The 52,754-nt window shown below is 36.5% G+C and overlaps 1 protein-coding gene across 1 annotated transcript; it reads right to left on the bottom strand.

The window, feature by feature from the left end:
* Positions 1-14,094: 14,094 nt before the first annotated feature.
* LOC133215371 (WD repeat-containing protein 70-like) lies at positions 14,095-51,068 on the bottom strand. Its single transcript, XM_061359372.1, has 7 exons — positions 50,951-51,068; positions 49,638-49,752; positions 45,638-45,830; positions 23,149-23,208; positions 19,975-20,108; positions 15,380-15,533; positions 14,095-14,373 (listed from the first exon to the last, which is right to left on the bottom strand). The coding sequence occupies exons 1-7, from the start codon at positions 51,000-51,002 to the stop codon at positions 14,293-14,295; spliced, it is 789 nt and encodes a 262-aa protein (XP_061215356.1). The 5' UTR covers positions 51,003-51,068; the 3' UTR covers positions 14,095-14,292.
* Between the last annotated feature and the right edge of the window lie 1,686 nt (positions 51,069-52,754).

Genomic DNA, 52,754 nt, shown 5'->3' on the forward strand with positions numbered 1-52,754 from the left:
TCTCACAGGACTAAACAAGATGACTAAGAGCACTTTCCAGATCCAACTAGGAAATCTGACAGCCTTAGTGCTGAGACCACATCCCTGGCGAGCCTGTTGCTGTGACTGAACAAATTCGCCGTGAAGACCCTTCTCCTAATGACCAACCTGGACATCTCCTGTCCTGTAGGTAGTCACCAGAGAGAGGAGATCGGCATCTCCCCGTTTACTGCCCCCCAAGAATAAGGTGCAGACTGCCCCCTCAGCCTTCTCCACGCTGAACTCAGCTGGTCCTCCTAAGTCTTTCCCTTGAGCCCTTCCAGCACTGTGGCTGCCCTCCTTCAGGCACATTTAATAGTTTGATGGTCTTCTTATATTGAGGCACCCAAACCTGCACCCAGTACCCAAGGTGGGCTCACAACAGTGCAGTGTGGACAAGGTCACCTCCCTTGACCAGCCAGGTGAGCTGTGGTCGATGCACCCCAGGGCACAGTTGTCCGTTGTGGCTTCCAGGGCTCCCTGCTGACTTGTACTCAACCTGCCATCCACCTGAACACCCACATCTCTTTCCATAGGGCTTTCTCCAGTATTTTCATTACCCAGTTTCTGTTTATCACCGGGATTACCACATTCCAGGTGGAGAACTTGGCATTCACTTCTGTTAAATTTTATATGGTCGGCGACTCCCCAGCTCTCCAGTCTATCCAGTTCTCTCTGGAAGGCCTCTCTACACTTGGTGGAGGCCACATCTTCATCCTAGTTTAGTATCATCAGCAAACTTATTTAATGCTCATTCAATTCATGCTCCTTGATCATTTATAAAAACTTTGAAGAGCCCTAAAATTGAGACCTAGGGAACCCCAGTGGCTACTGGGTTAATTCTTGTACACATTTGTGTTTAAACCCCGAATGTCTTTCTCTTGAAGCAGAACAGCCATAAGTAACAGATGTAAACAGGCCAGACTGTTGGTCCCAGGCTGAATTTGGCTCCTTACACAGTTTCATCGCTCCTGGCACCCTCAATTTTGTGGAAAGATAACACAGCTTTTTTAAGCGCACAAGATGTCAAAACCTCATCTTGCACATACCTATGGCCAGTGGTTAGGCCCACAAGCTCCTGCTGATTTTACACAGCCAAGGATAGACATACCTAAGCTGACATTCAGTTCCTACCACTGAAAAAGCTGAACTATCTTCTTTGAAATTATGTACAATAGCTACAGAGAAGTCAGTGTCAGAAGCTTACCCCATACTTTCAGTCTATGGTGAAAACAAGTTACCATACTAAGTTTACAAAACCAGTTGCATTTACAAATGAAGGAAAAAAAAAATTTGTATTATCATGCCATACCTGCTCTTTGCACATGAACAACATGAACAACTTCACCTAATTACTGAAATCACTGCATTTATACACACATCAGATATATGAACATACATGTGTATTTCAGACTACTGTGAAGCAAACAAATTCTTAATTTATGATCCATCACCACTGGGTGATTCCTTAGCTTTTCCTGTGTGAGTTGCTCCTCTGTCTTACACTAACAAACAGAATGAACTTCTGCTATTTCATATATAATAACTTGGAAGCTTTGCATAACATGAAATTCTAAACTTACCATTTCAGAAACAGCCATGATCTATTCTTGGGAATCTCTAAATGAAATCAGAAGATGAAAGCAAAAGTGCTTAGCTAAAAAGCTAGTCTTCAGAAAAGTTTATGTTTATGGGAGCTGCAATGCAAAGACTACTTGATTAATCAATTTAATCTCAACCACGCTATGCGGAAAGTAGAGTTTTGTTCCTGCCTATGTGCATAAATGCATGTGAGTTTTAAAATTAATTACGGACAGAGCACAAGCGAAATTCACTTCCACAGAGCCATGGACAATAGGAAGACTTGCTTAAATAAAGAAAAAGAATCAGCACAATTTAGCACGCTTTGATCCCCCATTTTCTCTGCATTGCAACTGGTTTCTATTTTGCTTTAAATTTTTAGTTCTTAATGCAATCTACCTGAAACTGCATGAACTCTAAGCTATACAGTAAAAGTGTCGTTTGAAAAAGCTTTCAAACGCAAGGTCTTGTAACTGATTGCATTTTTTATTGCACCAGCTAACGTTTTATTCAAGAAAAACTTCAGAAAAATATTAATATAAACATACATAGTTTATAAAGACAAAAATAGCTTTACTAACCCTTTTGTAAACACACAGCTTTCAGCAAGGGCCAGCACAGTCATTATTCAAACTCCTCTTAACCAGGCCTGCTCCTTTGCTATGCTCTCTTAATCAGCTCTGCACTGCATATATATATATATACATCTATATATATTTCTATATATCTATAAATAGATAAGTTAGTCTCAGAAAAGCCATTTTTATGTATCTAGAGTGGACTTGACACCTTTAGATGTGTCAAGACAAAAAGCGTACTAAGCTAGTGCAGTGCAAATTACTATACGCATGTGAGCTATCAGCAATTTCTTGATGAAGGGACTCATATATCACGAACAAGTCTCCAGAAGTGATTTTTCCAAAGTCTTAAAATTTTGACTATCAGGGGAAATTTTCACAAAGCAACATTACCCCTATTCAATCACTGTATTCCCTCTTCCTGAAAAATACCATGCTCCTATGCCACAGGATGAGAACTCATGCTGTTCCAGAGACAGAAGAAAGAAAAAAAGCCACCAGAAAATAACATAACTGCCACATGCTATTCTTAACTCTCATTATTCGAAACAGCTGAATTCCTATGGCCGAAATAAAAATGAAGTCATCAACTGCTTAAGGATAGATAAGGTGTGTGTGTATATATATATATATATATGTGGATATACAAATCCTCCTGCGTATTTGATTTTCTCAAACACCAATTCTGCTTTACTTTTACAACATGCAATTTTTCAGAACAAATTTTTACATAATCTGTATGGTATTTTAGTGTAGGTATTTAAGTAATAATTCTGGTATACAGAGTATATCAGATAAGGTTAAACCAGGCTTTTGTGGAAGCAAAAGGTATCATATTTTACACAGGTAAAAACTGAGAAAGACATCTAAAATATCTGTAACTCGCAAGGAAAAAAATATAAATGTATACAGAAAATAAAAATCTCAGGATCAGGTACCAGAATATCAGTTCACTACTTTCTGTGTTTACCTGCATGCACGTGCACAAACATTTGAATTCTTTAAGGCTATAAAATTTTGTTACTTCAGGTACCTCCACCTTTTGCTTGTACCTCCACCTCTACTTTCTACTTTGAATGTTATGGATGTAACACTAGTCACATATATTTAATTCTAAAATATATTACCTGTAACAGTTTGAAAGTGCCTTATTTAAGTTAGCTTGTGCTTAAGAGATAGTCATTACAAGATGTAAACTTGTAAGGCTCATTACCTTAAAGTCTTCCTATATTGCAGTACTGAATATGCATAAAGTACTTTTAAGACATATTCCAAATGGAATATCTCTACTGGTTTTGGAAGACTTGCAATATCTCATATATTCCCAAGACCCTGCACTCCTGAAACTGACAGACTGTAGGAGTACTTCAGCTTCACTTGAATGAACCACTGAGTTTTTGAATGAATTTGCTAATTCATCCATTTGAATATAACCTGATAAGGAGGCTCTTTACATCAAGCTAATTACTTAAAAAGGAAAAAAAGGAAAAGAAAAGGAAACATTTGCATCTGTGACGCCTACTGAACAACTGCATGGACTGTTTCCCAAAGTACCAAAGTATCAGAAACTGTGAAACTAAACTATAATGCTATAGTTTTCCAGGTACAGTGCTCAGTAGACTATTAATGTCATCTAGAATCTTCTAGACATTGGTCCTGGATTTCAAAAAACAGCCATTCTAGAGTCACTGAGAGAGTCGTTACTTGATGGCTAAACTTCATGTAAATAAACATGGGCCATTTCCTACTTGGAAAAGTTTGCAAAGCAAACAAGCCCTGGCTATGTACTGTATGAATACACTTTGGTCCTCTGAGGTAGCCTCTCTGCATCAAGGAACTGGAAACATATATTCCACACAGTATTTCAATGGGAATTTCGATTTAATGACCCAAAAAGACAACTAAAAAAATACAGTTATGTAGTGCTCTTACAAAATGAACAAAAAAAAAAATATCCAAAGGAAAAGCAGTTCATCTAATGGAAAGACACATGCTGGGATTAATCATCAACTTATAGACAAGTATTTCAATCTATCTGAACTTGGATGAAAAAAACAAAACAAAAAACCCACCACCAAACCCAAAATACAAAACCCACCCAAAACAACAAACCCACTCCTTGAAAAAATTCTAAAGCCTAATTCAATTCAAACCAACTCTGTTTACAGTTATACTATTTGCTAGGATTTACAATAAAAATGCTGATAGAATAATTATTTTTTTAATGTTTAAGTGTGTATCATCAAAAAAAGGGAGGACACCATTTTACTTCTCTGAAACACTTTAGTACCTGTTACTGAGATATGCGATCACGCAACAGAAGGAAGCTATGTTTAAGGGAGGAATGTATGTGGTTCAGTAAGTTTAAGATGACAAAAGAAGATCTGAATCTTATCTCACTGAAAGTTCAATCTCAGGAGACTGAAATATTTGCAAGCAGGTTCTAAATCACACAGACACCAATGAGTATAGATCTTAATTGTAGAGATTAGCTGGCTAGAAGTTTCCACTACCATTAATGATCTACGCTGAGGAATACTGATTATATGTTTTCAGCCCTAGCAAATAGAAGACTTCACGCATCACAGGTCTGGAAACATTTCAGGAAGGAGGTGAAAGGCTTTCAAAACCAAATTAATCCCTCTCAAAGGGGACACATTTAATATAAAGTTTTATTAGCAAATACTTGATATAAAATTAATTAAAAAATAACATGATTGCCATAAATGGAATAGACAACAATCTACACAATCTAAACAATCTACAGAGACAGCAAGGTGGGAGGTGGGTATCGGATAAAAAAATCATCCATTAATTGGTTTATAGCACTGTTAAGAAAGGCTGATTTTGCAGAGATAACATGCAACTACAAAAAGTAATTACTGTGCTACAACAAAAACACTTCCCGTCAGAAGTTCCGTATGGTCAGTTGTGCCATCCTTAGAACTATATATGGACTTGTTCCTAGCATCAATAAACTGAACAAAGCTAAGTAACTTTAAAAGACATTCACAGCTCAAGCGCCAAATCCTTATCCATAAGTAACTAAATCTTATGTATGAGTGGATAAGTTTTTATTACCACAAAATCCACATGCCCATTTCAGTTTCAAGCTTATTAATCAGTGGCTCTTTAGCTCACTGTTTTGTCTGATGATTAGAAGAGGCATTTCACCCACCAATTTCTATATGAAGGCTACAAAAGGTAAAGAATTTACTGCATTTCTTCCTTACTAATCAGTTTGACAGTCACATAATCCCTCTGTTGACAACAAAAAAATGTTTCTCTCCTATTCAAACCTTGCTAACTTTCAACGACTTGATCTAGTTATGTCTTAGCAATTTAAAGAAATTTCAGCTGTGAGACACTTTTTGAACATTTCTGTATTTCTATACTATTGCCAGGTCTCTTAATATCCTATTCAATAAACTGAAGCATGTTCAGCTGCTGGAGTCTACATTAAGCAGTTTCAGGATTCTTCTGAAATTTTTCCTTTTCCTTTTTACTGTCTTTAAAGATACTTGTTATGCTCTTGTCATTAGAACTACACACAGAACTCAACTGCAGCCTCAACTGTAATTACTGAAACAAAACATTACCATCATACCCTTTATTGATGTCATTAGTAAAAGTTAATTCTCTGTGAGGGTACAATTTCTAAAATATGTGCATCTGCTCTTTCACAGCTTCATACTAAGAACTTATATACAATCAACTCTACACAACTTTCAGGGAACAGATCAAATTTTGAAAATATTCTTCTCCATGTATGACCTCACATGGTGTTGTCTTCACCCAGTTCACTTACCAATCTGATTTCATTACCGGCAACTAATTCTTAGTATTCAGGGTTTATTAGAAATAGATTAACTTTCTCTGATAAAATATGTTTTAGTTAAAATAATTAGGAAAAACATAGAATCTTTGAGGCAATAGTTCAGTCCGAAACTGCATTAGTCTGATTACTTCAAATTACCAGTTCCAAGGTTTCTTCCTATTATCCAGTCCAGCTGATACATGAGAAATGTCTCACATGTATTTACAAGATTAATCCTTTAATCACAAACAAACCCACTGGAATTAAAAGGAAAATAAAATTGAACAGATTTAGGATCACAATTTATGGCTTGTAACTTATGAATAGCTACTATACAAAAAAATATAAAATACTTGATTAAATAAGCAAGAGAAATCTCACAAAAAGCCATAGAGAATTTCCATTATATTCCATCCTGGTTGCAAAACAAGGTTTTCTAGCCTTAAACAGTTTTCTGAACTGAAAGCATTTCTAGACCAACCAGCATCTAGTGAAACCATACACCTCTGAACAGACCTAAGAAACTCAACTTCAGACTATTCCAATTCATTACATGAAAAAAAAACCCCACACTCAGTATACTCTCTTAAGCACTAAACAATTCACTTACCATTCAAATTTTAACTAAAACATATATTTATATAACATGAGGAACCTGATAAAACGAACAACTTTAAATTTAATTATGCAACAAAATTACCTGCAATTCAAAATGTCAAAAACCCCACAGCAATTATTTTCCAAAAGTTTTGATCTATAGGATATCAACTGCCATTAGTCACTACTTAACAACTTTAATACTGAATTAGATTTGAATATTAATGATGGCAATTTAATTTTATTATCTTAAATAGCATACATACTTTGTCTTTGTAAGCAAGCGTGCCAAAATAAATTCTTGTCTACCCTACTTTTCTTTCTCATTATCTAACAAAAACATCTGAGCTTTAGTTTACTAAATCTATCGTACTTCCCATTATTACTAGAATAATAATAGAATTCTGGTCATTCAAATAAGATGACTATCTCATGAGAAAATAGTCCTTTAAACTGAATTACAGGTTAAAATAACCAACCAACAATTACTTGAGAGCAAAGGATTTCATCTTCATATAATAACAGATATAATCAATTCTTCATGGGAAAGGAAATTGCCAGTGAAAGATACTGTGGAACAAAGTCATCACAATGGAAGTGTCTGCTCAACAATCTACAACGCAAAACCATGGAAAGTTTCACATCAGTTTTAGAAACTGAAGATTCCTGTCTTCTTCCCTACCTGATATCAAGCCCACCTGATGGAAATACTAAAACTTCTGATTTCCCCACCATTTCTATTCTTCCATAAGTTACTCACCCCTCAGACCCGCTAACAGGGCTGCTCAAAAGTCTTAACTAACCCATTTCAGTCAAAACAGGCCATGACCAGTGAAGGTGTAATAATTAAAAAGTTTTTCCAATCTGTCTCATTTTGACAAAAACAGGTTAGAAAAGAAGTCCCAAGGAAAAAGGTATAAAATACAGGTGAGAAGCAAAATACTACCTGTTCTGGGTTAAGAGAAGCAAACAGAAGTAGCAAAACTACTGGCATTCCATTTTAAGCAAATAACATTGCCATCAACTAGTGTAGTTGGACTTCCTTTAGCTACCCCTTATAACTCCACTCTCTGCACAGTTCTGAAGTACCGTGAATGTTAAGTTACGTACTTGCCACATAAAACAAACGTGTATTTTCATCTGACACAGATAATAACTTTTCAGATTTCTTGTCATAATAAATTAATTGTGAAAAATTACCTAAACTGTAATACTGTCCTGGGAAAAAGTATCTTATAAAAATCTTGCAGAAAAAATTTCAAACCTCAGTATTTTTCTTCACATGGAATATTCCACATAAAGTGAATGTGTATACACACTCATGTACCAACGTGCCTGAAATGACTTGGCAGGAATGATTTCTTTTCCTACGATGGATGTCCAATCACTCTCAAATTCAGCTGTTTCGTCTCAGTATTATTTGCATTCCCTGCCCTATAACGCAGTATGGGGAAACCAGATGTAATTCAAAATTGACCTTTTGGGGGACTCATAACTTCGGACCCCAAAGCAGGTCCTACACTCTATAGCACCCAGCTTGTTTTAAGAAGCAACAGCATAAAAGCTTAAAAGCAACAGCACAAAGGCACAAGCCTAAGTCTTTGCAATTAAACAAAGATTTTTAAATGAACCCCTAGATAAAGGTAAAACATTAGCAATTATTTTCAAGTATGCTTTGCCAACTGGTCCTCAAATCTATGAAGACGGATGCAGTGCTGAAGCTTAGGTTCTAATGAAAGGTTATACAAGCACTTGGTAGTAACCTTGGCATTGCTATCTTAATGCAGTTCACGTACCAAAAGTTTCCAAAAACTGCGGACACATCAGTGTTAACTGTATATATTACACAAAATGTTTAACACAACTGAAGGAATTCGGGCTAGTAACATTTACTCAAAAGCCTTCTATAGTGTTGCAGTTCAGTGCTTTCAAATAAAAAAAAAAAAGCAAACCCAAAACCCAAAAAAAAACAACCCCAAAAACCAACCAAACAAAGAAAACACCTTGGTGTATGTAACAAGTTTAACTGTCATGTTTTTTTTAATACATTAGCCACAAAATCTATAAATTCTGCACAACAGCAAGACAATATAACTACACTTACACTGAACTGCACAAGTCCAGATTCTACTCTCACCTATGTTTCATATGCACAGTAATAACGATACTTAAAAACTCAAGAAAGGCAAAAATGTGGCTCCAGTTCTCCAGTTACCAACCAAGCCATTCCAGGCCTTAAGAGTTCAGACAAACTCCTGGGTAGTATTCACTTCAAGCGTAATCAGCTTAGGCTGAGAAGCTAGCAGCCTAGAGTGAGCAGACAGTACATAACCTGAAGATTAGATTCTATAAATCCTTGAGAAATGCCATGTAATCCCAGTTTCACAGCCAGTGGAGCTGTCCTTCACAGTACAGGGCCAAGTACGCTGGAGACATGACATATCATGCTCTCTTAAGAGCATGCTACCATGGGAAAAAAAATCCTAAGAAGCAACTATGTGAGCTGTAGTCAGTGACTTGCTCTAAAGCTTATGTACAGAGACCTCATCAACTAAATGAAAACAGAATCATCTGGGCTCACGTGATGTTTCCGTACCAAGACAAGCAGAATGGCACTGTGGGAGGAAGAGCAACTCATTGCTCTGTAGGCAGGAAAAATTGACCGCAGGCCATTATTAGCAGTACTATTCCAGACCTTCCTCAAATCTCTTTCCTGCCAAGCTATCAGAGCCTTTATGCAGTTCTGGGCCCAATTACAGGAACACCTGCCAGAAAACAATGGTCAAGAAGTCATCATATACTGACAGCTACCACCTACACAGACACTGAAACAAGGCAGCTAATAGGAGGGAAACAGGACATCGGCCATTCTAGATGTAAAACTGGTTAACAGGATGGAACTGGTTAACATATAAAAAGCGAAAGAGAGGCGAGATAAAGTGATCATGAAAAAGCACTCTTTACTAAGAGGTATCTAATTTCAAAAGCCCCAAGTAGCATCTGAGGCATAATGAAAGTCCTAAAGGAGAGAAGAGTCTTCTAAATAGCTGCTTGCAAAACTGATGGAAGTTATGCAAACTACGCTACTCATCCCTCACAAATTGTATTTTGCATGCTTAAAGCTACAAATCATATCTGCAAATTTAATTAAGCTTATTGCCAATTTTTCTATTTAAAAAGTTAAACTACCACTGTCAGTTAACTGTTTTAAACCTCAAAAAAAGGATTTTTAAGACTATTTTTACCTTGAATTCTCTGTCTAGAGATTAAATTGTGCTTTAAATGTGAAATTCCATTTTTTAAGATTTGAAGCTATTCAGTGAAATAATTTAGTCTATTTAATTGTAGATATATCTACTCTGATGTAAAATTCATTGCTAAATAACTTATAAGGCAATATTCTAAAAGGCATCTTTTAAAGAGTATGAAATTTAAGAGGGAAGACTTGTGAGAGGAATTTTCTACAGTAAACAAGCTGTTAAGCAACCACAGCCTTAGCCTCAATGACAAATCACAAAGTTGAGGACTGCTAAATTTCAAGTTTAGCTGTGATTCTACTTCTCAAAGAAAAAAAAACATATGTAAGAGTAGGGACATACAACACCTGTTGCTGCAACATTTAGTACCACTAAGCATTCTTGCTTATTCACACAGCACTACCTATCACCTCTGTGATAAGAACACATCCAAATAATGAAAATAATATTATCTGTTTACTCTTCCTTCTTTAACACAGAAATCAACTAACAAGGAGTTAGTTATGTCATAAAACACATTATGTTTTCAGGGCACTGCTCAAGTGTATTTCCAGGGCAGAGAAGAATTCTTACTCTCTCATTTTCAAAATTTTCCTTGACTTTCAGGTAATGCATTTGTGTTGGCATTTCTGTTATTACAAACTTTACTGTAGTTCTGTACACATGTTCTACATACTGTTCCTAAATTGACAGACCCTTCTTAATAAATGTAAATTCCAAATAAGCCTGAATAATGTGTTAAAAACATTATGACAAACGAAGATGTTGTTGTTCATACATTGTATCTTAACCATTATCTAAAATTGCAAAGAATAAATGCAATTAAAATGGACTTATCTGTCATAGAATCATAGCATCATAGAATAGTTAGGGTTCGAAAGGACCTTAAAATCATCAAGTTCCAACGCCCTGCCATGGGCAGGGACATCTCGCTCTAAACCATATTACCCAAGGCCTCGTCCAGCCTGGCCTTGAACACCGCCAGGGATGGAGCACTCACAACCTCCCTGGGCAACCTATTACAGTGCCTCACCACCCTAACAGGAAAGAATTTCCTCCTTTTATCCAATCTAAACTTCCCCTGTTTAAGTTTTAACCCATTATCCCTTGTCCTATCACTACAGTATCACTTTCAGGAATAGCTGTGACGTATTTAAAGATCTAGGCAATGTATAGCCATAAACAGCCTATGAAAGTTTAAATCAACTCACTATTAATACTGAAAAGAGATTTGCATGCATGCTTTAAAAACAGTGAAGGATAGGTAGAAATTAACAGCATCCGAATTCATGAAAATCAGATTTATTATCTTGGTAATGCAAACTTCTAAAGACAGAATTACTGACGGTCTATGGAGAATACACTTGAGTTTTTATGTCCGTCTTTTCTTTTGATATGATTTTATTCAAATCACTTCAAAAGTTGGAAAATTAAAAGCAACATTATGCAGTTCTGAGATATTTGCACAAGCTTTAACCTAGTAAAAAAATAGTTTCAAATAAAGAACTCCCTAGCTAAATCTCTAGGTTAATTAGTATTATTCATCCATACGCGTAAGGTTAATCACCAGATTACTTACAGAACTAACAAATTCCCTACTTCCTTCTGCAACTAAAAGCTAACAAACTCTAACCAACCTGTAAAAGCCCAACAAAATTATGCTTCAACTCCACCTCAAGAATAATCACTGAATCATAGATTAGTTAGGGCTGGAAAGGACCTTAAGACTGCCTAGTTCCACCCCCCCCTCTGCCACAATGAAATCATTTCTTTAAAAATAAGGTGCTTTTTTTGAAAAAAAACCTTGCTGTAACATGACAGAAAAAATAGAATGGTATTACATGTTTTAACAAACAATCTTCTGAAATATTTCAAGGAAAATAAAATTAAGGGAGCTGCTCTAACATACATGTGTTCACTAACAATAACTCAATCGCTTAAGTGGACATGAATTTATGCAAATTAACAAGAGTTTTCAGGCTTATTCTATAACTGTCAGACTTAGGTCTTGACTCACTTCAGCATGTAAGCTGACCAGCTTCTGTTGCTCCCGTATCAGAAGGAACTGTGTCTTTTTTTATATAGTCTTTTCCAAGTTCAACATCTTGTCCTTGAACGGTCACAGAAAACACACTGAGACTCCCTGCTGGTAACCCATGTATCTGCAGTCTAAAGCAATAAACTTAGAAGTAGCCTAATAATCACAAATTAAAATACACATAGTAGTTAAAACCTACTTTTAGGATTTATATTTTTAAAATTTCCAGCAAATCTGAATGCATGAATAAATCACAAGAAACAGACCATTCTTCAAAACAGTTATTTTACAGTAGCAATTCTAAAAGCCTTCAGTTACTTCTTAGTTCAGGATATTACTACAGTCTTAATCACCCAGAATCAAACTCTCAAGCAGACAACCATCCCCAAGTATTATGAATTATAGCAGGACAACTTAAAAAAAAAGAAAAAAGAAAGAAGTATTTTGACTATTTTAAATGCATTTCAAATATACTTAAAATGCTTTATTTTCCGTGGAGTCCTTAGGTCTACTTGCAAAGTTCGCTTTTTAACTCCTTTATGCATCATGAAATGTCCGGCATGCACTCAGGAGTACTGATCAAGTGACCGGAGAGAAGTCTCTAGGTAAGAGCTCATACTGCCTTGCTTCAGTATTCCGTGTGATGTCCAACAGAGACTACAGCCAGCAAAACTGGACACTGTTCAGTCTTTCTTCATGCGTATTAAAGTCAACACTAGTTTCATTCTCCTATATTCAAATGCTCAGGATTGACCTCACAAAGGGTCCCATGCTAGTGTTCCTTATTAGATGTCCTTATCAACACATGCCAGTTGTGGCAGTCCCTTTTGCAATGTGAAGATTAAATCTCAGTATGTAGTTAGAAATAGCACCACATTCCCTACTAAAAGTTCCAGAGTAGTCACCATAATTCAAGTAACTTAATCTTACATCCAGTACAGAGAAATCTACTGCAAAATTTCCAGAGCTCATCTTCAACATATACAAGAGTGACAGTGTACTGTCATAGAACTGTAGTATCATTTAGGTTCGAAAAGACCTTTAAGATCACCGAATCCAACTGTTAACCCAACACTGCCAAAATCCACCACTAAACCTTGTCCCCAAGTGCCACATGTACACATCTTTTAAATGCCTCCAGGGATGGTGACAACATCACTTCCCTAGTCAGCCTGTATCAATGCTTGATAAACCTTCTGGTGATGGGATTTCTCCCAATATCCAGTCTAAACCTCTCATCGTGTAACTTGAGGCCATTTCCTCTTGATCTATCACTTGGTACTTGGGAGAAAAGTCAACATAAAAACCTTTGAGATGAGTAGATGTTTTGATTTCACCTTTTCCTCTGAAGTGCAATACTGTAAAGTTTTGCATTTCTCCTCTTAAAGATAAAGGTTTTCTTAATAAAGTATGACAAAGAGGAATATACTGAAGACTCTGAATGCCAAATCATATCCATACGTGAAATTAAGAATGCCAAACCTGGTAGAGGCAGGTCTCCTGCCCTGCAGAAAGACTGATTCTGGACTACGAGACTGTTGTGGTTTTTTTTAATATACATATATACTAGGTGAAACATTCTTATATGAAATCTCTATGTACCAAAATCACAAAAGATATACTGGGCTTTGCCTCACCATTTTCCACAAGAAAGAAGACCTTACCAACAGTTAAACTGTTTGCATGAAAACCACACCAATTCTAGATCTAAAACCACTGCAAAAACAATGTATCTTGAGGACACTCCACACCACACATTTTCAAAAGTAGTTTAGCATGAAATTCCATCTTAATTACTTTTACTGAAGAACATATAAAAATTAGTCCTAATTTAGTCCTACATTCATCCTTTGTCCACAACAATAATAATACTAACCGAGTCTTGTCATGATGGCTTATTCCTTCCATTAAACCTCACTATCCACAACTGTCATATAAGACATGTTATAATGCCTACTGTACTTCCTATCTGCTTATGCAACCTTCTAAATATTATTTTTTTTCATCCTTTTTAAACCTGCCTCCACAACCTCCTGTAACAACAGATTCCAGAATGTACTTGGACAGTATTCAAAATGAAGTATTTTCTGTTATTAATTTTAAATTTAACTCAAGCCACTTCCAACAAAAGCTTATTAGTGTAAGAGGTTTTGATGAACAGATCCAGAATTCAACTCATCTACCATCTTTAACATTTTTTCCGATCACATCCTATCCCCATTTAGACCTCTTCTCTCTAGACAGAACACTGCCAGTCACATAAAATTTTTGCTTCCAGATCTCTACCAAATGTTGTCTTGAGTACTTTCTCTAGATTTAAAAGGATGATATTTAAAGCAAGTTATTAGAGCACAATATTAAAACACAGAAGTCTAAAAAAACCCTGACAAAGACAGACCTCAATACTCACCCATCATTAGAACATGTTAAAAATTCTTCCTTTATCTTTGGATGCCAACAGCCTGAATTGAGCATTGCTGTGTGACCCTAAGGAAATAAAAACAAAGAGGTATTACGTTTTGTAAGATGTTCTACAAAAAAAATAAAAAAAATATCAAATTTTATTCCAAATCCTTCAAGTGAAATCACGTGAAAGCTCAGGTCCAAATCAGAACTTTCTGACCATAGTAATGACTGACATCACAATGAATTAACAAACTATGTATTCTAATCCATTGCATCATTGGTTGATTTTATTCTGAATTACAAAAACTTTCCATTTATATTTTTTTGTTTCTTACGTCCCCTTTTTCTCTTAGGAGAACTGTAATGCAAAGAAAGGATGAAACAACAGGTATCAATAGTGTCATGCAAATTGTTCCAAGTTACGTAAAAAAGCCAAGAAAACAAGAATTGCCACAGTGACACGATACAAACACACACATATATATAAATCTATGCCAAACTACACTAGTCAAAGGCCTTATTGGAGAAAACTAAGGAAACAGAATTCAAGAGTCAAGATGACTCAGGCAAGTTCTTCATAAAGATTAGAAGCTCTAAATTAAATAGTCAGCCCTGTTTGTTTAGGATAGAAACTCTTACATTTGTGGCATGCAAGTAAGAATAATAACATTGGCTTGAAAGAAGTAAATTGTATCAGCAAAGGAACAGAGAGTAGAAGAAAGCAAGAGCTTTGACCAGATCAATAGTTTCTAACTTTCTCTTATTCACTGGCTGGACAAGTGTATGAGGGAAGTTGAATAGATGGATATCTTCTCACTTCAGAGAAATGTTAGCTGGAAGAGACCTTTTGAGTTTACCTAGGTCAATCTCCTGCTCAAAGCCAGATTTATAGCCAACAACAGATCAAGTCAGCTATGGGTCTTCAAAATCTCCATGGATGAACGCCCACAACTTCTAGTATGTACTAATAGGGGGACGACTGCATCCCAGAGACAGGGCTTTGCATTATTCTTCTTACTAAAATTCATGAGGTTTCTCATTAAGAGAAAAAATACACCACTGGCATTCAAGTAATTTCTGACTTTACCTTTGTGTTTGTCATATCCACAATGTACTGGTCTCCTTTTATGCATTCCATTACTGGGAAGCCATCTCTGTCAAGAACTTTTGCCTGAGAGTTACCAGAGACAACGAGAATGACATCTCCTGTGCTGCTATACTGTAAAGATCTGATTTGATGACTAAAACAAAAAGAAAAAAAAAACAGCATTAGCTCCTATAAGCCTAGACTAGAAAACTTACTTGAAAACTTATTGATTGCATAAATAGACCCACATACATTCCTATATCAAAAAGGTGGGAACCCTCCCCATTAACTGATGGATTGAAGCTTTTTATTCCTTGTGTGTGTGTGTGTGTGTGTGTGTGTGTGTGTGTGCGCGCGCATGTAACATTTCCTTCTTCAACACAAAGTACATCAAACCGTAAGCACAATTTTAAAAGTTGCCATCTGAAATGTCACTGCTGGCAAACAATTTAAACAATTCTCTTATAACACCACAAAAAAAATAGCGTGTCAGATTCAGCTCTTCAGGGTTGACATTCTTTTTCATCTCCTCAAAAGCACCACGTGGATTCACATTAATCCATAAATTACATTAAAAGAATGTTGTAGTCCTCCATAACACTCCACTGTACATTGTCCACTTGCTGGAAAAGTTCTCTTACATATGTCTTCTATAGATTGAGAAAACCGGGAAAGACATCATGGAATGCAAGGCAACAAAAATTAATAACTGAAAGTGGGAGGATGGCTGATGACTGAGTTCATTTATCCCTCTGATCCCCTACCCAGCTATATTCCATGAAAAGGATGGCAAAGAATGCAAGCATGTCTATCCTATCCACACCTGCCAGAACTCATAACCTGATACATTAACTGAACATCCACAATAACATTACTTAATATTAACTCTTCAAATCTGCAACTAAATTAATCCCAAATTAAAGACAGTGATGCATTTGCCAGCTAGATTTAGATTCCCATGACAATCAAACTGTCTTCAAAGTAGTTTCTTCTGGTGAAGAACGTAACCATACACACTAGTAACTTATTTTTATTTTAATTTATTTTATTTATTTTTAACACAATTTCCCATAAGTAAAATAAACACTCAGATGAACAAAACCAAATATGCTTTTAAGGTAATAATTAAATATTTGTCTTACATGGTAGCAACTTCATCACTGACTCAGCAGTAGGTATTATCTCTTAAATCTGTCCTCAAACTGTGAGTGAGCACACAAAAACACTCTAATACATGTTTTAAAAGTTCTGCATTAATCATAGTAATGTTAAGTAAGCATAAGTTTCTTGTTCAAATATGTCTGGCAAAACTGACTACATTATGATGCAAAAGCCAAAAACTGCATCAAGCTCCCTGTATTATCTAATTCAAACTGGCAGCCAAATTGGCCCAAGTATTCTAAACTCTGAGTTTTTGTAGAAAGGAGACACTCAAATCTGTAAATTTCTAAAACAGATGACAAGCAATGCCTGAAAAAGCATCCGGAACCTCAAGAGCAAAAAATGGATACTTGCTCACAAGAAAGAAAGGGAAGTCAGCTACATTAAGCTCAGAGGGAACACTGAAAAAAAAAAAAAGGATTAAAACAAACCCACAAGAGAAACAATATCTAAAGTCTAGAATATTCTCTTCAAGCAGATAATAAAACTAAAGAATGCACCAAATTCAACGTTAGAGCTAGAAGAATTTTAAATATAAAAACCAAAAAGAAACAACACTACGTTAAAAGATATTTGCTTGATACGTGCATCATGCATTAAGAGGGTATGGTCAATACATCTGATCAAACAGCTTGCCCAGAACTAAATTCTGATTTCTGAGAGAATTCGCAATACGTAAAGGACCACAGAGTCTGAGAAAACTATTTTTCAGACACTGAAGGAAAAGCACCTGATTTTATAGTACCTAGTGCAATGAGAACATAACTAATAACTCATCAAATCAGTCATGTAAAAAAACTAATCTGAAAGGATTTCCACAGCTTTGATGTAAAGCTAAAAAAAAAAAACAAAACCCCAAAACTTTGTGACTGTGCAATACAGCTTTTAAAATTGCATCCAAAAAATGGTTCTATAAGCAAGGGATTTGCAGATATTTACTGGAGTATGAACAACAGTGAGGCTCTGAAGAGCCAGTTCTTAAAGAAAAATTTTTTGTTTTTATTAATGTTAAAGCAGAGATATTGGGAAACTTAGAAAAACAGTTCCCCTTAATAGCATTAATCCAAGTCTTTTTGGTATAAAACTGCCAAATGTACACAGTACTTTCTGTCAGGACAGAGCTACATACATCACCCTGATACACAAATAATTTCTACATACGTAACACAGCTATGACTTACCACTGACTCTGCCTTTAACACTAAGGTGCACTTTGAAGATAACAGTTCTTTTTGTCATGCTCTTCCTTTTTTTTTTCCTTACATCCCAAATCCAAGGAGAAATCAGCAGAGTAACCTGATATTATGCTACAAAATGGAGCCTGGACAATATAAAATTGCTCTCTAGTTTTTTTATTCTTACAATGAAATTAAATTTACAGCTCCAGAACTGGGTTTCTGCTATAACCTAAAGCCTCCATACAAGAACTCCTCAGAATTCTTTGAAAGTAAGGTTTCTTAAGACTAATAGTCCTTACTATAAATTCTATAGCAGAAAAGGTAATCTAAGACCTATATATACATACAAGTAGGTGTAAAAAGCTACATAATATTGCGTATACTGCAAGCCTCCATACCAGAACTCTTCAGAATTCTTTGAAAGTAAGGTGTCTTAATACTAATAGTCCTTGCAGTAAATTCTATAGCAGAAAAAGTAACCTAAGACCCATATATACACACAAGTAGGTGTAAAGAGCTATATAGTATTCCATATACTGCTCACCAGCATCCCTGTGTCAGCATAAAACAACTTTTTGAATCTTTTTCCCAGACAAGAGCTATATCAGCGGTTTTATGTTGACAAGAAAGTAAAGGTAAAAGAAAGTATTTAAATAATACATTTTTTAAAAACCCAAATAGTACAAGATTTAGAATATAAGTGAAATTCCCAAAGTTATCACCAATCAACTTTATATTTATGTTTTTATTTTTCTTTATGCTTCAACATACGCAAACCACAGGAATGTACATTTCACCAAAACCATCCCTTGCAGAAATACTTAGGAGGTATTTAGAAAACACTTAATGGACAATGTCAGGGATAACAAGCACTTGAAACGCATATTTTACCACTACTTTCTAAAAAAAGTAGGTTACAAATCTATTTCAAAGCTGTTTGCGTTGCACTGGAACAGTAGTATATACTGTATATGTGGGTTTTACCCTATATTTATGTCTTATACCATTATTATCGAGTACTGCTAAATGTGAGTGCACTCTTCTACTCAGTTCAGACATACTTCAGTTAACATAATTTCCTACTGTGGCAGTAAAAGTCTATCAGCTCTTTCTTACTGTTCAGTTATGACAAAGAGGAAAATATCATTTGTACTGCACTAACTAATCATGTAAATGAGACTCATGGCAGAGAAGTCTGATTGTGACTTCATATTTGGAGAATCTTATTTATTTTAAAGCAGTATGTTTACTAACAGTTTAAAAGTAAATGCACCTATCATCAGTTTGCTGTAACAAGGTCACAGATATTAGAATCACATAACAAAACATAGTGTACTTTATATTTTCCCGATTCTTCAGTTTAGAACACCCCTTTCTATTTTGCTCATATTCAGGCTAAAAGTCCCAACTTTTTCTCCTCTTTCATTACCCAGATTCTTGCCACATCTGTAATTAGTCGTATACATGCTAACCTTCCAAAGTAACCAAAATTCAGCTCTAGCTTTTCTTTTTTAAACATAGACATTCTAAGGACTTACTGCACATAATAAACTCTGGCCTCTTTTCAAGAGCACAAATGTATCCTGCATAGTGCATATTACACATTAGAAAGTACCCGGCTAAAAAAACTTGCTATTAATTTATGTATTAATTTTTCTACCTGAGAGCTTGTTGTGCATGATAAATGCACTCCTTTTGAAGAAGTTCTCCCTTCCAGTTCTCCGAAATAAGTAAATATATAGCTTTTTACATAAAAAAAACAGACTCACTTTTCATAATGCACACTACATAACTATTAATTTCTCAGTGCAACACAAAGGACAAGTACTTCCACAAACAGGATTTAATGAACACTAGATACCCACACACACACACACTCAGAAATACTGGCAGCAACCACATAACCTCTCAACAAAGGGGTCAACTGTTTTAATTAGTTCATAAAATTCATATAAGCACAGCAAAATGGAAAGTGAATTTTAGTAATTTCTATTACAACTATGAAACTCAAACTGTCTCTCTGAGAGGTTCATCACCTGTTTGCTGATACACTATTCACAATTTCATCATCAAATTCACCTGTAGCTTTCTAAAAGGGGAAAATATGCAAGTTGTTGGAAAAAAACATGAAAAGACATTAGCACACAAAGGGTACAAAGCATTTTTAAACAAGCTATTTTACAAGGCTTTTGCGCTTTCTACTAGGAGCTTAACATTGGCACAGTCTTACGTGAAAAAGGCTGTCTTCATACCTACCATTCGCATGGCTGGAGTGACCGAAAAGCTTGCAGAGAAGCATCCATTCCAGCAAAATCCCAAAATTTAACATCATAGTCATATCCACCAGTTATCAAACGGGCACCTGAAGGATCCAACCCCAAAGCAGAAACCTATAAAGAAATTAAGCTCATTCAGCTTTTAATTTTTCTTTTCTACTAGTCTTTAGGTGTCATCGAAACATAAACTACTACAAAAATAAAAATTAACAAAAAAACCCAAAACACTTCAGTGTGCTGGTTTCTTCATCAGCTATATTTCATCAATAGTGAATTTCCATAAAGAAAACTGTACCTTAAACTTCTCTCCAAACGTACAACTACTACTACCAGTAAGAGACTGAAATGGCATTTAAACATCAACAGTTCAAGATTTTGTGCTAGTTTATTCAAGGCAACTCATGTGCATACACACATTGTTCAGTTAAATTTCTCTTCTGAAAAGGAAAGCAAAAATAAAGTACAAACTTAGATTAAAAAAATTACAAATTTAATAAAGTATTATTTTACCTAAAAAAGCTCAGAAAAATTTAAAGAACACCATTTGCTTCATATACAGAGCTTGATGGTGAAAACTACCGAGAACTTTGATGAAAGAATGTTTAATGCTCACCACTCTCATTTGTTACCGTTAAATCAAAGGTTAATTAAAATCAAAATTTTCGTGAAAAATCCTATTTCAATCCTCTATTTGAAGAACTTTATTAGTGTACACATCACCATATGGAGAAGTGACATTAACAGAAAGCATCTCATTGATTCAGTATCTTTTCCTTTCAACATTTCTTTTTACTTTCCCAATTCAAACATTTAAATATACTGCTTTGTGCTACCCCAAGAATGAATTACATGCCACACAGTGCTTATATCAGTGTGACATACTCGTTTTTCAAATAAAATAAATGCAACTTCTTACATGTTTCGAAAAGAAAAAAGAAAGAAAAGAAAAACAAATGCCCTTTTTACCATTTAGTACCATTTTTAAGTCCCATTCATTTAATATATGGCTTCTAACATGCAGAAAAATTGTGCTTCTTCAGATTAATCACGCATTCAATTAACTGACACAAGAGTTCTATCCCACAATAACAAGTATAACAAGGACCAGCTGTGATAAGAGACATAAGAAAGCAGATTCTTCAGAATACCTCTGATTGTGTATTCTTTTTCATACCCACCTATGTAACAAAAGACCAACCAAACAAAAAAAAAAAAAACTAATGAAATTTATATATCCCGGAAGTTTCATTGGGAACAGTAACTCTTACTGCACTGTAGAAGCAAAGTAACAAAGAAATCTATCTGGTTTCTGGAAAGAATCTCCAGCTTGGGAAATATTTTCTGAGAGCTTTTCAGCTGCACAGGAATAGAGTCATCCGCAAACCCACACTCATTAGACTCAAGGAGTACAGATGGGATACATAATTTTAGCTGAAATAGGGTACACTGTATGAACATAATGAGAAGACTATTTTCAAACACTGAGGTGAACCCTTGATAAAGATCTGAAGTTGCTCCCATCCTTACATGTGTGCAATGACAGAAGTGGTTTCATTATTCTAAAAGAAGTTAAACTAGAGTCCTACAGAGGACCTGTTTGGATTTTTTTAATTTTTAGATCACTGCACCCAGTCTAATCCAACTGTGCTATATATACCCATATTATAATTCACCTCTGCTCTAGGTGATGACAGCTGCATTCTTATGCAGTCAAAATACCTCTGAAGTCTTTCAAAATTGTAACTTCCATTTTATGAAGCCTTTTAGTTAGAAACAGCCTGAGCTAATGCTTTAAGAAGCCAACAGATTTACTGTTGTAATATCGAGAAAAATAATTCAAAAAATTGTACATAATAAATTTTGTTATTAAATATATTCAAGCAGCATACTGAAGAAGCAATTACAGTCACATGCGTAATGGGAAAATAGCTTCCAAATCCTAGTATACACAGAAATTATTATGCAAAGAAGTTACATGTAATAATATGCATATTTTACACATTTATAATTCGCTACTTTTTCTTTCCTCTATGCCTGTATGTCTAGCACTAGGAACAATTGGGTAAGCCTTACCACCTCTCCACAGTCTAAGAGAGACCAGAAAGTTTGATGCCAGATTAATGATTTGACACTTCTGAAAATATTACACAAACAGAAAATAAAACCAGGAGTTTTCTTAAAAATTTAATACAAGAAAAATATGTATTTCCTTAGATTGTTTAAAGCCTCATGAAAAAGCATTTTCTCAACTTTTTTTTTTTTCCTTTCCCCCTCTCCAAAGAAACTTTCAGGAGTGCCATAAGTACAAATTCTGTTAACTAGCTGGCAGTGTCTTCACAGGGATATAAGAACAATAAAACAAAATTTTCTCACTGAAGCCTAAGTCATGTTCCAAACTGAAAAGAATAAAGAGAAGCATAATTTTTTTAATGACCAAAAAAGAATATGGGGAAAGTGGAAATAGATTCAAGGCTCTTCATAGCCAGAAAATAAACTCCATACTACAAAAACAGATCTTCTATCAACCAGCACATAAAAACAGCTGGAAAATGAGATTACCCACAGATAAAAATACTGACTACAGAACAAAGAAATAATAGTTACAAGTCAGAGCATGCTTCTTTAGAAGAAAGTAAAGGAGCAATATTGGAGGCTAAACCTAGAAAAGATACACTCAAAATCAAGGAAGAACAAAGTTTCAAGAAATTGAAAATGGTATGTAAAAGGAAGTTAAAGATTCAAGGAAAATGAAGGAGCCCAGTATTCAGCTACAGAAAAGTCCTAGAAACTTCAGCAATAAAATTATCTTTAAAACCCATGAACAGTCAAAGAAAGGTCTAGGTTAGACCTATGTCTAGTTTAAGAAGGTCTAGCCTAGAAGAGGAACACTAACAATCACAGGAATGTCACTTGACAGAAAGGAAGACAAAAATGAGATTGCAACTGAGAAACAGAGCCATGTTTGGGTTATTACAAGAAAGCAAAGAGGCAGCCCTAAAACACACTTTCAATTGCAGTAAGGGAAGAGCTACACTAACATTAGAAATAAAGAAAAAGAACTAGCTTCTTGATCTTTACCTGACAATAATTATGTACTAACTAACTTATTTCATAGACATGCTCAGTTCAGTGTCAAGAATGTGTTACCACTTACTGCTTTTGTCCCATGTTGTAGTGTAATTTCATGAGAATCTGGAATTTTCTTGACAGGGTTCTAGAATAAAAAGAAAATCCACTTCTGTGAGAAAAGTGCTATGATCAAAACAAACCAACAACAACAAAAAAACCCCCAAACAGTAACACACACACAGACACACATATAAAAGGCTTCCCTTATACCAGCAGTAACCTGAGGAGGACAAAGAAAGTATAAATCACAAACAAGATACTGATTCCAGATTTTTTTCATGGATATACCCTCAAAAATATTAGGAATAACTATTAAAATATATGAGATTATGTAAATAAAGGCTATATATACATATAGGTATGTATATATGAATATTTCCTGGTTTTCTGCTTTAAAATTGTCTTAGGTTCTTATTCATCAATATCTAACAATACTGAATTGTGATTTAATCAATCCATCGCTATGGATGGTCTCTACAAAGTAAACAAAATTCATTAACAAAATCAAGACATTAATTACAGGAGCTAAGTTATATATGTGGTTCGTTAAGATCATGGACTGGCTTCCATTCCACTTGTGCCATTACTCCAGCTGTCATGGGTCTGCACAACTGCCACTTTGACAACAGCCATAACAGAGTCAATGTAATTCAGGGAATTATGGGGGAAGTCAGGAGAAGGAAGGTGAATATTTGTTGACTGGTTATCTTCCAGAGTAACTTGTACACGTATGCAAGCCATGCCTACTGGGAAGTGACCAGACATCACCTGCTGACAAGTAGAGAATAAATCTTTTGTATTCTTTTGCTTCCATGAGCACCCTCTGCTTTTGCTTTACTAAGCTGCCATTACCTTGATCCATAAGGTTTCTTTCATCTGTCGTTGGTTTAAGCCCACCTGCTAACTCACAACCATGCAGCTGCTTGCTTACTCCCACCGCTTCTCCCTACCCCTGCACTTGGAGGGATGGGGAGGAGAGTCGAAAGAATGTAACTCCCATAGGCTGAGGTAAGAACAGTTCAGTAACTAAGGTGTAACACAAAATTACTACTGCTACCACCAATAATAACAATGATAAGGGAAATAACAAGGGAAGAGAATACAACCGCTCACCACCTGCCGACTGATACTCAGCCTGACTCAAGCAGTTACCCTTGTGGGTAACTCCCCCCAGTTTATATACTGGGCATGACGTACTGTGCTATGGAATATCCCTTTGGCTAGTTGGGTCAGGTGTCATGTCTCTGCTTTCTCCCAGCTTCCCCTCCTCCCTGGCAAAGCGTAAGCCTCAAGAAGTCCTTGGTCAGAGTAAACAGTGACTTACCAACAACTAAAAACATCGGTGTTACCAGCATTGCTCCCAGGCTGCAACTCAAAAACGTAGCACTGCAACAGCTACTAAGGAGAAAAATGACTGCTACTGATGAACCCAAGACACCATCTTATTTTCTCCCCTCCTTGTCCTGCTGAGGAGGGGTGTGATAGAGCAGTTTGGGGGACACCTGGTGTCCGGACAGGCTCAACCCATCACAAGGTAACAGTAAAGGTTTACAAATAGCTACACATGACATTGTGAAAGGTATGGCTCACATGGCATTAAAAGACACTTCCACAGACTTAGTGGTTTACAAGTTGAGAAGCAGGTGTAGCTCAAAATCCCAAAGTGAAGCTGTGATTATGAAAATTAGATTACTGTTCTAGTAACACTACAAAGCACCTGGAGAAAGGTATAACTTTAATATGAATTAAGTTTTCCATGCCTATTACTTCCTGCACTGTAAATTGGTATTTGCTGATCTTGGGATACAAAAAGCTGATCAATTGCTGCTGCCTGTACTTGCTTCTAAGCACATTCCTAAAAAGTGTGTGAAAAAGGAAACAAACACACCTAAAAAGGTGTGAAAAAAGAAAACAAACAGCTTCCATATTCACGTTGCCATCAATCTCAGCAAAACATATACTACTTGTGTGAATCATAGGCTTTCATGTAAACCACCACTGCTGATAGGAGAAACAGCATTCTGGTCATTCATTCTCACCTTAATCACTGCAAGGTTCCTTATTTTGTATTCCAACCCACTTACTGGAATATAATAAGGTTGCTCATTTCATACACCTTACCAGGAAGGTAGGTATTGGATGTCTATATTGTGTCAGTACTATGTTTTAAGAGGGTTTCTTACCTACTTTAAGAGTTCTTTCAATAATCAAAATAAAAAGTATTAATAAATATTAATAAACGATCAGCTAGAACAATCTTCTTTAACTCCTAGGTCCTCCAGGTGACAATAATGAAAACCCTCTTCTAATGAGAGGAGCAAACCAATAAAATAAACAGCGCACTTTACAGTGCACTCATGTTGAGCACTGTTCTTTCTGGCTACTTATCTTCAAGGGGGAACAACTGATGGGAATGCATTCTGCCACCCGATAAATCAAGCACCCTGAGCCTGAAAGTCAGACATCTGGCGAGTGCCAGAGGTGCTACGCTCTGCAGTGTCCAAGGAATGTCTGACAGCTAAAGTAACTGTTTAGATTATTCAAAACAAAAAATTGAGATAACATCCAGGAATGTATCTTGGCATAACATCTTCAGATTAGATAAACATTTGCAAAAAAACCCATGCTGGATTATTCTATTTTGGTAACTATAAACTTCCTAAATGATTGAAAACACTCTAAATAGCTCTAACCTAAAAGTGCCTGTATGCACAAACAAAAATTAGATGCAACTGCCACTCCTCCATTTATTAGATACCAAAGAATAAGAAATGCTATAAAAACTTTTTTTCAAAACGTCATAGGAAACTATAGTTAATACTTTTGATGCTGAATATAGGATACAATGTATACTGAAATATTACTGTAAGTCTGAAAAAACAAATTAGAGTTTGCCCAAAGTGTACCTGCACTTCCAGGTATTCCAGTTATTGCTTCGATTTCAGCTGTTAAGTTCCCACAACTTTGTTCAATTATTAAAATTTACTATTTCAAGAATGCTGTTCTGGAAAATTTGCATTCTAATTAAAAGTAAATGCTATTAATTCTTTTCAGGATTGTTGTTGGTTTTCTTTTTCCTTAAACCAATATGCAGAACTGTTTCCCTTTAAGAACCAGCAAAGAAAAACACCTTAGTGTTAACCTATCTCAAAAATTCTTAATTCCATGTTTTACGTAAAATTAAACCTGTGAAATACTATATTCTAAAAGCTCACGGTTTTCCCTCAAGAATGAAAGTCTTACCTTTTAAATAACTTCTCCAAGGGGATACTGCAAGTCCAGCATTGTATGTGCAGTTTACAGTTACAGTTTTTCCCCAAAGAATTCCAGCCTTACCTGACTGTTAAGCTCCTGTGCCTGATTCTACTCAATGCACCACTGTCCCTAAATACTGTGGATTATTTTTTTTTGCTCCTTTTGGGAGCTTCTATATCCTTAAGCAATATTCAGAAAACATGCCACTAGAAACCACAGGCTGAAACTAGGGCAGAGGCTCCAAAATCTCAGGAGAAAAATCAAAGACAAAAACAAACAAACAAACAAAAAAAAAAACCAAGTAAGCCAATGATGTAGGCCAAACCAGCTATGGAGGGATTAGATACAAAAGGGAAAAAATAGTTAAAATCTGTATTTCTACATCCTACAACGTATCCTTCAATAACCCTGGGATTGTCAATATGGGCAATAAAAACCTTTGGGACTTGGCAGAAGACACAGGGATACAGGATGTGAGAAAAGAATGGGCTGGAACCTTTTTGATAAACAGAACATTTGGTATGGGAAAAAAGGTCCTACGGAAATAATAAAAAAATACAGTAAACAGTATCAGAGGAATTCACAACTTAAAAGTGTCTCAGTCTTTATCATCTGCTAGCCTAATAGACTGACCATCCAAAAGACATTTTAGAATTACTTCTGAACAACCATTTGGGGTTAAGATGATTAAATGATCCATCTTACATGGATAAAACCAAAGACTATGAAAAGCAAAACTTAAATTCCACAAAGACATATTCTGCTGACCTCACACAGTAACTGTGAACTGCACTTGTTGAAAAATAAATTCATCCACTAGAATCTAACCTCTCCCCCCATTAAAAATACCCCTACAAGTTAGAATATTAAGTCCTCAAATGATTCAGCTTTTCATGGCCCAACCAGAGAAGGGCAGAATCATGAATTTAAGCCTAAAAGTACCTCTACTGCTCTGTTTGCAGAAGTCTGTGTATCACTAAATGGAAACTATCCTTTGTGAAAGATACTTGCAAGCTATAGATAATCTTTCACACACATCAAGTCCTTAAACGAGAACTTTCCTGGGCACCCATGTGATAAAGCCCTGAAGGAAAGAGGGCCCAAGAAAATCACTAAAATTCAAGCATCACCTTCTCCAAGCTCAGGAGCAATGCATCCCAACAAAGAGAACATCAGGCAAGAACTCCAGGAGGCCTGCGTGAGTGAACAAGGAGATCCTGGACAAACTCCAACACAAAAAGGAAGCCTACAAAGGGTAGAAGCAAGGACAAGGAAGTAAGGGAGGAATACTTGAAGGAAGGAATATATATCCTGCATAGTATTCTACGATACTGCTTTTAAAAAGTGCAGGCTTTTCAAGTCACAATTTTTCAGTATTTTCCTTGAAAACTTAAAAGTGAAAATAAATGTCTAAGATATACAATAAGGTTGCACAAGTGTATGCTCAAGTGAAAGATGGAGTATTAAAAAACACAATGTGAGAGATGGGCAACATTTGTTTTACAGCAACAGAAAAACAGAAACATTGTTGGGTTAATAGAAGTGCGTTATCCACAAACTTGAAGGAAGCATCCAGATTTGAAAGAATATTTCAACAACTTTTAATTTCCTCTCTTTTAGGTGTTAAGAGTTGACAGATGTATTCTGATGCAAACTTGCGTGTTATTAAACTCAGTCTGGCCCAGATTCATATAATCCAAGTTTCACCTAAACACTGAACATGCTTCAGACTTCATTTACAGCTTTCAAAAAGGGACAGATGACTCCAGAAGAATCAGTGTGTCAAAAAACATGAATCATATGGAGACCTCTCCTCTTCATGAATTATGCAGAGAGCAAAGCAACTAAATTCCTGTGCCTGTGTGTGTGTATTATCTACAATTTTGTCCTAAAACAACATAAAGAAGGAAAATATTACAGAAAGCAGGAAGATACATACAAACACACCAGTGTTAATCATCTTTGCTGATACTTCCATGAAGCACCCTCAGTATCTGTTACTCATGGAAAAATGTAGGTAACTCGTAACTCCATGACAAATGCAGAAAACCTTCAAAATTAACAGAAATATTGGAAAAGCCCTACAAAATTCTATCTCTCCCAGTTATCCTTTAATTTGTATAACACAGAACAGAACAGAAGAACAGAACTTATGTCTTGAATTTTAAGTATTAGAGGACAAAGGAGATGTTATTTTCTCTAGTGAGCCAGACCTCATTACTCAAGGGTGCATTCAAGAATTAAAAAGGTGCTTAAGCAGATGAACTTCCTTTTGAGTGCCTACAGGAAGCAAGTTTGTTTATTCAATATGGAAACAGTACTGTGGCTAGCTTCTCTCAACATCATCTAATTCACAGCCTCATTAAATTTTTTTCTTATGATCTGAACCAAAGTGTTTAGTAAGGTTTAACCAGCAAGGGAAAAGACCTTCGATTAAATCTTCATTCCAAACACACGGCTGACTAAAAATAATAACTTTGCAATGTTATGATAGGTCAGATACAACATATTTTTTTAAATAATGGGTCAAACGGCAATTCAGAGACTGTTTCCAGACACAACAGGTAACATGAATTAAATCTCCTCTTCCTTTTCATGCCACTTAATGGCATGTCCCCTTCTGAAAAGACTCCAATGGCTTAAGAATATAGAAAAGGTATTGTAATTAGAGACTCCATGGTTTACAAATACTGGGTTTAGACATGTCATACTTCCAAAGTACAGCAAAAGCCTGCCTGATCCATCTCCTGGGAGATATTTTTAGATAGATTTCAGGAGGTTACTATTTTTCACCTATATTCTAAAATCTCATTCAGATAATTTCTAAATTTATAACAAGCCCTTCATTTATGAAGTCATAGTTCATATTAATATTTATGACCTGGGAATTTTTTCACAACGTACACTAGAGGAATTCTCTTGAGCTTTTTCTAAAACAAGTTGTAATCACTGATAAAACTGATTCAAATCTAAAATTGCTCCAGTCGTTCAGGTTGCCTCTCCAGTTTCGGGGGGGGCTGATATATTTACGCTGAGTATTCTACTGATATTACAGATATACTACATTCTACTCACATAACAACCTATTTCATCTTTATCATCTCTGTTTTCAAATGCATGTAAATACTTCATATTTGCTAAACCAGTATGCACAATCACCATATACCACCAAAAAGCACCTATGTTTAGTCAAGAGACAGTTTTACTACAACAATAAGATACACAAAATTACTACAACATACCACGTATCTTGAAAGATTATTCTTTAGAGCTGAATAGATATTTTAAAATAAAGGAATACTTCTATTCATTCCAAAATAGTAAAATAGCACAACCACAAATCAGCTGACAAAATGAACATGCAATCAGTATCTTCACTCTGACAGCTCTGCTCATGCTGGCAGGTAACCAAAGAATAGCTTAATTCTGAAATCAGAGGCCAAATAATAATTGTGAATTTTTAACTCTTCGGAGTTTAATTGCCAAATGCTTAGTTCAGAGTTTAATTGCCAAATGCTTAGTTCAGACTTTAATTGCCAAATGCTTAGTTCAGATGGAAACAGGCCTCACTAAATCATTCATGTATGAAACATCACATTCAGCCTGGCAAGAATTTCTGAACCACACAGATTCCACGTAGAATTTCTCCCAACACCCATGAAAGTATCCAAGAACACAATATAACATGTAGAACCAGACTGAATCTAACTTTAGTCAATGCATACTTCCAATTTTACTTACATGCACTTCTAGAGAAATACATTTGTAAGCAGTGGAATTAAGTCCAACAGCAGCACTACACTCTGAATTTTAATTCTGGACTCCTCAAAACTTAAAAATCCAATGTAACCAATGAATGCTCAATACTTGGAACTGCTGCCTAAGACATGGAGATTACCACAATGCAAATAAAATGCACTTTTCTTCTCATCAAAAGAAAAGACTGATGTTCACTTTAAGACTTCTGGTGATCATGTTAGCACAAAATTTTATAAGCATCAAGGCAATACAAATAAGAACCTCTAGACCTCTCTCATTAGTGAGCCATCCTTTTTAAACTGTACATGTTTTAATGACCAATACTAAAACATCACACCATTGGTGCAGACCATTCCTTGACCTTTAACTTTGGGCAATTAATTTCATTCCAGCATACCCATTTCCTCATCTGAAAAATCTGAATAAATAATACCTATCATAAGGAATCTGCTACATGCTAGGTTTTATTCAGGCATGTTGGTGAAGTTCTTCAAATTCCTCAGGGATTCTATTGCTCTTACCAAAAACACTACAGCAGCAAAACTAAACAATCACATCTCTAGAGAGAGTTGTCCACAGATGACACTTTTCAACAGTCTTCCAAATGGGAGTGTAGAAAAAGTGTTCACTCAAAAGATTACTCCAGCATCATAAGAGAGTCACTAATTTATGCATACCATTCCAGTCAGTACCCAATATTCCAGCTGTCTACAAACCTACTTATCAGTTAGGTTAAGGAATCAAAAAGGGTGGCAGGGAGGGATGGGACTATGATGGGACTGAGATGGAGAGTTTGTCATCTGCTGGTTATGCAAAGATGATCTACAACCACAGGGTGAAGGCAGGGGGTGGGGGTTAAAAATTACAGCCTAAGTTACTGCAGGAAGGAAGGACAATTTCCTATCTAGCTCCCACAGCTGGTTCCAATTCTGTTACTGTTTCGATTACTAACTCTCCCATGCCACTCATAAATTACAGTCAAAACGTTAACATTTAAGCTGTCTTATAGCAGTGCAATTTTATGTAATGTGACAAGAGAATAAATTACAAAGTAACTTCAACTATGCATCTGGAAAGAGAAAAAGATACATTTATGTTGTACAACCATGAGGTCCATGCTTGGAAGAAACACCTCTCTCCATACTTCACTCAGGTATATTCCTTTAATATCACAAGATAATGCATTATGGCCAGATGATGAATCTCAATATTGCAGTAACTCACAGTGGGTTGCAATACCCAAAGACACTGAAAATAATTTTCACAATATTCAGGGCAGATACTAAGCACTATCTTAAAAACCACAGCCTGTGTGAATATGTTGTTTTCAATTCAAATCATAAACCCCATCAGTTTTAAAAGTTATGATACACATTATTCTGTGCATTCATATGGTAGCTCTTGCTCTATCTAACAGTGCTGATATCCATACAGCATATTGTATCAAATATACTGATTTTTATACGTGTAGTCTGAAAATTTCAAATTATTACAATTAAACCTGGCAAAGCACACTACTAATTGATTACACAGTAATTAAACAACTATTATTCAGTATTGCTTAACTGTGGGTTATACAAAGAGCCCAACGTATTTTCCAGTGGCATGATGCCCAGACACCAAATCCATCTTATTATAGTCATTCCTCAAGGAGGCTGAGGTACAATACAGAAGCAATGCTTTTACTTTCTAACCCAGACTAACATGATGATCCATTGTTTAGACAATACACAAAATTTTAGCTGTGCATGTGGACAAAGAAGGCAAAAGCTGAAGAACATCATATCTTACCGACTGAAATGCTTCATTTCAGACTTTTACTAATATTGTATTAAGACCCTGTATATTTTTCTTACTCCATAACTGTCAGGAAAAGTAGAATATTAAACAGATATTATGAGATCTTTCCTTCAACTATTCAATAGGTTTCTAGATCTTCTCCAGAAAGAGCTCCTGCAAATCATCCATGCAATACAAAGACTACTTGAGTTACTAGTAAAGTTGTCTTATTTCTACAATCTACAATTTGTTTGGATTATACGTTTCAAATTAAGTCACTATGAATTGTGTACATAATAACTTTGTTAATATAGCAGAGATGATTAATAGCAACATGCATCGTCAGCTTGGTCATAATAGACAGTTAACAAGATATTTTAAACTCAGATTTACATAGCACAAAGATAACAATTTCAAATGCTCAGACGATGTTCTACAATTATTTTTTTTTTTATTTAGGAAAGAAAAGCACAGTCCACAGACATAAGGAATTTCAGATACATACCTACTACATATCTGATGCAAGATGTTCAGTAAGTCAATTTCTTGTGTGTCTAAGTACTGTATCTTAATTGAGAAAAACTCCCGTCCTGCAGGTGTGCTACAATGACAAATTAATAAGTATGGTAGATTCACTCATGCATGACCTGCTCAGATTCTACCAAGCCAGAAGCCTTTCCTAATGCCTACCATTAATATAGGCTCAAATAATAGTTTGGGTTGGAAAGGACCCTTAAAGGCCACCTAGTCCAGCTCTCCCTGCAGTAAGCAGGGTCACCTTCAACCAGATCAGGTTGCTCAAAGCCCTGTCCAACCCGACCTGGAATGTCCCTCCCAGCATGGCGCTTCTACCACTTCTCTGGGCAATCTGTTCCCAAGCTTCACAACCTTCATTGTCAAAATAATTTATTCGTTCTACCTAGTCTCAGTCTACTCTCTAGCTGTTAGTTTAAAACTGTTACCCATTATCCTATTCCTATAGGTCCTATTAAAATCTACCCCCATCTTTCTAATAAGCTCCCTTGAAGCATTAAAGTCCATAGTTAGGTCTCCCTGGAAACTTCTCTTGTCCAGGCTAAACAACCCCAGCTCTCTCAGCCTGTCTTCATAGGAGAGGTCTCAAGCTCTCTGAGTATCTCCATGGCCTCCCCTAGACTCAATCCAAAAGGCCAACATCCTCCTTCTGTTGGGGGCCCCAGAGCTGGATGCAGACTACAAGCTTATTTTCCAAACAAAGTAAAAATAAACAAAACACACTACGGGAAAGATATATCAAAAAAAAAAAAAAAAAAAAAAAAAAGCTCAAGGCATAATGCCTATATTGCAAGCAAAATCTTGCAATTGTTGAAAAAACGTATGTCTGTTTCATGTCTCCTTGCTGACTGGTGAAATTAGCATGGAATGCAGAGTTCCATAACTACCATTCCCATTAATAAGCAAGCTAAAAAAAAAAAAACCCTAAAAGCTCTTCCCCTGCAAAAAGCAAGTGCTTAAACACAGGTCCAACTTGCTATTTTATAAAAAAGAAACAAAAGTATGAAATAAGCCAAAAATGAGTGTCAGAGTAGCAGAGAGCTTATAAACACATACTGGCTTTCTATAGGAAAAGCTGAAGTGGTCGGAAGGAACATATAACCCATAAAATAACCTGAGTGAAATGCAGCCCCAAGAATTTTTGTTCAGGTTCAGTCAAATTCCCTGCCAGGGATATTTTCCAGACAACTCATAAGGAAGACAGACAAGGAAGACCTTGGACATGTGATCCATGAGGTGATACAGTGTAATTCTGAAACAAAGGTTATCTCGTAACACCTACTGCTGTCCCAAGCTTGACTGCTCCCTGGGCCTTTTAATAATTTACATTTCACCTTGTGAAAGCCATGCAAAATGGACATCAGATAAGCTTACGAAACCTGTATTGCCTTGATTTCAATTCAATGCCATTATTCTGTTTACAGATAAACTCCTAGGTACAGATCTCTTGAAGGCACTTTCCTTTACACACTTGTTTTTTAATTTTACCTTGCCTTCTGTGTCATACATTCAGATACTCCAGATCCTCACTTCACCTACCTACCACAGAAAATACACAGTCTTAGCAAAACCAGACCTCTGAGTAAAGAAAAATAGCATCCTCTTGTCTTCAGGTTCCTCTTCTGAGATCCTGATAAAACTCTACAGAAAGGGATAAACTTTCATAAAATTCAGAAGCCACTATATATTGGGCAATTTATTAAAATGGGAAAACCCTGACACTGACAGTAACCTGTTTCTACCTATGAACCACTTGCCTTGGAATTTAAGTCGAGTACAGAAATTAGAAAACAGAACAATAATCAGTTTGACACAAACATCTACAAAAATTAATAAACCCTACCAAAAGCTATTAATGCATTCTCAAATCCTCAGTCACTATGATACTGAACAATTTCAGTAGTGTAGAACATAGGTGAGGGACAAGCTATCAAGAATGAGCAAATGCATATAAATAGATTTTTGCAGTTGGTTGTGGGTATCAAAAGCTTAGAAGTGTCTATAAATACCGAAAGACACAAGGGTAGATACACAGTGCACTGTCAAAATTCTGCACAGTAAAGCAAGTGGAGGAGTTATAACTAAGACACTGGAATTTTTCATAAACTTAGATATTTGCTCTAAGATGATAATTACTGTTCAAGTGATAGACTTGTTTACAAACTTGCACTTCAGGAATTCAACCCTTAAGCTGTATCGTGAACTGCATGGAACTTAACATATCGAAGTTAATGGATGAAAGACATAAGATGACCTCCTTAGAACATGTAATTACAAGAAGGTATGGTATGTTAAACCTAAGGTTTACACAGTAAACCCTTCCCACTGTTAAAGTGCCAAGATGAGAAATTATTGTCAGTGTACCCCAGGGGTTTTTCACCATGACTCTTCAGCAAGAACACTGGCACAAAGTCAGTGTACTACCAGGGGCTGCCATGGTGAGTTTTCAAAAAATTTATGAAATCTGAAGCTAAGTTATTTTCTTTTGATGAGAGATATGTGGTTACAGATTACAGAGAAATTAAACATTATTTATTCACTTTATTTCAAAGAAACATTCCGCATATGTTTCTTTGTGTTTGGGTTCTCGTATCAACTCCTGACCTACAACACATACTTCCTAACAAAGAAAGCCTAAAACCACCAGTGATCTTTCTTTCAGACTCTCTGTACCTCAATCAGTCCTGATTTAATTTTTTTATCTACAAAAACTACAGTATGTACAAACAACTTTGAACCAAAAGCAGTTATTAGGAACTTCTATTCAATTTAGTACTGAAAGTGAGCCAATTACATTAGGGGTTATGCAACAATGAAGGAAAATACAGCTTAAAGATGCTTTCGTGCCTACACATAAATTATGTTTTCAATGTGCCAAAGAAAAATTTTATCATTAACTACTATTCAAAAAAGTGAACAAACAGGCAGTGCCAAGATTGGCTCCAGAAAAAAAATCTTTTTACTATCCTTAGAAAGCAAGTATGCTTGATACATTCATAACTGCCAGAAAGAACCATGAATCCTTGCAATCCCACATTTTCTTTTGTTTTCCCTTGATACTTTTCAGAGCAATACTTCATAGGAATACTAACTCTTCTTCCCTCCTTCCCAAAGAGCAGAGGATTTACACTCTGTTCTTACCCTACTGACTTACTGTACCATTAAGTGTTTTCTCATATTACCGATTCTTATTTGCACAATTTGACTGTTATGTTTTAGCTGCTGTACATGACACATATTTATAAAATCTGCTATCATAAATCTGATTTTATACAGTACTTCAAGATGCAGCCAGACAAAATTTTCTCCCAATCAGCCACAGAATTTGGGTGATCTCCACCATATTCTGCCACCCACATAAACTTGGTTGCAGAGTCCATCATAAGGTTACTCCCTAAAAGTATCAGACAGGGTTGCTGCTTCCATTAGTTCCTACAATGCATGAGACTACTCCCAAGAGGTATATTAATGGAAATTGCATTAAACTACACAGAATTGAACTACAGCTGACAACCATTATTTTTTGACAGGACAGAACTAGTTTTCATAAATATCATGTTATTTGTGCAGATGCTCATTTAAAATAACATTATAAATAGCATAGTTATATCTAATTTAGATTTAGCGACATTCATATTACTCTGGGGAGTTAGTTTTTTTTTGCTGAAAATGCAGTGAATTAGTTGACTACTGCTCATTCTGCATTCAAACACTGATTGCAGTTTTTTATTTGGACTAGAAGTCTTTCAGAAATCACAAACAACTACCATTGGGCCTACTAAAATTCACTGTCTATTCAATACAACAAAATTACCTTCCATGAGAAAAACAGATATATGGATAGCAACCGGACTAAGCGTAGCACTGTTTATACCATTAATTTAGATTTAAGTGAAAGGATCTGCTCTTAAAATTACAGCTGCTAAATGCAAAAGCCTCCTTTATTACTCTACTGCTTACAGGTTTGCACTATCACAATATAAATAGAAGCATTTACTTGGTATATTAAAAACCTATTTTCAGAGAATCACTTTCAGAAACTACTAAAATGTGATGTGGAGTCACCAGAGATGGAATACAAGCAGGAACGGGACACAAGAAGAAGCCTGATCCCTACCATTTACAACACAGTACAGGTCTGTCACAGAGGGAAAAATAAAACAGAAGCCCCAAAACGACCAGCTGCCCTCACCAAAGTATATGCTAGATAAGGCAACACCTAATCACGGAACACAGGTGTACCTCTGAAGGACTCTTTGAAATGATAGGCAATAAATTCCAGGTTAAAACAAACAAAGTCATTAAAAGAAGTTACTAAATCATTGGCAGGAAAGAGATATATGTCAGAATTTTTAAACTGTTTTCTATAGATATATATTGCAAGTTTTAGTTTTTCATCATTACTTCTAGGATTTATCTGTGGATGATACACGTACTTCTATCCACTGAAGTCAGTCAGAAAATTATCGCACACTTCTATGTGACCCAATGTGCCACTTTGTGTGCCTGCACACCCATGTATACAAAAAAAAACACATAAAAGTTTACATCTTCTCCATAATTTTAGTATTTTCCACACAAAAAATTAATGGGGTAAACAACAATTTATTTTTTAAGATGGTTTTAAAGCCAAGAACGTTCACAAAGACCAGGATTTAAAACAGTAGAACAAGGGGTTGACTTTAAAATGGTTCAGCACTCTGCGTCACAGTGGTCTTACAAAATAGGCATGTGCAATTCCTAGACACTGCGGATGAGTCGGCTAGCTATTTTTTCTCCATAATTTCCATTCCCAGCATTTTTGCTACTCAGTAGAAAAGGTAGTAATCAATTAATGTACTAAAAGCACGTCACTTTGAAATGTGCTTATTCTTATATGTAAGACAAAACCAGTTACATCATGACATTCACTTTGCAAGAGAAATATACTATTTGTACTGAAAAAGGTTATAAATCTGGTACTACTGAAAGCAAGCTGATCCTCACAATTGTCGTAATAGCCTGATGTGTAGGTTTGCCTTCTTCACAGAGAACAGCATGGTTCTCTCCAGAGTTGACTCAGTTGCCCCTCAGTTTAAAAAGGACAGGGACCTGCTGGAGAGAGTCCAGCGCAGGGCAACTAAGATGATTAAGGGAGTGGAGCATCTCCCTTATGAGGAAAGACTGAGGGAGCTGGGTCTCTATAGTTTGGAGGAGATTAAGGGGTGACCTTATTAGTGTATATAAATATATAAAGGGGGAGTGTCACGAGGATGGAGCCAGGCTCTCCTCAGTGGCAAACAATGAAAGGACAAGGGGTAATGGGTACAAATTGGAGCACAAGAGGTTCCACTTAAACCTGAGAAGAAACTTCTTCTCAGTGAGGGTGACGGAACACTGGAACAGGCTGCCCAGGGAGGTTGTGGAATCTCCTTCTTTGGAGACATTCAAAACCCACCTGGACACGTTCCTGTGTAACCTTATCTAGGTGTTCCTGCTCCGGCAGGGGGATTGGACTAGATGATCTTTTCAGGTCCCTTCCAATCTCTAACATACTGTGATACTGTGACTCTGGATGGTCAGAAAATAATAGATAAATCTCTATAAATCCAGATGATGCATGAAACTTGAAAGATACTGACTTCAGAAAGGAACAGTAATTATTCTATAAACTATGATTCTTCTCACCCCAATATATACTTGCAGTGAAACCTAGTAAATTCTTGATATATACAGGTGTATGTTATATTGTGTATTAACCAAAACACTGAAAAAATTCTAGTTCGTATACTGTTAACTAAAATTTTGAAAGGCTGTTTCAGGTGCCATAATTGTTGCAATTCAGATGTGGTTCAAAAGGTTAAGAAGTAATCTCCAGTTGCCCTTCTGCTTAGAATATTTCTAATATGAAGACTGAGAGTTCACCTCTTCTGAAGACTTGCAAATTCATCTTGAAATCTAATGCCAATATAATTTGCCTTTTCAATTCGACCGTCTGCATCAGCCATCATATTTATAGATAGTTTACTTTCTGAATGAAATCTGATCTTTTATTCCTACTTTGGCTCTTTCAGTCCTTTCAACCCCACATTTTTATATTGCTTTGTGCCTGCACCTGTGTAGCACAACTGCAATATATGCAAACAATATGTTTACTCAACCTACAGTACATACAAAGGCAGGCTTCAAACCAGGCCCCCAGAAACGAAGGCTCAATAACATTCTAGAAATGTCACCCATTTTTTTATAGCTTTCTTTTAGAGATATCAACTAACAGCAAAATAACCTGCCAATCTCTGCATATTACAAGAAAACTGGAGTCTTATTACTTTCATTTTTGGCATTTCAAAATAGGTATGAACTACCACAGATGTACACTGAGAGGTCAAGGAAGCTTTGAGACCATCTAACTTTGACTAATGAGAAAAAGCCAAGTTACGGGACACAGCAGCAGCAATGCACTTCAAAAGTTGACAATTCAATTTTTTAACAGGAGGGAAAAAAAGAAAAAGGCTATATATAAAACAAAGAATTATTTCCTCTTTTTTTGTTGTTTTTTCCCTTTTTAAATTAAAAAATAAAAAGTATTAAGACCTATGGTTTGCCTGTACTACGTGACAGGAAGAGACTTAAGAGGCAGATTAATAACAAAAATTTTCATAATTCATAGGGCATTGTATCTCTACAATGATCTGAGCTATTTCTGACACCTAAAGTAATCTACAAATACATGACATACATTAAGAAATAGGGAAATATCACCTATTTGTGATACTTGGGAAATACTTAAAAAAAATAAGCCAAGCCTTCCAGCATTTCCACACAAAGAACTTCTCTTAGTGAGAACTTTAGTTTTTGCTTTCACTCCAGATATGATTTAAACTAATTAATTGAATATTTTAACTCCTTTAACTGTTTTCTCCTCAACAGAAGTTTTGGCCATGCACAGAAAAATAAGTTCCATTCCTAAATTCCATAGCTCTTCCAGGGTTTATTTCTTGCATTAATACTCATTATATGAAAGATGACCTCTGGGCCTTCTGTACTGTAAATGAGCCACTATGTCTGAGTTGATGAACCGAATAAGTCTTTATAAATAAAAGACAAGGTAACTCAGCAAAATACTATGCAAGGTCCTAACAATTTGAAAATAACTGTATTAGGTATTAAAACACAAAAAAGAAAAAAGACTAAAGGTAAAAAATTCAGTATGATTGTTGTGTGATCTGGACAGTGTTAGCATCAGGTATGTATAGTCCCTGCATACTGCTAAGTGCCCACCTGCAAATAAGAGATGCCATTGTGGTAGTTGTAAAACATTACATGTGGCAGTCTCACATTCATAAAAATCCAAAGCCATCTTTGTAACAAACAGCAGACTTTCCACGAGTCAACAAAACTGCTTTTCACGGGTCCCACTGGAGCAGTCCACAGTTCCAACAGTTTAACATAAATCATTTGTTAATTGAAAATCCTGTGAAGACTTGCTTTGGAAAGGAAATGTAACTGCATGTCACTTACACTCTTCCTTCAAATATAGCCATTCTAAATTATTTAATCATCCTCCACTATAAATATTTCAAATACTTGTTATCATTCATTTTCTTTTACTCTTCATTCAAGCAAGTGTTCTCTATACCTGTATTTCTCATTATTCTGGGCAGACCATAAGCACCTCTTTTTTGGGGGGTGACATGGTTCAGTGTGAGGTGTCCCTATCCTTTCCAACCTTAACTATTCTATGATTCCATCTTTTTCAAGAAGATAACATTCACATGGCAGATACAAGGAAAACCTGCTATTGTACTCCACAGTGACACTGACAATGTCAAATATAGTGTTAGTACTGCTGTTAGCTCCCCTTCCAAATTTTTAAATAATTCATATATTCTAACACTGATAGGAACAATATTATATTCGTGCTTCTTTATAAAAGCATATTGGAAATTTGTTGCAACTGCCAACAAAAGCGTCATGTGGGAAGGTAGCCACCACTTTCCTTTCTGTAAGCGATTTAGGTTCTCAAAGAATAGAATGTAGAGGAAATACTATGAAACTTCTCATATTCTGTCATATTACTAATTAAACTATTTTAATGCCACCAAAAAATGCATGCATGATACACAGCAGAGAAGTCTTGATATTACCTTGCTCTGCAGAATCGATAAATACGTATCTTGGAAGTACATTAATTTTCTCTGGGGACTACTGGTAATCATAAACTCTGGTGCACTGGGTTGAAGAGGGAAGGACCAAGCACCCCATGCCTTTTTATAAAAGATAAACATTCCCTAAGGAAATTACCTTGTTAAGAGTCCTCTTGTACACTGTCTACATGAAACTTGAGGTTTCTTCTGTTAGGTATTCCTTCCAGCTTCTGAATGATACTCTCACTTGCTTATACTAAGCTTCATTATACAATATTTAGGGGCTTGATTTTGCTTTATATTTTGCAAAGCTTGCAAATCCTTCCTAACTCAAGTTTTGAGATAATTTCACTTATTCTTTGCAACACCAGCAAACACATCAATGATCCTTAACAAAAAATCCATGACTTGTTACAAGTTCCACATGAAGAAAATTTTCCTTATTTTTACACCAGAAGTACTGTCAAGACCTAAGAACATACTATGCACATATATCACAAAAGTAGTTTGCTTTTAATATAGTAAGGTAACACAAAGGAAATCAAAAGCAGTGGAAATTACTATATATTTTGCATCAGCATATCAATGACTACAAGTAGTTCAAAAATCATGCCTCTCATCCTCAAAGCTGCACTTTTCTTCCTCTACTCATGCACAAAAGATGCTTTGTTCAGCTTACTTCACGTTTCCTTCTTTAGACAATAAACCTGACTAGCTAAACAAGATTCAGCAGTTACCAGGACAATCCTCTTTTTTCCTAAGATTTATCCTAAATGTTGTAACTCCTCAGCTCTGCTAAAAATCCACATAGAATTTATTAATTTTTATACCACCATTATTTTTTAGCCTAGTAGCATAGCCAAATTCTAATTGGAGCAACTACAATGTACTTAATTCTCCATCTAAATGAGCAGGAAATGGCTTTGTTCCATTCTGAATAAATGAGTATTACTGGTATGTCCTGTTAAACCTCTGCAAAAATCTAAAAGTATCTCAAAATAATTCTAAAAGTTGGAATAAGGCTACACTATCATTTTGGAAATATGCCCAAATCAGAGTACAGCCTTGGAGATGTCCAAGCTGTACTTGTTTCAGGGACATAATTATAATATGATTATGTATCCCTTTGGTACTACAGAGACAAACAGATCTCCATTCCAAAGAAGAATTGACTGTAACTAAGTTCCAGGCGGAAGATATGGCCTTGCTAACCCATCTGGCAAATTCTTCCAACAACCACCTCTATTCTTCACCTGTTACTTCAAGTGAGGAAAAGCACCACAAGATGCTAGCTCTCCATCAAGTTCTGCTGAAGACTTCAGCACATATTCTAAAGACATGTAGATGAAAATACCAATAAATACACACACTTTTACCAATACTTTTAATAGGTGTAATCCATTACCTTGAAAAATGCTTCTGTCCTACATTTGAAGCTGTCCACCCACCAACACTAACATGACTGCTTTGGCTTTTCTCCTGTCCCCCACCAGCCCAGGTTTTATTTTACTTGCACAAACACCAGATACACCCCCAGTGCGTCCTGCCGGGGAAAAAAAGCTGGCAAAGACTCTGCTATATATCCCAACCTCTATGCTTACCACATGAAATACTGCCCTTCTTAAGAACATGCCATCTGCAAAACAAGCAGTTTTCTCTTTTAAGATATCCCTGCCTGGAAACAAAAATACTTTCCTCAAGTTTTCCAGGAAGGCATGGTTCTGGGGACAAAAAAAACAAACCTGAAAAGTTTTAGGCCACAGGAGACACTCTGCTTCCTCACTCCTCCTCTCACAGCTTATGACCATGTGAAAAACTGGCACTGAACTCCAACCAGGTTCTTCCATCTTCAGAGTATAAAGCGCTACAGAAAAGCACTTACAACAATCCAAATAGACAGCTCTCCTCATTTTCCTTGCTCTCCAAATAAATGCAAATCTCATATAGAACAGAACACTACAAGAAGAAAATATCAGAGGGGATTGATACCAGGTGTACCTGTTGTTCCTAAAATATACTTGCTATAGCAGTATTCCTTACACTAATACATAACAGACACTGTAAAATATTTGCATAAGCACTTACAACCATATTATGCCTTGTTAAGAACCATCACTTCCGGCATGAATGGAGGCAAATTACACTCAATGAACAAGTCATTAAATCGATTTTTTTTAAATGTAACTACCATCAGTATTAATAGAGAATTTAGTTAAAGACAGAAAAATGCTTTAGAACAGCTACCACAAAATTGGAGTATACCAAATGAACTTGCATAAATTCTAAGAAAAAAGTAACTCAAGTCAGAATTCATGTATGTACCACCTTATGGTACCACCACCTCTCCTCAAAAATGGATGGTCAGCTTGTATCGCATATAAATTTAAATTACAGAAATGTACAATAGCCAAAAAGTAGCAGTGCTGACTCAAAACATTCAGCCATTAAACACTGGTATTCAACTTCCTATAAAAAGCACCAATAAGGTATGAAGAATTCCCATCAAAGATAATACCCTCAGCTACTCTTTCCACCTGACGATTACTCAGTAAAAGACCCAATGTGAGCTGGGTATTCACAAGCCAATTCAAAAGATGCTAACCTCACAGCAAGCAACGTTGGCAAATATCTCTACTGTCTCTCACAAGAAAGCAAAAACAACCGAACAAGCTATGGTGGAAAACAATGTTCCTATAATAAAAAACACATCAAAAGTCAGGCTTGAGAGACAGTGGCAAAACTGCCAGGACAAAGCCAGTATTCTGATGTATTTTTTCTGTTATACAAAGTTCATATGGCTTCATATTACAGAACTGCAACTCATATAAAGGAAAATGTTTCCTTTAAGGTCAAAAATATAGACAATTGTGCTTTAAAAAAGTTACTTCAGCAGCAAAATATGATAACAAAAGAGAGACAGTCTCACAGCACATCTGGAAACAAAAAAATTATTCAAGGGAGCTTTCTGTTTCTCCTCTCCCTGTTCTGCCCCCCACACGTACCAACCACAGCCTGATGTACAAGCAAGAAAAAAAAGGAATCACAAGAATTCTCATAACAGCAACACCTGCTTTCCTTGGGGCTCACAGGATCATACTATGATCACCAATCGATCAACAGGAAATCAGGAAAGCACAGCTGCTTCCTGATTCCCTTTACAGGAAAGAAAATAACTGAGTTCATAAGCAGCAGTAAGGGGAGGCTCTAAACCCCGAAGGCCTCTGGCATCCATGCTGACACAAAATCTTCCCAGTTATAAATTAACTGTTTAGACTGAAAACCCACAAGTCTCGTATTTCTGCTGCTCTGCTTATTCTCAAAAAATCTATTCTAGACTGTTTTGTAACTATTGTCTTATGTTCAGACAAACTTAAATCATACCAGTCTGCAAGTTACCTTTCTGTCTGAAACTTTTCACTGGGGTCTTTTAACTCCAGTTTCCAGGAAGTCCATTTTATCAAGCTAGCTGCAGCATTATTCAAACATTTATAAATAAAAAAATTATACCAAAATCTTGCTAGAAATTAAACTAGTCAAGCAGCAAAAAAAGCAACTACTGGCAAAAACACATTGAAGTAAAAATCAGCTAGTTCCACAAATTGTTTTCCCTTCAGCATTCAAGAGAAATTGGCACAAAAGAAGCAGAAAAGCGGTAACTTCAATATGACATGATTCAAAGCAACTGAAATCTGCTAAATCTATGACACCTTCAGGAACATGGACTTACTCCACAGTTCCATGACAGCTAACAGCTAAGAGAATGCCTTAAACAGCTTTATATTACATCTTAACCTAACTTAAGGCTTACAACATTCTCCAGGAAAGTTTGGGATTTATCGACAGTTGGTTCACTAAGACACAAGTCACGTGTGGGGTACAGATGAAATCACAGGAGATACAGTGCTAAAATATACTGTGTGATAACTAAAGAAATCCATAGGCAACAGTGAATCAAGCAGATCAAACAAAGTAATGAAAAATCCTAAAACATCATTTATCTCCTGGAAAACAAAAAAAAAAAAAAACAAAAAACCCTGTGATCATGCAAGTAAGGCTCACTCTGAAAATCAGTTATGCTATTGCTTACGAAATTTCTTTAACTCATTTTAAGTAAGCACTCTAAACTTACGTTTAAAATACACAAGATGCAAGATTAAGAGCTTTTATAAAAACCAAACTAACTGAACATCAATTCAAAACTGAAACTTAATTTAAAAGAAACCTGTGAGACAGCTGGGAATTTGGGATTTAGGATTAGGTCCGTATTTGTGCAACTGGATATAAGAGGGTTTTTCTGCTACCAACGGTTCACAGTTGCATACGTAAGGCTGTTTTTAGAGGACTTTTGTCATTGTTGCTAGAAATTTGCATGAAAACCAGTATAAAATCAACTGCAGCAAAATATTCCGTCCAGGAAGTTTTGGAAAATGAACATGAGACCATTAAACTTCCAACTGAATAGAGATATGGCAACCAAGTACCTGTGTTACCCAACTTAGGCTGTTAGGGGTTTTCTTGCTTTTAACACAAATAGAAAAAGACAATCCAAGAAAAAAACCAATCTGGCATATTCTTAGATTTATCAAAAAAGCAAATCAAAACAAACAAAAATAAAAGAAAAAGCCTTCACCACGGTTTTGACAGAATTGTTCTCTCTAAACTCAAACCCATCTCCTCTTTCATGGAAAAAAAAAATTCTACACATGCAGTGGTAAACAAACTATAAAAATATTTATATATATTTTTATATAATTACTTCATAGTGTGAAAACAAAATATATACTAATTGATGATGAATTTCCCTTGAGACTCACATGTATGCATTTTTTTTAACCCTGGTGTTTTTAAATGAAAACAATTATTTTCATTTATTTAATAATTATTAGGGTAAAAAAAAAAAAAAAAGAAAACCAAAACACAATCACACACACACAAAATGCATTTGAAACAACAGTCATGCTTGACCTGCAAATTCAATCATAAAGGGAAGAACAGGCTTACAAATTTGAGTTTACTCAAAGTGTTAAGACATAAGACATTAAAGAGAGAAAACATACTTACGTTATCTTCCTCCTCTGTATCATCATCTTTATCGTCATCACTATCCTTGAACCCAGGCGGAAGTGGTGGCCCAATAAAGTCTTCTTCATCATCAGTATCCTCCGCTGGACCTTGAGCAGAGGTCGGGGATTGCTTGCAAGGCCCAGTTAATTCTTCATCTGAACTATTTTCACTTTCACTACAGACTTTACCCCTGCATGAAAATTTTTTAAAATTACTATTTTGAGAACCTCAGCACTTTCACAATTTACAGATAGAAATGTGGAGCACAGTTGTGAATTCATGATCACTGAAATTAGAAGCAAGGCATAAGTTGTTGAGTGTACGCACACCAACATCTTTCAGCATAAACAAAGCTTTAAAAAAAAAAACCAACAAAACAACAAAACACAAAACCCATCCATCCTATAGTAACAGACAATTCAAAAAATGGACAAAGTAAAACAAAGAAAAAGTTAGACGGATTGTAAAAACAACAGTATCATGCCACTAGTATGGATTTCAGTATTTCAGTATTGCTTAGAAGCCAACAGAAGCCAACATTGCTACATCTCATTTTCCAGATTCTGCTTCAAGTTGCATCTTCTGCAGGTGCTCTGCACCTTTGGCTGGTGGAACTCAAAACAGTGATCACCCATGCTCACAATCAGAATGAGAATACAAAGCATGGCACCTGCTTTGTAATGCTGGTGAAGAATAACAGGGAATCAGGCACTTTCAACCCAGTATTTGATACTCTCACAAATCTACATTCTAAAAGTTACCTCAAATTTTCATTTTACTGTTGTTCAAATCAGCTGCGTGAACACAGTATTTTTGGCATTGGACGGTGTCTGAAAAGTAGAGCTCTTTAGGCTGCGCTCATTCAGTTTATTTGAAATAAATGCACTCCCTCTGCTGGTAGTTACCGAGAATGTTGTATTCTAACTGCCAGAAAGTGGTAATCAGATACTATCATTACATTGGTATCACCATACCATTACAATGGTAAAATCAGATGTTTCTTTCAGATTCAGCAAGATAAGCAAAACTGCAATTGCAAAAATTGGTTTGGGAATTTATATTTTAGGAGCATGCATGTGAGTTATTAAGTGAACTCAATACAACAGATATGTTACAGAAAACAGGAAAAAACCACTGAACTATTGGGGTTTTTGTTTCGTTTTGGGGGGTTTTGTTTGGTTGTTTTTACAGTTTAGGTTATAATTTAAAACCTGTAAGAAAAACACACAAGTCCAAGCACATAATAAAGGGTAAAGAAAATATGTTCTAAACTGTGTAACTGTGACAGAGAATGTAGCCCCAAACTGTGCTCCAAACCTGGTAGTAGATGACACACCAAAAATTTGTGTTGGACAAGCAACCGAAATTCTGATTTTAGGAAGAAATCAAAACAAACTAAACCCAACATGAATTAAGTCCACAGATATTACAAACATGAGAAGGGTCTGCATGCATCATAGCTTGTCTAATTTTTCCAACTGCATTTACCAGCCTACAAAAAGATAATGCCTGTACATACAAACTTTGTTTTGCATGGTAAGAGGCATTGAAAGACCCTGATCAGGATATGACTAGCTAATAAATCTAATTCAGTTAAAAGAGCTTCTCTTACCTCTACAGTAACAGTACAATCAATACCCTTATACTAAAAGGAAGCTTTTCCAGCACATAAGGAACGGGTTGGGACCTTTAAAGTTCTTCAGTCAGATAGCCCCAAATATAACAATTTTACAAAACTATGTGAAAGTGTTATGTTTTAACAGTCAGTATGTATTCCCAGCCTAGCAAACCACGCACCTTTTCCCCAAAAGCCAAACTATTTTGGAATGGAACCAAATATACATTGTAGCTGCCAGTGAGAAGAATTGGTACGACATTCTAGGAGGCCTTTCCTAATCCTGCAGTACCAGATATTCAGATCTTTCTATAGACACAAAGAAGAATAGACAGTTTAGTTTCTAATTACCTATCCTTACAAATTCTCTCAGTATTCTGAGAGGCAGTGTAATCACTCTGAATGTGAAAAGGCCAGAACTGCAGTGCTATTTTTCACAACACTTTAAGCTTGGCAGGAACATCCAAGTGCTACAGCTACTGGCAATCTCTGTCCTGAGTGGAACTCAAATGTAAGAACACCCAATGTAGCCAGACCAAAAGCCCACCTGCTCTTCTGACAGCGACCAGGAGTGGTACTGACAGAAAGGACAAAACAAGTGGCATTTCCTGTAAGTTTCAGCCTTGCTCTATCAGAGGCTGTAAAGAAAGAGGAACCAATTTGCCAGCCCATTTCCCTGGATTTAGAGAAATGTAAGGAACTGGTTTTTGTTTTCTTCATTACTTCCTCAGTAAGTGAAACAAGCTGCAAGGAGAGAAAAAAGCAAGCTACATTAGACTACGGATGGCACACAGGGGAAATAAAAAGGGTTCTGTGAGTTGCGCAAGTATGGGGGAATATTCCCCCCCACATATTCACTCTCTTTACATCATCCACTCTATTTTCTCAGTTCTTCTCTTTTTTATATACTAGCAGATGCTTTCATTTCATCAAACATTACTATTACGGTACTTACTCCTAAATACTTAAGTACAGTAACTATTGTAAACATTTCTCTACAGAGAAAAAGCTCAAAACCAAAAAGAATCAACTGCTGCTCTTCACATCTTGTCAGGGTGACCAACCCCTTTTTAACAATTACAAGATCACTGTAAGGGTTACTGTGGTAACTGAAAGTACGTGGAATTTTAAAGGAAGTAATAATCAGGAAAGTGATGCCATAGAAAATAGAACAAGCTACATAAATTATTAGATAAACAACAGAATTTAACATTATAAAAAATAACTATATTCTACATTATAAAGAACTAAAAGTCCCGTATTTCAGAATTGTCAGTTGTAAGATTATACCTCTGAATTAAGGCTGAGTCACAATAGCATGTCTCCTTTAGCAGCTTTATGCTTTCAGCACCAAGTACTGAGCTACCTAGCATAGTTTACAAAGAAATATAAAACTTCCAGGAAAACAAACAAACAAAGAAAAAAAAACTACAAAAAAAAAAAAAAAAAACACATACACAAAAAAAACCCCACCACCACAGTAACAACAGAATTCCAGTGAGCAACCAGAACCTAGCCAGTAACTCAGAATACAGAAAGGTTTTTGCTATCTTCCTTTATACAAATTCCCTGGAGTTCTCTTACGTCAAGGCCAAGAGTGAAGCGAGCTGACTATAGGGAAAGCTCTGTATCACCTGACTGCTTTCCACCTTACCAATTGTTGAAATTGATTCTTTATACTGAAATCACACACATACAGTAGGCAATCACGTTACGTTTAAATTCTTGCGAGCCTTCAGTATTTCACCAGAGGGTACCCAAGGTCATCAAAAGCAAATGAGTGCACAGAATCTTTTCCCTTATGAAAAAGACATAACACAGGATCTCCGGGGTAGTATACTCTGTAGGGTACTATACTGTGTAATCATTTATTTACGTGAGTCCATCTGCATTTTCCATAAAGCAACAGGCTTTTTTTCACAATCTGAAATACTAGAAGTTTGTCTATAATAACCGACCCCATGCAGAGTCTATGAGCCCATAAAATGCACACATACAGGCTACCAAAGTTTTAAGGTCATTAGACTTCCATAGACACAGAAACCTAGACACCTAAAAATTTACAGTGTGCTGATCTCCATAATCCCTGCCACAAAATGGAGTTGTGTGGTCCCTGTTACCTTAAGCTACTTTCATCTCCCAGCATTTCAGAATCCACTGTCAAAGAAAAACTGCTGTCCAAACAGCACTTACAGTTTGTCAACAGAACACAAATGTTGGCAAGTTTGAAAGTAAATTTCAGATGGATGTCAAAACAGAACCCCCTCACCCCATTACTATTCTGTTCACTGTGAATACAGAGGCACCTCACCTACTAGTTTCTTATTCAGCAGGCATGAACAAGTTTATCTATATCTACAGTTGAGAAAAATATCCAAGTACCTTTGGGTTGATGTCATTCCAGTGCATTTTGCATCGGATGCTGAAGTTGATGAATTGCTGCATGAACTTCTAAGATCTTTTTCAGCCTGCTCTTCCTTCTCTCTTTCACGAGCCTCTGTATACAGAAGCACATACATGACAAATAATCAAGACTTGTAGAAAATAATAAAATTAGAGACTTGCTGAGGACACTAAAAGAATTTTCTTCACTTTATGTCATATATGAAATACTTGAAAAGGTAACAGCAAATAAAGGATTTCACATGAAAGCAGTACTTTTCCATATAAACTCAATTTTTATTGCTACTGTAATGATCACCCTGAAGAAAGTGTCACAAGGAAAACAAGAACACCTTCGAGTTGCTAGTTTGTACACACTATCAAACAAACTACTCATATAAAAATACCAGAATTGCTTTCTTCATGAAAAAGTGCTTTTTCGACTAACTGCATAAACTGCAACACTAGAGAGCAGATTAAGTGCAATCTAATAGGGCAGAAGTTGCTCAACCGTGACAGTATCACATGAAAAACCAAAACAAATCAAAACCCACACATGCTCTATAAACTGTCCAAGCGAAAAAGAGGAAGCACGGACATCTGGGTTTGCAAAGGCACGTCTAGTGTCTCCCAAGGGCCTTCTTTGAAATGATGCTTGATTGAATATGGGCAACAAAAGAAACCATTATCTCTACCTCCCACTCTCAAACAGTACCTTGAAAATTTACCTGTTCCCAGCACAGCAGAAGACAGAGACAAATTTGTAGTCTGCTATATAACCTGCTGTTTGGTATAAGTTACACTTTTTGTTATTCTATTTTCTCTAGATTAAAGCTGTCTGTATCACCTTCCCTTCCAAAACAAATATACAGCTAAATTAAAGAAGAAATGGAAGTCTTCTGTTCAAGTTGACCTTTTTTCTGTATCTGTAAGGTGCTGTGCCTCACAAGAGAAGCCCTGCACATACACAGTCAGATAACACATGTAAATAATAATGCTATTATTTACAAACACCCAAGTTGTTTAAGCCCTTTCTTGGAGGCATCCAGGGCCAGACTGGATGTGGTTCTGGGTAACATGATCTAGATGAAAATACCCTTGCTTACTGCAGGGGATTGTACAAGATGACCTTTGAAGGTTCCTTCCAACCCAAACTATTCCCTAGTTCTACAGTTGTACATCTTCCTTGAAAAAAATTGCATTTGTTTTTTGCTCTCTAGACAGCCAATCTGAGACACTTTAAACATCATCTCAAACGAGAACCACAGAACATGTTTTAAAATACATTAGCTGACTACATTTGCATTACTTACCCAGGACCTTCCTGCTCCTCTCCACCGCAGTTCTTCTTGTTTGCTCAAACATGGCTTCGAGATCGAAAGTCCGAGCTTTCTTCCCTAAAAATGAAGAAGAGGCTGGAGCACAGACTCAAGGTGGCCAGCTGCGGGACAAGGGGGTGACAGGCACGACCGCTTTGTTCCCACCTCCAATCATAGCCTCCTCCAGGTCCCCCCACCAAGGCCCGCCGGCCACAGCAGCCGCTCCCCGCGTCCTTTAGCCGTGTTCCCGACACCCCCCGACCCGCAACGCAACGCACCGAAACCAGAGAACCCCATGGTGGCAGCCAGCTCTGGGTCGGGTCCCCCTCGCATCTCAGTGTCTGCAAGGAGAGAGAAAAGAACACAGAGAGGGTCAGCTAGGGGCGCGGGCTGGGCTCCGCTAGGCCCTTCCCGCACCGCTGCGCACCTTCCTCCATCGCCGGCTCCTTGCTGCGACTGCCCCGGAACCACAACAGCGCCAACAGGAAGCGGCCAGGCAAGCGCTTCCGCCAGCACCGCCCACCGGCACGGCGCACAGTGCCAGTGCTGCTGGGTGGGGCTTGCGACTATATCTGTGTAGTGATGCAAGGAGGCACAAAAGCACATGTGATCAGTTCTAAGTAATGTTAAGTTTGATGGCTTTGTAGTGGAAAATAACTGCGGTGCTTGGAGGTAGCTGACATAGGTTCAGGTCCTTAGGACCTTAGTACAAAAAGTGTAAGAAAAGCATGTGAGGATGGAGGCACAGACCCAGAGGCAAAGTGCGAGCTGGATCGTTTATTGCAATGATTACGCAATATTTATACACTTTCAAGCAACTAGCCAAGCACATCTGTGTCTGCCTTGCGGTTACATCAGGTGAAAGGTCCATCTGATTTTCTTATCGACATCCTCTTCCAGTCAGGGACAGGTCACTCTTTAATTGCCTTCTGCGGTTCCTCCTGTCCATGATCATTTTTAATTGTCTGCTGTAGATTCCCCTTCCCATGGTCTCTGCCAGTTCCGATACATTCCAACCCCCACAGTTCCCCCTTCTTGTTTTTGCAATGCAGTATACACGTCTTTCAAAAGCTTGGGATAACATTCGCTGCATACATTGTAATAAGCAAGGTACAACACATATAATGGCAAAGAGAGCAAGCAAAAAGACCAATCCTCCCTTAACCAAAGTCACTAGCCACCCTGTTATACCCCAATTAGAGAAAAGCGAGGATAGCCAATCTTTATCATCTTCCCTTCACTTCATTACACTCTCTTTTAGTTTACGGATACTGTCATGTATGGATTCTGAAAGGTCTGACAAATTCATGCAACGCATTCCTTCCAAAATTTCACACCCATGTCCATGTGCTAAGAGGAGAAAATCGATTGCTGCTCTATTTTGCAAAGTCCTGTGTCTAACAGTCAACATCAGTGAGCAACACAGAGAGAGTGCATGCTGTAGCATTAGCTTGCTTAGCAAGCCAACATCCTAATTTATTCAATGTACCTAAAGCTTGAGTGCTACCTACTCTGGGAGCTAAAAATGAGGAAGTCATTATTTCACCTGGGTTCCAAAAATCTACTTTGTCATCGCAGCTTGGTTGAAAAGCATGTGTTCGAGAACACAATTTTCATTTATTTATTATCATGGTTTTATTGGGGATGAACATGCCTAGGGTCCCTACTGTACACGGGCCGCCCTTTATACGGGATGGCACCCCTTGGCCAGGCCCGATCTTGTGGCAACTGAGGCATGGACTCTGTTTCTGGCTACAAATGAAATCCCTTATTGAGTGAGCTTACAGGTTTTTATAGT

The sequence above is a fragment of the Neopsephotus bourkii genome, unplaced genomic scaffold (genome assembly GCF_033783945.1).
Source record: "Neopsephotus bourkii isolate Nb327-2 ecotype Australia unplaced genomic scaffold, CSIRO-AGI_Nbou_v1 NB_966, whole genome shotgun sequence".
Classification (NCBI taxonomy): domain Eukaryota; kingdom Metazoa; phylum Chordata; class Aves; order Psittaciformes; family Psittacidae; genus Neopsephotus; species Neopsephotus bourkii.

Excerpts from the sequence above, each read along its gene's own strand:
- LOC133215371 (XM_061359372.1), bottom strand. The coding sequence starts at position 51,002 with ATGTTTGAGCAAACAAGAAGAACTGCGGTGGAGAGGAGCAGGAAGGTC. Across the intron at positions 20,109-23,148 it reads TACAACATGGGACAAAAGCA|GTTTCTGCTTTGGGGTTGGA; the intron begins GTAAGTGGTAAC and ends ATTTCTTTATAG. Across the intron at positions 15,534-19,974 it reads TCACTCCAGCCATGCGAATG|TCATCAAATCAGATCTTTAC; the intron begins GTAGGTATGAAG and ends TTTTTGTTTTAG.